The 57,253-nt window shown below is 37.0% G+C and overlaps 5 protein-coding genes and 1 pseudogene across 5 annotated transcripts in view; 2 read left to right on the top strand and 4 right to left on the bottom strand.

Annotated features, from left to right (window-relative positions):
- Positions 1–3,401: 3,401 nt before the first annotated feature.
- Positions 3,402–4,068, top strand: LOC148693169 (uncharacterized; annotated as a pseudogene).
- A 10,713-nt stretch (positions 4,069–14,781) lies between these two features.
- On the bottom strand, positions 14,782–15,569 carry LOC148693168 (uncharacterized). Its single transcript, XM_088680322.1, has 2 exons — positions 15,261–15,569; positions 14,782–15,054 (listed from the first exon to the last, which is right to left on the bottom strand). The coding sequence occupies exons 1-2, from the start codon at positions 15,567–15,569 to the stop codon at positions 14,782–14,784; spliced, it is 582 nt and encodes a 193-aa protein (XP_088536448.1).
- A 4,918-nt stretch (positions 15,570–20,487) lies between these two features.
- On the bottom strand, positions 20,488–27,323 carry LOC137742042 (rab GTPase-activating protein 22). Its single transcript, XM_068481779.2, has 11 exons — positions 26,697–27,323; positions 25,692–25,787; positions 25,105–25,208; positions 24,399–24,628; positions 24,019–24,141; positions 23,784–23,872; positions 23,360–23,465; positions 22,899–22,996; positions 22,055–22,315; positions 21,041–21,124; positions 20,488–20,879 (listed from the first exon to the last, which is right to left on the bottom strand). Exons 1-11 carry the CDS (start codon positions 26,784–26,786, stop codon positions 20,862–20,864), a joined length of 1,299 nt encoding a protein of 432 aa, XP_068337880.2. The 5' UTR covers positions 26,787–27,323; the 3' UTR covers positions 20,488–20,861.
- Positions 27,324–30,357: 3,034 nt separating this feature from the next.
- On the top strand, positions 30,358–32,145 carry LOC137741477 (early nodulin-like protein 9). The gene is made up of 2 exons (XM_068481182.2): positions 30,358–30,612; positions 31,478–32,145. The coding sequence occupies exons 1-2, from the start codon at positions 30,417–30,419 to the stop codon at positions 31,924–31,926; spliced, it is 645 nt and encodes a 214-aa protein (XP_068337283.2). The 5' UTR covers positions 30,358–30,416; the 3' UTR covers positions 31,927–32,145.
- A 1,270-nt stretch (positions 32,146–33,415) lies between these two features.
- On the bottom strand, positions 33,416–42,716 carry LOC137741673 (protein disulfide-isomerase 5-3). The gene is made up of 15 exons (XM_068481372.2): positions 42,469–42,716; positions 41,059–41,149; positions 40,578–40,672; positions 39,321–39,378; positions 38,984–39,165; positions 38,810–38,867; positions 38,100–38,140; positions 37,798–37,872; positions 36,656–36,712; positions 35,733–35,799; positions 35,452–35,598; positions 34,627–34,848; positions 34,060–34,212; positions 33,881–33,958; positions 33,416–33,801 (listed from the first exon to the last, which is right to left on the bottom strand). Exons 1-15 carry the CDS (start codon positions 42,507–42,509, stop codon positions 33,724–33,726), a joined length of 1,443 nt encoding a protein of 480 aa, XP_068337473.1. The 5' UTR covers positions 42,510–42,716; the 3' UTR covers positions 33,416–33,723.
- Positions 42,717–50,676: 7,960 nt separating this feature from the next.
- The window catches only part of LOC137741674 (protein disulfide isomerase-like 5-4), an 11,920-nt gene continuing 5,343 nt past the window's right edge, over positions 50,677–57,253 (bottom strand). The window contains exons 9-14 of the mRNA XM_068481373.2: positions 53,427–53,483; positions 52,619–52,673; positions 52,346–52,492; positions 51,706–51,927; positions 51,244–51,396; positions 50,677–51,015 (exon numbers count right to left, since the gene is read on the bottom strand). Of these exons, the coding sequence (XP_068337474.2) occupies positions 52,451–52,492; positions 52,619–52,673; positions 53,427–53,483 (154 nt within the window). The 3' untranslated portion in view covers positions 50,677–51,015; positions 51,244–51,396; positions 51,706–51,927; positions 52,346–52,450. The remainder of the gene's footprint in view (positions 51,016–51,243; positions 51,397–51,705; positions 51,928–52,345; positions 52,493–52,618; positions 52,674–53,426; positions 53,484–57,253) is intronic.

Here is a 57,253-nt window from a genome sequence, read left to right as displayed (position 1 = left end):
GACCATGGGACTATGATCATTAATTAGTAGTGTCAAATCCACTTATAAGGATTTGCCACTACACGAAAATGGTGTTGAACATGTTAATGTTCTGGCTGAGAAATTAAGATAGCAGCTTGTTTGAGGAGTTCTTTCGGGTCAACCGGAGGAAAGGGAGAAGGATTCAAACTGCTATCTCAGGTTGATCTCCTCATCATATGGGCAATTTCAAACTCAAAATTGATAGAGCTTTTCATTCACAGTTTAGGGCTGGTGGTGTTGGTGTAGTCATTCATAATGACAAAGGGAAAGATGGAAAGTTCGATCGCTAGGCACTACCACTTCCCCTAAACATGCAGAAATTTCTGCGTTTTACATCGGATTGAAATTCTAGTTAGACGGCAGGTTTTCCTCTATAATGGCTGAACCATATGCTCTATCTGTAAGACGAGGAGAATCTAGCTTGCGTCTGATGGTAACCTCTTTGTAGAAGTTTAAGGGTGCATGTCTTCCAAAATAAAAATGTTTAAAGGGGTTTATGGATCAGTTTCATAAGGTTTTAGGTTATAATTCCTAGAAGTTGTAATAGTGTGGCTCAAAGATTAGGAGGCTCCTCCTTGGCTGGAGAAATCCTTATTGGATGATATGTTTGTACCCCTAGGATTCCTTCTATACTGAACTATCTGCTTTTGCTCAAAAATAAATTTCACTTTTGTTGATGCACAAAATTAGCGAGGACTTTGGTACAACAGAAAGTGTCAAGTTTGTGACCTTCGCTAGATTGCTCCGGTCACCAGTGTGGGTAAGTATGTAAAGAGATAGGACCAGGGAAACAAACACAAGATGTACGTGGTTCACCCAGATTGGCTACGTCCACGGAGTAGAGGAGTTCTCATTAATTGTGAAGGGTTTAGACAAATACATACGTTCAAGCTCTCCTTTAGTGAGTTCTAGTGAATTATTTAGTACAAATGACATTAGGGATTATTGTGGGAGAATGATCCCCTTTTATAGAAGAGACTTTCTAGCTTTGTTCTGACATTGACACGTGTCGTGCTGTGATTGGCCTCTGATATCAACATGTGTTGTGCTGTGATTGGCCTCTGATATCAACACATGTCGCGTTGTGATTGGCCTTCTGGTTGGAGGGAAAGTCTTGTGGGTCCTTCATGGTATACTATTGATCGGTGCTCAGTACTTTCGGGATTGGTCAAGTATGGTACAAACAGTGCTCCCCTAAGTTCCTGAGTGGGAGAAGCTCCTCAGTTGGGGACTTGCAAGATCCAAGCCATTGAGTAATCACGAAACTTCTAAGTACCGAAGCATGATATCATTTTCATTTGCCTCTGCCCCATAAGTAGATGTGGCCTCTTCTCTAGAAGTACTTTTCCTCAATCCAGGAATGGTATCTTTAGCTGATGTTGATGCACAAGGTAATGTATCATTTTCCTTTGAAGCTTACTTGTAGTTTTGGGCTTAGTCAAGTGCGATACAAACCCTATAGTAGGAGTCCCCCAAGTCTTTGAGCGAGGAGATTTGCTGAAAGAGGTAACAGACAAGGTAAACAATCAAAGTTCTAAGCAATCAGTCTTAGATTGGAAGTTTTATTTTGGGTTCTGGCTGATTGTTCTTTTTCTCCTTGTCTTGCAGACCGCAACAAGGACAAAGAAAAGGACATGGAGAAGAGATGATATGAGATATTTTTGCTTTAAGAGAAGTAACGGATGAATCGGCATGTGTTGTACTTGTTGACTTTCCACAGGCTTATTCTTAAACTGGGTTAAAGCGTTTTCCGATTTCGTCCAAAGGAGCGAGCCGACTCAAGAATTTGAGGGTCAAAACAAGTCCGTCAAATCTGGAGTACGTTTGATCCTGATGATATGGGATACTTCTGCTGTTGACAAAGTAGTGGATGTGGTATGGCAAAAGGCTGTTGAAGTTTCTCGATCTCTTCAATTAGAGTAATGATGCCGAGCTTGGATTTAACTTAGACTCTTTCGTCTGGATTGTGCAGTTCTACAGGAAGGGCGTCGTGCTGTAGTGATCTGTTCCAGCTCATCTTTGAACCTTCTGCTTCAATTTTTTGTATAGCAGAAGTGGTGTGCAACCTTTGCATTTAAATGGTCATTCAGAGCACTACTTCTCAGCGATTCATCCATGCTTGGCGGCTTTAGTGTAAAGAGCCAATATCATACCAACTGTTCTGAGGTATTTGCCGAAGGAATTCGTGACCTTGACAACAGTTGAGGATGAGTAGTTGAGAGCAATGCTAGGTACGCAACCATGTAAAGGCTCCGGGCAATCAGTTCCAGATCGGATGTTTAATTTCAGGTTTCGACTAATTGCTTCTTTTCTCCTTGTCTTGCATGTAAAAACAAGGGTAAAGGAAAAGACAGGGAAAAAGCATGATATGTGATACTCTTGATTTTGACTCTGATGATATGAGATACTCTTGTTCTGGTGTGACTTATTTGTAGAAGTATTATCTCGAGGGAGGGGGGAAGGGAGCTGAGTATTTCGAGAGACTTCGTTGGGAGTGCCCTCTCGGATGTGAAGAAAAGTTGAGCATTTTTTTTGGTAGGTCTGCCTGGTTGTGGAGGATGAAGGTCGACATACATAGGAATTGTCTCAATAGCGAGTAGTAATGATGTGCATTTACCCTTCTCGGTTAAAGCAATGTAGTAGCCGCTGCAAGATTCACGTGTTTGAACTTTGTCAGAGCACTTTGAAAAGCTGATGTTGCGTGTGAAGATTGTAGACAAATTTTTTCCAAGGAAATCTGGCTCTCGAAGTTCGGAGAGCGGTGCCTCTTCGATTTTCAAAACAAACAATCTTGCTAGGGATTTGGTTTTCAAGATTCGGAGAGCGATGCCTCTTTATTTTTTTGAGTAAGCAATCTTATTGGGGATCTGGTTCTCGAGATTCAGAAAGCTGTGCTTTTTCAATTTCTGGGCAAGCAATCTTGTTGGGAGTGCTTTCTCGGATGTGAGGAAATGTTGGGCATTTTTGCAAGTCTGCTTTGCCACGGAGCACGGAGGTTGACACACATAGGGATTTTCCAGTTATCAAGCAGTGGTGCTGGTCCTTTACCATTATGGGTAATAGTAGGATAGCTGGACCTTCAAAATTTACGTGTCTTAACTTTGTCAGAGTTCTTTGGAAAAGTTATTATTGGTATTCGAGGAACTGATGTTGCGTGTGAAGATTGCTAATAAATTTTACTCAGGAAAATTTACTTCTCGAAATTTGGAGAATGATACTTTTTCGATTTTTGAACAAACGGCCCTGTTGCCCTTTCTTTTATAGGTGCACCAATTGTGTTCAAGAAGTACATTCAGAGAGTTACTGCTTGTAGGAATTCCTCCCTTATTTTCGTACTTCTGAGATTTATTGGACCTATTTTTCCTTCGTCATTTCTGAAAATGTCTGGCCCATCCGACCGTCATTTTGACTTGAATGTTGGTGAAGAGGCAACCATGTCTTCTCAAGACAACATATGGTGCTCATCCTTCTTATCCCCTACTGGTCCTCTTACTATTGGGGACTCTATGATGAAGAATGACATGACCGCTGCGGTGGTGACCAGGAATCTTCTCACTCCCAAAGATAACAAACTACTTTCCAGACGGCTCCATGAGTTGGCTGTTAAGGATTCTTTGGCTCTCAGTGTTCAGTGTGCGGGTTCTGTGTTTAATATGACCCAACGCCTATTTGCTCAAACCCGCTAAGTTGAATCATTGACGGCTGAAGTGGTAAGTCTCAAACAGGAGATTAGAGGGCTTAAGCACAAGAATAAGCAGTTGCACAAGCTCGCACATAACTATGCTACAAACATAAAGAGAAAGCTTGACCAGTTCAGGAATCCGAGGGTCAGATTTTAAATGATCATCAGAGGTTTGTGAGTTTGTTCGAAAGGCATTTATTGCCTTCGTCCTCTGGGGCTGTACTGAAGCTCCAAATGATCAACCTTCGGTGCCTCCTCTTTCTGGGATTCTGCCCAGTACTGAGGCTCTAAATGATCACCCTTCGGTGCCTCCTATTTCTGGGGCTTTGCCGAGTGCTGAGATTTCTCATGAGCAACCTTTGTGAAAGCCTCCTCCTGTTTGTTTGTTTTGATTCATGTGTATGCATGTATTTGTAATTTATCGAAGATATCAATAAATAGGCTTAACTTCATTCAACGTATTGTGTTAAATACACTAAGGCATCATTCACTAAGTTCTTTGAATTTTTTCTTTTGTTGAAGTTTGCACGTTGAAACTTCGTGGGTGGATCCTGCAGGTTGAAATAATGCTCCCTTAATTTCCCGAGTGAGGAAAACTTCTCGGTTGGAGACTTGAAAAATCCAAGTCACTCAGTAGTCGCGAAACTTTCGAGTACCGAGGTGTAGTAGTATATGGTAGGAGTCCCTCAAGTCTTCGGTCGAGGGAGTTGACGAAGAAGGTGTCTTGCTACTAGTCAAGTTTCAAAATTAATAAAACCTCACCCTTTTCTTTTCTATGTGGTAGTCCAAAACCCCTTCTTCATATATATATATTTTTATGAAGGTTGTTAGGCCTAAGGAAAAAAAAGAGCCCTAGCCCTTTACACCTTTCTTTTTTTTTTTTTTTTTTTTTTTTTTTGAAATTGGTAACCAGGCCCGAAGTAGAAGGTGCAGTCTTTGACTGGGTTTTTTCTATGCCCTAACTGCACAGCAGGTCACGTGCTTCTTCCTCAGCCTGTCCATCTTCTCTGCGCAGCTCCCATTGTTCTCCTATGTAGCTCTTCAATATAACACCATCCTCTGCAGCTCAAATCGCAAAGCCATCTTCACAAAAGTTGTTCCTTAACTTGTGAACTACAACATATCCAAATTTGAGATCCATCGGAGTAGTACAAATCCAGACATTCAGGAATGTTGAGTGACTGTGCATCATTTGTCTGTCAACCCGTCAGACCTGTTGTGAGTTTCGAAACTCCATTTTTTCTTTCTTAGATCAGCATACTTTCTTCATCGAAGTTGTTCCTTAACTTGTAAAATACAACATATCCAAATTTGAGATCCATCAGAGTAGTACAAATCCAGAAATTCAAGTAGATGAGTGACTGGTCATCATTTTTCTATCAACCCGTCAGAACTGTTGTGAGTTTCGAAACTCCATTTTCTCTTGCTCAGATCAGAATAATTTCTTCATCGAAGTTGTTCCTCATCATCTCTTCCATAACATATCAAAAATTCAGAATGAACTAACGGTTAAATAATTCCAGATCTTCGAAACATCACAGCAGCTTTGAAATCTGCAGGAATCCGACTGTCATATTGGAGCTTCAACACTCTAATTTCCTTCGCTTAAACAGAAACAGTTCCTTCTTGAAAGATTTTCATCTGCTCAAGAACTATAAGATGTTCAAAATGCAGCTCTACTGGGGAAGAGCAGAAGTTGCAGAAATTTGATAGATGAAAGGAGACGGAAGAGGGAAAGAGAGAAAGAGGTTGCTTGGGTTGGATTTCTAGTCTGGGGAGATTCCAGTTTTTGTAGCACCTTCATTACTGGTGAATTTCTTGTACTTTTGTTCACCATTAAATTTGGAACTTTGACTTGTTCAACCACAAAGCTTCACCCACAAAGTTTCACCCACAAAGCTTCACCTACAAAGCTTCAACCACAAAGCTTCGCCTACAAAACTTCACCTATAAAGCTTCACTACAAAACTTCAACACTTAAACATATAAAAGCTTCACATACTCTTGATCAAGATAGTGTGAAGCTAAATCAAGTTTGGTGTCCTAAAATAGCTTCAACCATTCAAGCTATATATCCAACCAAAAACCTACAATCAATAAACCTTACCTATTAAACTATTTTCCAAACACAAAACCTTGCTCCAAATAAACAAATTTTGTCCACAAAACCCAAGATTCTCTTGAATCTGTACAAAAACACATGGGTAAACGTAAACATTTTTTGTTTTACACCCATAAGGTCCCAAGATTCTCCTTCTTATTTATTTCTTTATATATGTTTCCAAAGATATTATAATAGAGTAAATAACAAGTCAAAGTTCCAAATTTAATGGTGGACAAAAGTACAAGAAATTCACCAGTAATGAAGGTGCTACAAAAACTAGAATCTCCCCCAGACTAGAAATCCAACCCAAGCAGCCTTTCTCTCTCTCCCTCTTCCATCACCTTTCATCTATCAAATTTCTGCAACTTCTGCTTTTCCCTAGTGGTGCTGAATTTTGAACATCTTATAGTTCTTGAGCAGATGAACAACTTTCAAGAAGGAACTGTTTCTGTTTAAGTGAAAGAAAATTAGAGTGTTGAAGCTCCAAACATGACAGTTGGATTCCTGCAGATTTCAAAGCTGTGATGTTTCGAAGATCTGGAAGTATTTAACCGTTAGTTAATTTTGCATTTTTAATATGTTATGGAAGAGATGATGAGGAACAACTTCGATGCATAAAGTATGTTGATCTGAGCAAGAGAAAATGGAGTTGCGAAACTCACAACAGGTCTGACGGGTTGACAAACAAATGATGCATGGTCACTCATCATACCTGAATTTCTGGATTTGTACTGCTCCGATGGATCTCAAATTTGGATATGTTGAAGTTCACAAGTTAAGGAACAACTTCGATGAAGAAAGTATGCTGATCTGAGCAAGAGAAAATGGAGTTTCGAAACTCACAACAGGTCTGACGGGTTGACAGACAAATGATGCACAGTCACTCATCATACCTGAATTTCTAGATTTGTACTACTCCAATGGATCTCAAATTTGGTTATGTTGTAGTTCACAAGTTAAGGAACAACTTTCGTGAAGATGGCTTTGCGATTTGAGCTACAGAGGATGGTGTTATATTGAAGAGTTACAGAGGAGAACAATGGGAGCTGCGCAGAGAATATAGACAGGTTGAGGAGGAAGCACGTGACCTGCGCAGTTAAGGCACAAAAAAAACCTAGTCAAAGACTGGGCCTTCTACTTTGGGCTTGGTTACCAATTAAAAAAAAAAAAAAAAAAAAGGTGTAAAGGGCTAGGGTTCTCTTTTTTTCTTGGGCCTAACAACCTTCATAAAAAAATATATATATGAAGAATCCCAGAAAGAGGAGGCACCACTTCTGCTATACAGAGAAGATTGAAGCAGAAGATTTAGATATATATAGAGCCTCAGTATTGGGCAGAATCCCATAAAAAGGAGGCACCGAAGGTTGATCATTTGGAGCTTCAGTACAGCCCCAGAGGACGAAGGCAATAAATGCCTTTCAAACAAACTCACAAACCTCTGATGATCATTTAAAATTTGACCCTCGAATTCCTGCAACTGGTCAAGCTTTCTCTTTATGTTTGTAGCATAGTTATGTGCGAGCTTGTGCAACTGTTTATTCTCGTGCTTAAGCCCTCTGATCTCCTGTTTGAGACTTACCATTTCAGCCGTCAATGATTCAACTTAGCGGGTTTGAGCAAATAGGCGTTGGGCCATATTAAACGCAGAACCCGCACATTGAACACTGAGAGCCAAAGAATCCTTAACAGCCAACTCATCGAGCCGTTTGGAAAGTAGTTTGTTATCTTTGGGAGTGAGAAGATTCCTGGTCACCACCGCAGCGGTCATGTCATTCTTCATCACAGAGTCCCCAACAGTAAGAGGACCAGTAGGGGATAAGAAGGATGGGCACCATATGTTGTCTTGAGAGGACATGGTTGCCTCTTCACCAACATTCAAGTCAAAATGACGGTCGGATGGGCCAGACATTTTCAGAAATGACGAAGGAAAAATAGGTCCAATAAATCTCAGAGGTACGACCGGAGACTTGGGGGACTTCTACCATATACTACTACACATCGGTACTCTAAAGTTTCGCGACTACTCAGCGACTTGGATTTTTCAAGTCCCTAACCGAGCAGTTTTTCTCACTCGGGAAATTAATGGGGCATTATTTCAACCTGCAGGATCCACCCACGAAGTTTCAACGTGCAAACTTCAACAAAAGAAAAAATTCAAAGAACTTAGTGAAGGATGCCTTAGTATATTTAACACAACATGTTAAATGAAGTAAAACTTATTTATTGATATTTTCGATAAATTATAAATACGAGCATACACATGAATCAAAACAAACAAACATGAGGGGGTCTTCACAAAGGTTACTCATGAGAAGTCTCAGCACTCGGCAAAGCCCAGAAAATAGGAGGCACCGAAGGGTGATCATTTGGAGCCTCAGTACTGGGTAGAACCCCAGAAAGAAGAGGCACCAGAGGTTGATCATTTGGACCTTCAGTATGTGGTACATCCCCAGAGGGCGAAGGCAATAAATGCCTTTCGAACAAACTCACAAACCTCTGATGATCATTTAAAATCAAACCCTCGGATTCCTGCAACTGGTCAAGCTTTATCTTGATGTTTGTAGCATAACTATGTGCGAGCCTGTGTAACTGTTTGTTCTCGTGCTTAAGCCCTTTGAACTCCTGTTTGAAACTTATCACTTCAGCCGCCAATGATTCAACTTGGCGGGTTCGAGCAAATAGGCATTGGGCCATATTAGACACAGAACCCGCACACTAAACACTGAGAGCCAAAAAATCCTTAACAGCCAACTCATCGAGCCGTCTGGAAAGTAGTCTATTATATTTGGGAGTGAGAAGATTCCTAACCACTGCTGCAGCGATCATGTCATTCTTCATCATAGAGTCCTCAATAGTAAGATGACCAATAGGGGATAAGAAGTATGGGCGCCATATGTTGTCTTGAGAAGACATGGTTGCCTCTTCACCAATATTCAAGTCAAAACAACAGTCGGATGGGCTAGACATTTCAGAAATGACGAAGGAAAAATAGGTCCAATAAATCTCAAAAGTACGAAAATAAAGGAGGAATTCCTACAAGCAGCAACTCTCTAAACGTACTTCCTGAACACAATTGGTGCCCCCATAAAAGAAAGGGCAACAAGGTCGTTTGTTAAAAAATCGAAGAGGCAACACTTTCCGAATTTCAAGAAGCGGATTTTATTGAGTAAAATTTATTAGTAATCTTCACACGCGACATCAGTTCCTCGAATACCAAGGATAACTTCGCCAAAGAACTCTGACAAAGTTAAGACACGTAAATTTTGAAAGTCCAACTATCCTACTATTACCCACAAGGGTAAAGGAACAACACCACTACTTGATAACTAGAAAATCCTTATGTGTGTCTGATGTGAGAATTATACGCGCACAAATTAAACCCTCTTTTTGACAATTGTAGTAATGATGTAAGTAGGGATCGTTCTGGACCGGGGATTAGGAGGGATTGTTAATCACTTGGATTTGACTCAAAAACGTAAAAACACAATATAAAACACTATACTAGACTCAAAGAATGCAAAACTAAACAACGTAAAATAAAGTTTAAAACATTAAACTAAACTCAAAGAATGCAAAACTAAACAAACGTAAAATACTTAAAACAAATCAAATGACTAAGACTTAACAAAATATTGGGGGGGGGGGGGGGGAAGTTTGATTTGACGAAAATTGAAATAACAAAACAAGTTAATAAACTAAGCAAATTGTAAAATGAATTTGGATTTAATGAATGGAATGAAGGCTAGCTAAGGGGTTCTTCTCCACACATGTTACACTTGCATACAATATTGATTCTCAGTTGATCTTTCGATAAATTATGAAACTCAACGCCCCGGGTCAATTAGGTCCGCTTAAATTAACCGTCAAGTTTTCCTTAAGTTAATGAATTGGATGGGTTTGCGCAACGCAATTCACAACATTCTCCAAAAGTCCTTTACGTGAACAGCACAATAAAGATACAATCAAAGATCATTAAGCATTATGAAAACTATAAGTGTTGACGAGGCATTCGTTACTATGATGAGCATGAAACTCGTGCCAAGAATTCATTTAACGCGATTGTTTATAAGCAACCTCCACTACTTGTGAATATAAGTTCATAACGATTAGGTGAAACTCACTTATATTCTAGCGTCATATTCATGCATGAAAATTAAGCGCGCATTCTCAATAAACATACATAAATAAGTTATCAATCAAACGGTTAAACAAATTGAATCCACAACTTATGAAATTCCAACGAAAGTTAATCAATTCATATTGCAAACATAAACATAGTTTTGAATCACCCCCTAGCTAAAGGGGGTTTAGTTCCTCATAACTTTGAAATCAAAGAAACACCTAAACATTCCAACAACTCAAACTTGAATTGTATGAACGTTTAGGCACTCTTCTCTTCCATTCCTCATACGTACAAAACAAAGAGAATTGAATTTAAACATTGAAATCAAAGAAACACCTAAACATTCCAACAACTCAAACTTGAATTGTATGAACGTTTAGGCACTCTTCTCTTCCTCTTCGTTGTGGCACAAGGTCTAAGGAGATGTTTAGGGCTTTAGGTGTATGTGGAATGGAGTGGGGAATGGTTGGAGTGGCTGCAATGGAGGAGAAGAAATGGTGCAGAAATGGAAGGGGATTTGCACGGCAAGGGGAAGTGTTTGTGTTGTGTGTTGTGTTGTGGTGAATGGAATGGATTGTATGAATGCATTGCATGGTTTTATAGGGAGAGAATGGAGGGGAAAGCATGTTAATGGCAGCTAGGATGAATGGTTAAAGGGGTTGCTAGGTTGGAAATGTTTAAAGAGTGAGGGAATGCATGTGAAAAACAGCTAGGAAAAGTTGGTGGAATGCTGGAATTGCATGAGAGTGCACGGCAAGGGCTTGTTTTGGGTGATTATGGGTGCATGTGGGTGAAATATAGAATGGGAATGCATGTGGCTGCAAGCTAGGGTGAATGATTGAAGTGGGAATGGAAGAATGTGGCTGCAATGATGAAGGGAGAAGGCTGAAAATGTCAAGGGAAGGCACGACAATGTTGTTGTTGGTGTGATTGTTTTGTGTTGTGAATTATGATGAATGCATGTGGATTAAAGAAGAATATGGAAGTGAATAAATCATAATAGGGCTGCAAGTTTAAAGGGCTAGGGTTTAAGTACATAGAATGGGCCTAAAATAGGTTGGTTTGCATGGCATAGAATGTGTTTGTGTGCATGTGGTTGAAATTGGTGGGTTATGCATGGGTTAGGCCCTTGGTTTTATGTCCTAAGGTGCATACAAGGCCTTCAATTTCATCCAACATTTTGGCTCCAAGCATAAGCTATCCATCCTTAGCCCAATAGTGCTCCAAAAGGCCCCTAAATGCACTTCTTTGCTCCTTAAGCCCTTAGAACCTGAAAACATACGAAACTAACTTAAAAGACTTAAAGAACTAAGAAATAACAACGTAAATGTACGAGAACAAGCCATTTAAGTCGCATGAATATGCTCCTATCAGTGTCAACCTCAGTGCTCCGTGGCAAAACAGACTTGTAAAAATGCCCAACCTTTCCTTACATCTGAGAAAGCACTCCCAACAAGATTGCTTGCCCAGAAATTGAAGAGGCACCGCTCCCTGAATCTCGAGAACCAGATCCCCAATAAGATTGCTTGCTCAAAAATTGAAAAGGCACCGCTCTCCGAATCTCGAAAACCAAATCCCCAACAAGATTGTTTGTTTCAAAAATCAAAGAGGCACCGTTCTCCGAACTTCGAGAGCCAGGTTTTGTTGGATAAAATTTATCTATAATCTTCACATGCAACATTAGCTTTCTGGATACCACATACCACTTTTTCAAAGAGCTCTAACAAAGTTAAAAGAAGTGAATCTTGCAACAGCCACTACATTGCTCTGACCAAAAAGGGTAAAAGAACATCATTATTACTCGCTATTGGGACAATTCCTATATATGTTGACCTCTATCCTCCACAGTCAAGCAGACTTGCCAAAAAAATGCTCAACTCTTTCTCACATCCAAGAGGGCACTCCCAATGAAGTCTCTCGAAATACTCATCTCCTTCCCCCTACCGATAATACTTCTACAAACAAGTCATGCCAGAACAAGAGTATCTCATATCATTAGGGTCAAAAGCAAGAGTATCCCATATCATGTTTTTTCCCTTTCTTTTCCTTTACCATTGCTTTTACATGCAAGATAAGGAGAAATGAAGCAATCAGTCAGAACCTAATATCAAACTTCTGATCTAGAACTGATTATCCAGAACCTTTGCATGATTGCTTGCCTAGCATTGCTCTCGAATACTCATACTCAACTGTTGTCAAGGTCACGAATTCCTCTGGCAAATACCTCAGAACAGTTGGTAAGATATTGGCTCTTTACACTGAAGCCACCAAGCATAGATGAGTCGTTGAGAAGTAGTGCTCTGAATGACCATTTAAATGCAAAGGTTGCACACCACTTCTGCTATACAAAAGATTGAAGCAGAAGGTTCAACGATGAACTGGAACATATTACTACAGCACGATGCCCTTCTTGTAGAATCGCACAATCCAAACGGAGGAGTCTAAGTCAAATCCAAGTTCGGCATCGTTGCTCTAATTAAAGAGATCGAGAAGCTTCAACAGCCTTTTGCTAACACCGTCGCCGAAGAACAATGCCTCACCATACCACATCCACTACTTTGTCAACAACAGAAGTATCTCATATCATCAGGATCGAACGTACTCCAGATTTGACAGACTTATTTTGACCCTCAAATTCTTGAGTCGGCTCTCGCATTTGGAGGAAACCGGAAAACACTCCAGCCCAGTTCAAGAATAAGCTTGTGGAAAGTCAACAAGTACGACAACATGTGCCGATTCATCCGTTACTTCTTCAAAAGAAAAAATATCTCATATCATCTCTTCTCCATGTCCTTTTCTTTGTCCTTATTGCGGTCTACAAGACAATGAGAATGAGAACAATCAGCCATAACCTGAAATAAAACTTCCAATCTAAGACTAATTGCTTAGAACTTTGATTGCTTACCTTGTCTATTACCTTTTTCGACAAATTTCCTCGCTTAAAGACTTGGGGGACTCTTACTATAGGGTTTGTATCGCACTTGACCAAGCCCGAAAATACAAGTAAGCTTCAAATGAAAATGATACATTACCTTGTGCGTCAACATCAACTAAAGATACCATTCCTGGATGGATGAAAAGTACTTCCAAAGAAGAGGCCACATCTACCTATGGGGCAGAGGCAAATGAAAATGATATCACGCTTCGGCACGTAGAAGTTTCATGGTTACTCAATGGCTTGGATCTTGCAAGTCCCCAACTGAGGAGCTTCCCTTACTGGGGAACTTAGAGGAGCACTGTTTATACCATACTTGACCAATTCCGAAACTATTGAGCACTGGTCAACAATATACCGTCAAGGACCCACAAGACTTTCCCTCAAACCAGGAGGCCAATCACAACGCGACACGTGTCGATATCAGAGGTCAATCACAACGCAACATGTGTCGATATCAAAGGCCAATCACAGCATGACACGTGTCAATGTTAGAACAAAGCTAGAAACTCTTTTCTATAAAAGGGGATCGTTCTCCCACAATAATCCCTAATGTCATTTGTACCAAACTATTTACTAGAACTCATTAAAAGAAAGCTTGAACCTATGTATTTGTGTAAACCCTTCACAATTAATGAGAACTCCTCTATGACATAGCTAATGTGGGTGAACCACGTACATCTTGTGTTCGTTTCCCTGTCCCTATCTCTTTATATACTTACCCACATTGGTGACCGGAGCAATCTAGCGAAAGTCACAAACTTGACACTTTCTATTGTACCAAAGTCCTTGCGGACTACTGAGCACCGATCAATAGTATATTGTCAAGGACCCACAAGACTTTCCTTCCAACCAGGAGGCCATTCACAACGAGACACGTGTCGATATCAGAGGCTAAACACAGTGCAACACGTGTCGATATTAGAGGTCAATCACAACACGACACGTGTCAATGTTAGAACAAAGCTAGAAACTCTCTTCTATAAAAGGGGATCATTCTCTCACAATAATCCCTAATGTCATTTGTACCAAACTATTTATTAGAACTCACTAAATGAGAGCTTAAACTTATGTATTTATATAAACCCTTCACAATAAATGAGAGCTCATCTACTCCGTGGACGTAGCCAATCTGGGTGAACCATGTACTTCTTGTGTTTGTTTCCCTGTCCCTATCTCTTTACATACTTACCCACACTGGTGACCGGAGCAATCTAGCGAAGGTCACAAACTTGACACTTTTTGTTGTACCAAAGTCGTCGCTGATTTTGTGCATTAACAGCTTCATTGCCTCGTTGGCTAATCATAAAGCCCAAAAATTTTCCATAGCCTACGTTGAAGGCGCATTTGTTGGGGTTCAACCTCATTCGATACTTCTTCATGATGGAGAAGGTTTCAGACAGGTTGGTTATGTGTTGGTCAGCATGTTTGCTTTTGACTAACATATCATCAACATAAACTTCCCTAATCTGGTCAGCGAACATTGAATTGACTAATCTCTGTTAAGTCGTTCCTGCATTCTTTTGGTCGAATGACGTGACTTTATAGCAATATAGTCCTCTGTCAGTAGTGAAGGTCGTGTGTTCTTGGTCCAAAGGGTTCATGAGGATTTGGTTATACCCTGAGTAAACGTCCATGAAGCTCAAGAGTTCACACCCTGCTGTAGAGTCTATAAGTCTATCAATGAGAGGAATGGGAAAGCTATCATTTGGGCATCCTTTGTTTAAGTCGGTGTAGTCGCCACACATTCTCCATAAGATCTTTTGAAGCAAGAGAATTTCCTTGGTCAAATATTTCTTAAAAAGGACCACATTTGTTACCCCTGTTGGATAATTGACTTCACGGACGAAGCCTATGCTTTTGAGTTTTTCAACTTTAACCTTTATTGCCTCGTATCATTCAGCATCATAAGATATTCACTTCTGTCTCACCGGCTTGGTCTTGGGATCAATACTCAAGCGATGACATATGATATCAGGAAAGATGTCTGGCATGTCTTTGTATAACCAGGCAAAGACTTCAGTGTTCTCTTGCAAAAAAGCGATCAATGCCAACTGAATGAGTGGTAACAAAGTGGTGCCAATCTTCACTATGCGGTCCGGATAATCTTTTGAGATAGTGACATTCTCCAACTCTTCAACAGGTTGTGCTTGCTGGGTGAAAGAGTCATCTCGAGGATCATCGGTTGACTGTTACCACCGTGAAGATCCAAGTTGGCTTTGTTCAAACTGGTTTTTATAACTTGGTCATGTATAGAAAGTGTTTCTTATGGCACAGACAAACGTTGTTGCTTAACTGAAGTGTTGTAACATGAGCATGCACTAAGTTGATATCCTCTGATGTAACCGTTGCCATAGGGGGTTGGAAATTTCATCAATAACATATGTGTGGATACCATGTCCTTAAGATCATTGATGCCCGTGCCCCCAAAGATGACATTGCATATCGTTGGGCAGTCAACCACCAGGAAGTTAGTGGTGATGGTGGCAGTGTAAGGGCATGTACCAATGGTGAACGGTAAATGTATGCTCCCTAAAGGTTGCACGACATCACCGGAAAAGCTTATCAGAAGAGAAACTGAGTGATCGAGCAAGTGTTCAGCTACATTAAGTGCCCTGAAAACTTCAACAAACATGATATTGACCGAAGCCCCCGTGTCTACCAGGATTCGTCGTACATCAAAGTTGGCTATATAAGCCTCCATGATCAGTGGGTCGTTTGTGAGGGTAGGTGATACCTCTTTCTTCCTCAGGGTAGAAACATATTGGATCCCAGTTAGGCTTTTGATACTTGCCTCCCCTAAATGTTGGCATTAATCATGTACTTGAAGAAACAGTCACGTAGGCCTGCCGTGAAGGCTTTGAGGGCGGTCTTATCATCTGCCTCAGCGCAGCGAGAATACTCATGGCTGAAACGGCCAGCATACTTTCGTAGTGACTCGTCCGACTTCTGGAAAATAGTGTACAAGTCATCTGCAGAGTGCAAGCGATCAGTCTGGAAGATGTGTTGAGAGACAAACAGTTTAGAGCTCCACCAGAGAAAATGGAAGGGAAGATGAGACATCGCTCTTCATCGGTATGCATCCAGTATGCCATTGTGGACTTAAAGAGATTAAGATGTTCAATCGGATCCTCCATTCCAGTGTAAAGTTGTAAGCCGAGTTTTTATTTTGTCTTCACTTGAAGGGGGTGTTAAGGATCCTCCTTGTAAGAGGGTTAGGCTTGGGTTGGTTCCAATCACGTATCTCAGCCTGACCTTTAGCCTTCAAATTGTTTACTTCCTCAATGAGCTAAAAGATAAGGGGGTCCTGAGTGGAGTCATGTACTATTGGAGTTTTCTTTTGTATCCATTGCCTCTTAAAAGTAGGAAAGTTTGATCAAGAATGTGTGACTTTTCCTTGGACTCGCCGTACTGACTTCTAAAGCGAGTCTGTTGGAATACTTCCGAGTCCCCTGTACCTTCATGTTTTTCTAGAACCTGTCGCTCTTTCCTTAGATTGACAGCTGGCCTAGGTCGTGGGAGGGGAACGAGTCTTTCAAAAACCCTTGGGTCATTGATCTTCGAGCTTATGTGGATGGGATTTTCTCGACGTTGTCTCAGGAAGTCTTGACAGTCGCGATAAATGACTTTTGATCCTTCCCCTCGCTCTGCAAAGAGGTGTCTTCCTCCATTTCTCCCATTTTGGGTCGAAGCAGCTAGGCTGAGAGATGCCTCATGTTGATCAAAACCTTGATGATTAACTCGCTCTTCATTAGAAACAGCCATGTCGAAGATCGGTGACCCTCCGTGTTGGGGGCACCCATTTAGTGGTTGACTTCCATGGGGACGATGAGCTCATGTGTTTGAGTATGCCTAGCCTCATGGAGCATCTCGAAGAGTTTCTCATACTGCTCTTGGAGGACCTCATTCTTCAATGTTATCATGTTGTTCTGAGCTTCCAACTCTTCGAATTTAGCTTAAAGAGTGAACTTCTTTCGTTCCTTCTTTAGCTGCCTTACACTAGGCGCGAGGGGGTGTCGTTCTGTGTGCTGTGGCTTCCTTCGCTCCCCATGTTGAAGAGGGATGCCTGGTCAAAAGAGGGTATACGAATGGTGGAAACCAACTTGACAAAGCTGAAGAGAGTAGGAGTAAGTGTGATTCCCACAGACGGTGCCAAAGTTGATGCACAAAATCAGCGAGGACTTTGGTACAACAGAAAGTGTCAAGTTTGTGACTTTCGCTACATTGCTTCAGTCACCAGTGTGGGTAAGTATGTAAAGAGGTAGGGATAGGGAAACAAACACAAGATGTACATGGTTCACCTAGATTGGCTACGTCCACGGAGTAGAGGAGTTCTCATTAATTGTGAAGGGTTTACACAAATACATAGGTTCAAGCTCTCCTTTAGTGAGTTCTAGTGAATAGTTTGGTACAAATGACATTAGGAATTATTGTTGGAGAATGATCCCTTTTATAGAAGAGAGTTTCTAGTTTTGTTCTGACATTGACACGTGTTGTGTTGTGATTGGCCTCTGATATTGACATGTGTTGTGATGTGATTGGCCTCTGATATCGACACATGTCGCGTTGTGATTGGCCTCCTGGTTGGAGGGAAAGTCTTGTGGGTCCTTCATGGTATACTGTTAACCAATACTCAGTAGTTTCGGGATTGGTCAAGTATGGTACAAACAATTTTCTTTGTTCTATAGGTTAACAATACGACAACATAAGATGCTAAATGATTTTCATATGTAATATGTATGCATAAATAGGTATTGAACTATGAAGGTCAAATATAAAACCTTCCACTTACAAGTAATTAAAAATATAGAGGACTACTACTGGACCACAATACTAGTAGAGGGATAGTGTAAGGTTGAATATCATACTTTCTACCCATTTAAACAAACTTCAAATTCTCCAGTACTCCTTGGAAGATACAACAATCTATAATTCACCAAGTCTAAATTGATCTTGGTATTGTGCCCAAGATCTTCTGGGATAGTGTAAGGTCGAATATCATACTTTCTACCCATTTAAACAAACTTCAAATTCTCTGGTACTCCTTGGAAGATACAACAATCTATAATTCACCAAGTCTAAACTGATCTTGGTATTGTGTCTAAGATCTTCTGTATTGAGCTACCAAGCAGTGGGATAGTGTAAGTTACACTAAGAATCGATTGAATAACCATTCGTTTTTAATTTCTAATTTTTATCTTGGGAATTGTTATTGGCACTCCAAAATTCTCATTCTACACTCCAAACTTTCTATATTTCGAAAGAAAAATACACTTGTGAGGAGTGTAGAATGAGATTTTTAGAGTGTCAATAACACTTCCCTTTATCTTTTGTGCTTGTAATACCAAGAAAGTATATTGAAAAAAAATAAGAGAGGAAGAAAAATGATGAGCGAGTGGATAAGAAATAAAAAAGAAGGAACACAATATTTACCGACACAAACTTAAAAGTTTATCCAGACTTTTGAAAGAAAGGTTAGTCAATATTCATATTGGCTACACTAGAAGAAGCTTAACATACTTGGCTGATTATATGTAAGGAGCCATTCTTTCTTATATGAAGACGTGACAATATTTTAAGGCACAAATATTATATTCAAAACTATTTATTCTCGTTATTATTATTTAAATATTATCTTTAAAAAAATATTTAATTTGGAGACTGTTTGGCCATTCATATGTGTCCAATAAATCAACGGTTATGGTAACAAGTAGCATCCTCATCATGATGAAATTAAATGGCCTCCAAATCAAATAAATTTTTTAAGAAAGAGTCTTTATATGATGACAATAAAGAAAATGAACACACTGAACAGTTATAATTATGACATTTATATGGTAAAATAATGCAACGTCTTCTAACTCTTTATATGTAACGTAGATGGTGAGTAATAAGACTCGGTTTAAATAAGGAAATGGCCTTCCTTTTGTGAAACTTGCTTTTACTCATCCTCCCTTTCATTTCAATAGAAGTTTGCCTTGGCAAAATAAGGGCATGTAATGGGATTGCTTATCAAAAGGCTAAACATATTTGACAACTAAAAGTGCTTTTGATTATGTCTGGTAAAAAAAATTTAAAATGTTTATGAATCGTAAAAGGGCTATGTACTTCTCCACAAAGCATTTGCAATTTCAATAATAAAAATGGCACTTTAACGAAAAGCTCCCAATACTATTCACTTTAACGAAAAACCACATTTTTACACTAAAAGTCAATCCTGGTACTATTCATTTTAGTCTTTATTTTGTCCTTATTATTAAAACTCAAAGTTTTCAAGCCATTTTCTTTAGTTTTCCTTAATAAAAAGGCTTATTAGTCAAAATGCCCCTGGAACTGTCATTGAGTCTCAATTTATTCCTTGAAACTGACATTTTCAATTTTTTTGTCTCACTTTACCCACTTCTGTTAATGGACTATTAAATTTAAGGGTATTTTAGACATTTTCAGTTTTTACACATTTATTTACCTCTAGCCCCCGCACTAAACAAGTCTTAATTTTATATTTGACAACTCTAATTCACGTATAAACTTGGGGCATTTTCAAAAATAATTATTCAATCAATAGAAAATTTTCAAGCAACAAAATCATTGTATCAATCAAAATAAGGGTTACATTTGTTGGTAGAGTCATTTCACTTGCAAGACATCCATGTATTGGCTCGAAACTGCAATTGAAAAATATTCATGACAACAAAATCACTATGCCATTATCTTATCCAAAATTCTTCCCAAACCAAAAAAATCATTTAAAGCAAATGTGCATGGTTTGAAACAAAAAAGTTTCACATTGTTGAGCACCGATTCCACTAGGCATGAGCTTGTTCAAACTGTGCACATTTGCTTTAAATAATTTTTTTTGGTTTGGGAAGTATTTAATTTGGATAAGATAGCTTAATGGCATAATGATTTTGTTGTAATGACTCTATGAACAAAAGTTTCGAACCAATATATGGATGTCTTGTAAGTGAAATGACTCTATGAACAAATGTAACCTTTATTTTGGTTGATACAATGATTTTGTTGCTAGGAATTTTTTTATTAATTGAATAACTTATTTTTAAAAATGCCCAAAATTTATGCGTTTGAATTAGAGTTGTCAAAAATAAAATTGAGACTTGTTTAGTGTGTAGGCTAGAGGTAAATAAACGTATACAAATTGAAATGTCTAAAATACCCTTAAATTTAATAGTCCATTAACGGAAGTGGGTAAAGTGAGACAAAAGAGTAAATGTCAATTTCAAAAGGCGAAGTGAGACAAAACCAGTTTCAGGAGGTAAACTAAGACTCAATAGTAATTTTAGGGGCCATTTCGACTAATAAGCCTAATAAAAAACTTTTATATTTTTATAATAAAAGTTTTCCTTGCAAAAGCACTTCTGAACATAAATGTTTCTTACATAAGCAAACCCTAAATTTGCCAACTTGTGGCCAGTCTTTTGTTGTGTTTATTTTGCAATGAACTTTTGTGCTACATGTTCACTTCTTTCTAAACACAGGCAAAATGATCAACACTGACAACACAGGTTCTCCGAATATGACTAAATACTGAATGAAATAAGTGCCTGCACCAACTCTAACAGCATATTGCACTGGGAGGAAGAAGGTAATGCAACAAGATAATGTCAACAAAGAACACTGTAAATTATTTTCATTGATTAGGGTTGGAGCACAGCATAAGCTTGAGCACTTTCCACCCCTCATAATGTCATAACGAACAACGTACCGTTAATACAAAATATAGGCCTCGGCTACCGTTGTACAAAATACAGGCCTATAAAGAATGTTTTTAATATACAAATAATTTGGACTAATTTCACAAACAACAATTGCTCTTGTGGGAATATTTTGCAGAATGGACCAACTGTGCAGCTCTCTCAACTCTGAGCCAAGATTATGTGGAAGTAAATTATAATCTCTTGCCAAATCGGGTAAAACAATGTAAGGAACATTGTCTTGCTTCTTTCGGGTGGCCAAAAAATCTATGTGTAAAGTGATGCTATGTCTTCTTGGGCACCTGCAGTAACAAATCAGCGAATGATATTGCAACTTTGAGTGATTATTATACGAATATTTGAAGTGAGCGCATCCACACGCACAAGAAATGCATGAACTAGACATGCAAATTTAATAACAACATCATTGTATACTACACTGCTTCAAAATAAACTGAAGTACCTTTTTTAGATATTTCTTGTGGAGTTTCAATGCCCCAGTGCAAGCTTTTTTGGCATCTAAATTTCCCGTTATGTCATTCAATATCTGGCGGAGAAAAAGAGTGAGGTAAGTAAACAGACAGGTAAAAGTTGTACAAAAATTAAGTTTCAATTCAACCAACTGAAAATTTGACAACTCTAAGTACTTGTTTATTACACGGGTCAAAGATTCTTCACCAGTCCCTAACGACTCTTAGAGAATTATTTTGAACTTCTCCCTTAGGGCATTAGAAATAGCTAAAGACAATTTTAGTCCATGCAGTTTGCTAGGGCTTCCAATTTCGTCCTGCAAAACTTGTAACTATATCCTGCTAGTTAACAATAGGTTGCAATCAAAGCCAAAAATCCTTAAGATCATCACTTTTCATGTTTTATTTTTAAGGGATTAGGCAACGCATTTGAAATTTTCAGGGTCCAATCCCTTACAAAACAGCATGAAGATGTGATTATTTTTCAGGGTTTTGATCTTGATTGCAACCTAATGTAAGTTGTAAAACTACACGGACAAAATTGGAACCCAAGATAACAACATTGGAACAACAGTTTCATTTGGCTTTTAGAATTTTTCTATAATCATTTGTGAAAGAACAAAACGATAGCATCATATTCTTCTCTGAACCATGTTTGACTACCGTAGAAGAATCCACTTTTTCAAGGAAAGATTTAATAGGGTTGGCTGATCAATGTTGCTGCTCCAGTCTCCTATTCCTTTCCACTTTATTACATATTTTTACTTTCAGATGTAAATTATAATTTATCATGTATGTCAAATCCACCCAGCATCCTGGACCCTAGTTTGGCCACAGCAAGCGGCTTCTTACATTTAGTAACTCTTGTTTATTGTTTTAGATAAATTTATGACGAGGCTGTCCCCACATAGACATGTTTTCTGTTTAAGTCATGTAATATCATTCTCAATATAAGCTGAAAGTTGAACGGTTCTAAGAATAGCAAATCGTCAACTGATAATGCTAACCTTGACAACATCATCCAGACCACGAGCTTCTGTAAGTAGCTTTGAGCTCTTATCTTTCAAGACACTGGCAACAAGGAAAACAGAAATTGGGAGCGGTGCTTCTGAATTCTTTGCTCCACTTTTCATGTTTTCCCTCTCATACTTCCCACACTGACGTGTTGACTTTGGTTTCCCTTTAGATCCCTCGGCCTTCTCACTATCAGTATCAGATTCTTCGTACACACTGACCAAGTCAGGGTCGTACTCAAGAGCCCACATCATCTGTCAAAGTTTAAATGAGATAAATTCTTACCAATATAAATAAGATCTTTTAAGTTCAAGATGCAGCATAACCATGTATACGTGCACAAAGAAAAAGGATATATTTGGCCAAAAACGAAAAAGAAAAAGCACTAACTATATAGCCGCAGAAATTTACTGTGCAGGACACCCCTTCTTTATTATAGAACAGGTGTGCATCGATACTATTCAATCAGGAACACATACATCCAATTACACAAACAAATGATCTGAAGTTTGGTCTTTATATCAAATGTCTGCGATAGTTCTTAAAATTTATTTTCGAAAAGTACTTGTCAAATAAGTACTAACTTGCCAACTTTTACTCGGAAGAAATAAGGTCTAATACAAAATATTCTGCATAAGTATTAAATTTAAGGAACAATATATAAGTGGAATTGTGGAGAAATATTTGATGATTAGTAAAAAATGAAGTAGCTTCCCAGAAATAGTCCCACGGATTCGATAAAAGTATTTATACATGCAATAATTAGATATATTAAAAAAAATCCAAAAGGGAGAATAGAAAAATATCAAAAAGGTACTAACAGAAACTCATTCTTACCTCCCAAAGGTATAAAGAATCACAAAAAGAGAATTCTCGACGGAACAAAACCATAAGCATCCGGAAAGCAAATAAATAGTCACCTCCACCTAGTGTCTCTGCATTCCAAATTGAACATATCTATTACTATCTTCCTCATTTTTTTAGCATTATGTTGAGCAATGTAAGAGAGACATGATAGAAACACACAGTAAATTTGATATTCAAATCCTAATAAACTTCTCTAAAAAAAATTCTCAAAAATGGATTTCTTTTCCCTAAATAAATGTATCGAATATTCATCCAAACGGTCGGCGTGCATGAATTTTCCTGATCAGTTCAGAGAAGAAGATTATGAATAATGAAAAATGATGAAAATCACATATGATGTCTCCAACGTTTTAGATAAACAAATATTTTCTGTCTGACAAGTAAATAGACATATTTGTAGAGCTTATTAAAGCAAATAAAAAAGACAATACCTAAGTGCTGATGAAGTTTTGGATCAATGACTTGAGTAATTGAAGCCAGATTACTTAGTTGTGCCTCCACCCCAACAGAGCTATCGGTACATCTGAAATTTCCTCGCTTTAAATTTAAAATGGAACAAGTCATAAGAAACTGGAATCCAAATTAACCATTACCGGGTAACTTTGTAGCTTTAAAGAAAACACGTAACTTCAAATCGAAAGAAAAATATTGTAGCAACTGTTCAAGGACAGAAGTAGATGAACAAAAACAGCTAATGAATCTCATTAATACATGGATTTAAGATTGCACATCTCCTCTGTTAATTTCTGGAAGGAAGAGCCTAGCAACCCTAGTTTTTTTAAACACATGGTAGGCATTGATTTGATGCAACATCAGAATAATATACAAAGTGAAAGATTTGGTGCAAAGTTTTACCAGTCTGCGCATCAGGCGTTCAAAGCACCAAAATGCATCTGCTTCATCATCAAGAAGGATAATCATGGGGGAACAAAGATCACTCATTCCTGATCATTGTGTCATGAATTTCAGAGTTTAGAAACATCAATTTTTTTTTTTTCTTTTGAAAAAATCAAAATGAATTTCTTTTTCACTTCCCAGAAGTGTAGGGAAGGGATGGATTCAGTAGAAAAATCACTCCTATGTTACCAACCTTGACAATAACCGACATCTGTATCTATCCAGGCATAAACGGCTAAAATATCCCAAAGTTTTGACAAGTTTTCTTGCTTCTCATAAAACACTAGTGTCCTGTCAGTACGAACCACGTCAAGACCTGGCATACAAATAAAGATAATCAGAAAAGCTATCTAACAAATCATTATTAAACATGAAAATTCTGCAATCTGTCAAGTTCAGTACTTTTTCACATGTTGCAGGTAGGTGATGTAAAGACGTGATGAAAACATAGAATTGACCAATAAAATAGTCAGGGCACTGACAACAAAAAGAAAAAAATGCCTGACAATAAAAAAGAAGTTCCTCCAAAATAACCATGGTATGCATGCAAACAAATAAAAATATATCACAAACCTATTTGATGTAGAGTAAGCATCCACTGGATTACTTTCTTGTCCGTTACTGGTTCCATAACATTCTTACGGTTTGTACTTGAACCATTGTCTGGATTTATTTGTGAAAGTACTATGGGATCCTGAATGGGCTGACCATCTTCAGTGATTACAGGGGCAGTGATAAACCTACCACTTCCAACAACAGGAAACATTTGACGGCAATCTTCTTTTGACCGAGCATATTGCACTCTGAAAAGGGCAAAGCATGATACTTAACAAATAATACCGAATAATGGGACAGGTTAAGCATAACATGCTGGAATCTGACAAGATAACATTATGTGCAGCCTGTACATTTGGAAATATACACATCCCACACAAAATAGAGATGCTGGAGTCTGGACCCCTATCGTATGAAGAGGAAAGCCTGAGTCTTTTGCTAGCATGTTTCGCCATTGTTGTTAACTAAATTTACTCACTTGGGGTACATCGCAAGTCATAAACCTCAACTCATGATATTGATTATTTTCCCAAAAGATCATCTTTAAATTACTTAATGTATTGCAGTACTAAAAGATACATGAACCAGAAATAATTTCTCCTTAGACCATTCTCATCAATTGCGAGTGTACTACCCTAGGAAACTTCTTTAGATAAAGAAAAAATAAAAGGTAAATGACAAATAAATTTGAAGTAACCCGAGTAAGGCAGGAAACAAGATATACCTTCGACGTTGCCGAATCTGCTCTCTTTCATCAAATGTGCTCGTAGGATCATAACAACCTAGTAGAAACTCCCAAACTTCTCCTCTAATTGATGGATGGATTCCCTAATTGCCAAATATAATATAATTATGGATTGAAGCTGACCAGTAGCCTTGCAAATTGATTATTTCATGAGCAAAACTATTTAAAAGAATAAGTTCTAGATATCCACAAAATGTAGATGAACTAGTACCAGGCTTAACAACAGCTGGACGGTCAAACAGTGAAGCATCTATGTTATTTCGTGTGCAAATACAAATAAAATTAAGTAATGGATAATCTGATTTTTTCACTAAACTAATGGCTCTAATTTCCTAGATATTCCCTATCATGTAAGTCTGTAGGAGCACCGGTAGGTTTTTCATTGGATTTTACAATAAAAGAACAACAAAAACATAAAGAGAAAAAAATGAATCCATAAAGACAAGTATTGATAGGATTGTCGAGACGCTCTGATAGCTACACAGAATCCAAAACTGAGTTTTATAAATATAACGAAAAAATTTAGCATACTAAGTGGTAGCTATGAATCATGAAGATTCACTCACCCCACGATGAATTCGACTTAAAGTCTTGCCTATATCCAGTTGGCCTTCTGGACTAAATGCAGCCTGCCATTTCCTTACACTTAGAGTTTTACCTGCCTGCATGAGCAAATAGAAATAAGGCGTGGAGATTGAAAGAAGCACATCATGGTAATGAGACATTGAAATCACTATGAAGTAATAAGACAATTGCAGACATATTTAATAGAATACACAATGAATCTTTATCAGTTTCTCATTGTTTACAAGCCTTAATATAATCAAATCATTTTCTTATTAAGGCCAACCCCCATGAAACATAATCCAGATCGATGTTCCGATTCATAATACTTTGGTGATCCAGTTCACAAATATTGGCGTTACAAACGTATCCTGATATATGGAGAAGGAGAAAGAGTTAAAATGTCAAAACTTGAGAAAATTTTCAAGCCAAAGATTACGACATGCTGGAGTTTGAGGCAAGGGTTTGTGCAAATATAGCTATATTTCCCTAAATTGCTCACAATTATCAATTTCATATTCGTGTACGTAGGCGTTCACACATTCATATACAGATTTCTATGAAGTTGTGCATAAGCAACACCAGACCGAATATCCCCAACATATTGGGTAGGCGTTACCGGGTGGGAGCATATTGACTCTCGGATACTTATTGAGAACCAACAAGATCCTCATAACTCCGGTTTTAGTCACCCGAATAATCCTATACCTGTCCTACATTCTCCTTCCAAAATTCAACAAGGTGATCAATTAACATTAACAATATCCCCAACATTCTCCTTCCGAAAAATCTAAAAATTGGCCAATTTCATCACTTTGTGATTCTATATCAACACCACCAATTCATGATCTTAACTAAAATCTAGCACCCTACAATATCAAATCTGATTCATTACACAATATCTTGGTTTTCAAATGGGAAAAGGATCAAAATTAAGACAATGGGTATCTAAAAAACCAGTCTTTATATCCAAATCCAACAATCAAACAAAGAACAGAAAGAAAAACCTTGATCTTGAAGCGGGTTTTGGGCACATCTGTACACTCAGGGCGTACTTCATAGAAAGAATCAGCAGGAGTCCCAGCGTCCCTCCACATTCCAATCCCCCAAAGGCACTTTCACAGGAAACACAAAAGCACTTTCCCCAAACCAACAAAAATGGCCCTCAACCAGCACTCAGAGCTAACCGCTTTTCAACAAATCAACCAAAACCCAGAAAAAAACCAATCAAAACCCAGAAAAATTAAACTTTCGCAGACCCTTTGGATCAAGCTCAAAACCCCACCAAATAAAAAATGATCTGTTTTTCCTTTTTGCTTTTATGGGTATTATTTTTTTTTTCTTTTTTCTGTGTTGGTGTGGGGGTGTGGTTTTATGACAATGATGATTGTCGCGGTAAATACTCTGTCAAAGTCGTGACGAGACGGCTGCCATCGCACACCACACCTGAAAAACCCCACAGCCAATATTTATTAACTCTTTAACCTCCTCTGTTTTCCCTTTGTTTTTCACTCATTTTCACTGTCTAAATTTTCTATGTCATCTATTTATTATGCACGTAATTACCCTACATTTTTATCCTGAAATAAAGGAGCGTAAAAAAGAAAATGAAATTACCTGTACTTGGGTCACCTTTTTCTCTGTGGTAAATAAATTTACTATTTTATGGGATTTTCTCATTGCTTTTTTTTTTTTTTTTTTTTTTGGGTGGCAGAATCTTGACTGGGTGGCTGAGAGATTTCCAAGGCCATCGCTTTCGCGTGAACACAGAAAGAAAGCCAATGGAAGTTGAGAGACCGAGTCAAGTCAACGCATTGGGTGGACCCTGATGAGACGGTGAGTTGGATGGCCTTGGATGGTTTTGGAGTCGGTCAACTTTGTTAGCATCTCGAATACGTCAAACCCATGTATAGTTGATCTATGTGCATTGAATGTCTATTGTTTTGTACGGTTGTATGGCCTCATGCTAATCTTAATTATATGTAGTTAACAAACAATGAAATATACTTTATGCCAAAGGTATATATTGGTAATACTATAAAGATTAAACTTGTAGATAAAATTTTGTAAATTAAATAACATTGAAGTTAATAATTAAATTATTACTTAAATGCTAATTAACATGTTTGGTTCTTATTAATAATTTTAAGAAAAAATATCGCGCCCAAAGGATTACCATCCCATGCTTTTTTCTTTGTTCCCACGTCATTGACAAAGCCGACCGGCCAAGGGCCTCAAAGCTTTGAGGACACATAAAATATTAAGTTAGTCCATGCATGCGAGGTTTTATTTTTTGTATAAATAATGAAACTTCGGCTTGCTTAAAACCAAGCGCGAGTAGAAACAATGGTCACTTGATGAGTTTTGAATAGATGTCTATGTGAGTTCGAGTAATGCCCCCATAGAAAAACATGATGCATAGGTCTCTAATCGGATTACTCTACATTACTTAATCGCCACGATAACTCTAAAACATCAAGTGAAGTAGATTCAACAATTCAAACAACTCAGCCCCGTAGAAACAATGGTTAGTTGATGAGCTTTGAATAGATGTCTACATGAGTTCGAGTAATCCTCCCATAGAAAAATATAATGCATGTGTTTCTAATTGAATTACTTAATCTCCACCATAACTCTAAAACACCAATTGAAGTACATTCAACAATTCAAACAACTAGGCCCCTTGATACATATAAGAAATCTACAATACCTAGATGAAACTAAAACGAAAGAACTCTCCTAAGAGAGAAACAAGAAGCAAATTTCTAATGAGCTTTTGGTAATTATTAAACAAAATCAAACTAAATGAACTAAACAGTGTTGCCGCTCCAGATCCTCCTGGCATCCCGAAGAGAGCCATAGTCTCGTACTGACTAATTAAATTTGAACCACATGCAATCTGATAGATTTCACTCCTTGCAGCTCCAAACTCATATTGAAGGTGACAACTTGACAGTCTTGACCCAAAACCTTGAGGTAATCATGTGCATGCGTCAAAAGACGGCAAACATTTTGGCGACTACAATGTGTTACGGTGACAATTCTACACCAAAATAAAAATAACAGGAAGGGGAGAAAGGGAATAGACCAAGAAGGATTACCAAGAGGGAAAAAAACCTAGCCACTTTGAGAGAGAAATTGTGTACATTTTTATTACATATAAACTATAAGCTCGTAGCATTCGTCTGGGTCGTTACAGCTTGTCCAGTGGTAGTGAACGTGAATGGTTACTTACTCCGGCCACCTTCCTTTATCTTGGATCTCCATGTTGAGGAAAGTATGTAACTGGTTCTTATTGGTTCCTACCAGGATTTGTTTACCTTTGATTGAAAGAAGTTGAGGTTCCACTAGAAAATCAAATGGTAATATAAAGAGTAGCCAAACTCCTTATCAACACATATTATGTCTCTTGTTTTCCCGTTGTGGGATTCTTATATACAGTTAACATTTACAAAGAGGTGTGCTCAATTAGGCTAAGTCACACAATGAGTTAACCATAATAATTTAGTGTCGAATTCGCCCTTACAAGTGGATATATAAGAATATATATTACTAAACTGTAGTATTAGTAGACGTCAATCCTCGTTTTGGTCTTTTTCAAGATTTTATGTTAATGATAAGACCCTTATTAATTGCGATGCACATATACAATGATCCCCATGAACAGAATCATTCAATGAATTTGCAACATCCACAAGAGCATGTGTTTGCGGTTCTAATCCAAAAGGTTACTTCATTACTCACAATGATTTGATTAATTTGTATCTTCTAAAAAAATTGCACCGTACGTCCGACGGAAAAAGAAAGTTAAGCTTCCACTTGAGCTCTAAAATTTGGAACCTGTGCTCGATCGCTGGTCAGGAGGTCAGTTCTTCAATGTAAAATACCATTCTGCAAGACTTTTATTACTGAGTTCCAGAACTTCATTGCAAATTGACATAGGGAAATGCCTAGAGGAGGGACAGAGAGAGACAAATCACGTTCAATAATTAATTAGTCTAACCCAGAACACAAGCCATGAATATTCTTAATAATGTTTAAGCAAAGAATAAACGCATACAAGAAGTTATTTAAAAGTTCCAATAAAATAAAGTCCCAAGAACAACTATTGAGAGTAATAATCTCACATCAAAAATAAAATAAAATCTTGTATGTAATTATAAGTAATTGAGTTACTCTTTATATTGTCAATTAGTTTTATGCTTGGACCTCGACTTTTTCATGATATGAAAGCAAGTTGTCTTATGTGTGAAGCTCAATAGACAAGTTGTTTCATATGGAGCCCAAATATGGCCACACGTACTCCACGTCACATGATTTGTACTATTTACATGCTAAGCTTGAATTCGTCGCACTTGAGGCGTATGTTAAGAGTATTAATCTCACATCTCAAGGAAAAAACGTACCTTGCATTTGCTTATAATAACTGAGTTGCTCTCTATATTCCTAATTAGTTTTATGATGAAACTCATCATTCTTTAACAACCATTTAAAAATTGAAAGTGCATATATGCTTTGCATTGAGAGCTAAGAAACCTAAAAGATAAAAAAAAAAAAAAAAAAAAAAGAATAAGAAAAAGTAGCAAAAGCTTCTCTGACAACAAAGCTGGTAGAAAGTATTCCATGCAACCCCTACAAAAACCCCTATCAGAACACCGTTCATTCCACCCCATTTTTCTTCGTCTTCCAAAAACGACAGGGAAATACAAGCAATATTTGGTCCAACAATGGCCAACCAAATTCACAAAAATAATATTAATGCAGTTTTTGTTGTGGGGATTGTATGCGTGACGCTGTTGATACAGAAGAGTGGTGCAACTGACTTTGCAATTGGAGGCTCAAAGGGCTGGTGTGTTCCTGATTCTTCTGTTCACTATAATCAATGGGCGGAAAGAAACAGGTTTCAAATCGGAGACTCCATTGGTAAGTTTTTTATGCTCTATGTTTATTAATAAGGTTCTACATATCCCTCTCAGTTTTCAGCATCTGAATATACAAGCAAGTTTTAGGTAAAACCTATTTTATTTAAACACTTTACTCCTATGCCACCCAGGATGACCTTCCTATTTTGTGTGTTATAACTTAGTTTGATGCGTTGATACATTATTTTTCATTTCAAATTTGCTCATAAGGTTAAAAATGGTTAAGGACATGATTTTATAGTCCACCACTTATATATTAATTTTATTAAAGAATTATATTACTTTTAAAGGAACACTTGTCATTGTTCATGTTTGTAAAATGATTACGAGGATAAAACCGAAGTTATGTGATTAAAATTAAATACAAAAGTGAATTTATTACAGTCTATGTTGAGAGTATTCATTACATTTTGGGGAAAAAAAGAAAAAGAACAAAAAGAGATCTATTATGTGTTTATAAGTAATTGACTACTTCACATATTACCAATTAATTTTATGGTGAAACATCAACTTTCTTCAGTCTGGTATATATTTTACATAGTTGGACAAGCCAACTGTAATTAAGATTATTGATTTGATGGAATTATGTGTATGCATGTGATTTTAATTTATAGTGTCTCACGACAACTTAACAGATCAAATAAAAAATCATTGTATTTTGAGGCTTGTAGCTCCAATGGTAATAAATTACGTCCACCCCAAAAAAGGGGGGGTTCTGGTTCCCCTCCTCCCTTCCCTTCTTTGTAACAAAAAACAACACACAATCAAAAATTCAAAATTGTACAAAAATAAAAATAAAAGGTTTGTTACTCCCACATAGCCATGCTTACCCTTGCTAATTTACTTGATATATATTTCAACTGCAGTGTTCCACTACCCTCCTGGCCAAGACTCAGTGCTTTTAGTAACCCAGGACGACTACACCAACTGCAACACGGATTCACCTACGGCTAAGAAATACACCGATGGCCACACAGTCTTCAAGTTCAACCAATCCGGGCCATTCTACTTCATCAGTGGGAACAAAGATAAATGTCAGAAAAATGAGAAGGTGGTAGTGATTGTCTTGGCAGATAGAAACAGAAATGCAAAACCTCCCTCATCTTCAAACTCAAAAGATATGATCCCATCTCCAGCTCCTTCTGATGAAGCGTCTCCACCTCCACCGCCGTCAGAGACTACTGAGATTAACCCTACTCCTGCTCCTGAAGGTGAAACACCTCCTCCACCTCCAAACGCGGCTTCTTCAGTTTTCATGAGTTTTATTGGGTCCGTCGGAGCATTTGCCGCATCCTCAACACTTTTACTACTCTAACTGGATTGGATTCCTTGAGTACAAAGTTTGTTTTCTTTTGAGAGTATCTTTTTATTACTCTCTGCTTTATTTTATGTTCTTTTTTCCTTAAAGCTCAGTGTACATGTTTGTACTGGTGCTTGATATTTGTTTGATTCTCATTTGTATGTGCTTGTGAGACTCCACAATAAAGGCCAATAATGTAGATGTATGCACAAATAAATAAATTGATTAATTTTACATAGTGTATGTTTATGTATATGTGCAGTCCCGTGGGAAATGCAAATATTATATTTGGTTTCATGACTTGCGACTGTGGAAGCAATAAGATACGAGGTGTTTGACTATCCAAAGCCGTTAAATTTAGCTAGTTAATCCATATTCGATCCGTTACAGATTGTATTGTGAATTCATGAGTTTTTATCATTTATTGTCAAAATTTAGACCCTAATTTCACAATTTTCTGTTTTTATAAAAGCTTTTAAATATAAGAAAAATCTCAACTGAATAGACCCAAAAACCCTCAAAACTAAAAGCTATTTATACCCACAAGCTAAATCCCTTTAAATGTTATGATTTGAGGGACAAATCGTTTTACAATATTATGAAACCCTTTAAATCTTATGCTTTGCTGTAGTTCTGTGAAATTTTTATCATGGATTTTGTAGTTGTGTCTAAAACAAAAACTGAATGGTAAAGAAAAATATTTGGCTTAATAATATGTAGTATAGTCTTAAAAAAATTGAAAATCCTTACCTATGCGTGAAAAATAGCATGCCCTATTGAATTGTATGAGTGGATTTTTGCAAGGAGACTCATCACAGAAATCTAATGTAGTCATGTCGAAATTTTTATGAGTGAGAGTTTTAAACATGGAATTTTGACAAAAGTTAAAATTTATAAGTTGACACACATCACTTCTCTTTATTTGGATTCATATACATAGAAATTAAAATTTTCACATGGAAAAAAAAAAAAAAAAAAAAAAAAAACTTTGAAATTGGGACTCCAATTCCTAAGTTTAAATTTCATGTCAATAGGTGTCATCTTCAAATTTCTACGAGAGTTTAAAAATAAAAAATTCAACATTCAAATTCCATTGTATTTTGAAGTTAACCAAAAAATATATTCACAAATTCTAGAAAATAATATTCCGTTATTTCTATTTCCGTCATTTTGAAATTCTTCAGTAATATTAAATTTCTTCATTCAAACATAATGTTAATGAAATTACGAATCCAATCCAATTGGATGAGTAATTGAAACAAACGGTACATGTATTTACTTACTACATTCATCATCTAATGCTCAGATATTATATTCTCTTCATTTACATATCTGGCCGTTAGATGGTGAGTGTATCTCGTTGAAAACATATTTGACCGTTCAATGGTGAATGTATTAAGTAAATGTACATACGCGAATTTGATCTTGAGTTTAACGCCTCACTTATCCCTACTTTTCTGCTTTCCCTTGCAGCTAAAAACATAAAAGAAAAACAAACAAAAAAAGCGTATAATGGGTGCTTGCACCATCCCTCGTTGACATATCCCACAACAATTAGTACAAGGGCATGCGTTTCCTTTTTTAGTATAAAGTTATCTAACTATAATCGCATGAGTTGTGAAGTATACAATGTTTGTAAAATCGTTTCGTGTTTCGAAAACTTGAACCGAAAAATCGGCACTTGTAATGCTTCATTCCAATTCTTCTTTCTAAGAGGAACATGTTGTCATCGTTAACAAAACAATCCTCACTAAAACAGATGTAGCGAATAAATAATTTTTCTTGTACACTAACCAACGCTTGGCCTATCCATCAGAAGTTCTTGCCGAGTTCAACCTTCCTCATCATTCTAATAGTATTGTGCAGAATTGAGTCCATTATTCCCGCTACCTGCAAACCCAAACGAAAGAAAAAATTAGTGAGCACTCTTGACACAAGTAAACAACTACAAAAAAACAAAGATACTAACCGTGAAAACGCCTCCGATAATAGCGCACACATTCGTGATAAAATGTGAAAAGGATTTCGGGTTTTCTGTTATTAAAACCTGGTTAAAGAAGACAACGAAAGAGAAAATGTGAGAGAAGCAAAGAGAGTAAAAACTAAAAGACATTTACGCTATTGTTGTTTTTTAACGAAAAATTAAACCTGCATGGGGGAGAGCTCGAAATGGAACTTCGCAACTGGTATTTGGAGACTCTGCGCCAAGCTGCTGTGGGCCGTGTACTCATATTCCTCAATTAATTTATGAGATCTCCCAGTTATGACTTCAGATTTAACTATTTGAAGGTAATGCTCTATCTGCACATACAATTACCAGATATTGCAATTATAATGAGCTTAAGCATTTGCTACTCTTTACCAGCCCAATAAACTTCATTAATGAATCTACTTGTAAGTCCACAAATATATGGAAAAACGAATAAACACTATTTAGTACCCAAAGAAGATTGCCCAAAAAAGGAATTAAAACAGTTAGTATCCACTCAGAAGGAGATGTTTATGGACCGTGAAAGCATCTTTAGGGAGGTAAGAATATCCATACAACTACTAAAATGCGTAAAACTCAATCACATGCAGCTATACATTGCCAATACACTACCACACACATTGGCATGTTAATGGACAAGCACAGAACAATAGAGAAACAAACAGAAGAAAAAGATAGGAGTCATAGAAAAAGATAGGAAGAGTCATGCATAGAGACAAACTTACTGTAACATTAGCACCTAAGTCACGGTGATTTATGAAAGACCGACCATTCAACCTATCATGGCTCACACCAAGATAAGGTACCAATCGCTTGACATCACTCATCACCTTAGGAGCAATCATCCTACCGAATGAGAAATGTGAAATGACGTGAGACATGTTCATTTGAGAAGCATCGAAGGAATGAGCTCCCGAATGAGCGGAAATGACAAGGTTTCCCGGAACCTGCACAGCACAGGACAAATCATACCTATTTCCAACTGAATAACATCTAAGAGTTTTACTGTAAGGTCAATTGAAAGGTCAAAGAAGGCCAGAATTCGGACAATGATAAATTGCATTTTACTGGTACAATATTCTCTTCTGTTTATTCATGTTAACCACCAAGTACAAGAAATTTAAAAATTTGAGGAGGTAAACCATAGCTTAGCTGCTAAGGTGGCAAATTTTTTTTTTCTTTTTTCATGAAGAAGCCAAGGTCAGCCGCTGCTGTCATGACTGCACATGTGATTCTCAAGTGTGAGGGAGACTCGTGTGTGCAGCTCTGCTAACCAAATTGAGCAGTCACAGCTGCCCTTGGCATTTCTCTTTATTCTTACCGATTTCAAGCATGTGAAACACCTGAAGGCATGCTCTCAGACAAAGAAAAAAAGGAAATGAGTTGTTCAATCCCTCTTTCATCACATTTCCAAGCATGTGAAGCACCTCAAGCCATGCCTTGGGAGCAGAGGAATAAAGCAAAGATTTCTACAGGTATAACCACAGTCCTGCAATTAGGTCTAACGTGCCCAATGGTTCTATTAATTTCAATTTCAACTAGAAGATCACCTTCTTTACACGCACATATCCTTCAATTCTACACCCTCCTGTCAATGGTGCTGGTCTTTTTGCATTCTCACCCCCGTTGTTAGATTTACCCTCCAAAGCGAGTTTTTCAGACTCCACAGGGATAGGTGCAACCAAAGTTTCCATTGTCTGCAAGGACAGAAGCTTCATATCAGATTTACAATTTCATTGGGGCACTGAATATCAAGAAGCACCAACAAGTTCAAAGTCAAAGTTAAACATGAGATACAGTAACACTAATTAAAACTTATGAATTCTTGTACCTTAACAAGGCTATCTGTATCTCGATCACCATAATAAGATTCATGCTCATGGTGTCCATGGTCATCCCTGTGAAAGAATGCCAGATAAAGAGGTTGCTTACGTTAAGCTTCATATGTACAAGACAGGCATGGCCGAGGGAGCAAAATTTGAGAATCAAATGTATGAATCAAATGGGTCCATTAAAGAAACTAAACTGAAACATGAGATTTTCTAAAACCCATGACATACACTTGAAAGAATGGAGAAACACCCCCGAGGGAAAGGGCAAGAGAGGGAAGACGAGAGAGAGAATTGTCTTTTCGACACTATTACCATCTCAGAAAAATCATAAATGAATAAACTATGCATGCAGCTCCACAACTGAAGGACCAGAAAAACCTAGATAAGACTTAATTGGCTGCCTAAGATTGCATTTAGATAGATGACTTAAAATTGAGGATTTCAATTTGCATTTTTATTATAAATTGTATGAGATATTAGGCATATTAAAATTCTTTGCTAATTGAAAGTAAATGTACATGACAATATAAGATCAGTTAAATATTAAAGAACAAAATGTCATTTCAAATTAACTTCCTAATGTACTTGACCAAAATTTTCTTTCAGTATATCAAAACTATACTTCATCCCTTCTTTTGACATTTCACACTCAATATATAAAAAAGTAAAATTCAAATCTTGCATATCCACATGTTGAAATGGAGCCTTACAGCACGTAAAAAACTGCTCTCCAAATAGATACAGATAAATACGCATACGAGTAAGAGGAGGATAGAACAGACAAAAATAAAAAACGATAAATTAAATGCGACTTAAAACGTAATGTTAAAGACTCCCAAATTGAAATAATTTCGATAATAAATAAATGAGTAGAAATCAGTTTGAAAAGAAAATAAACTTTGCGAAATTTTGTAGCATTTACCTCACATCACTTCCTTTACGAAAAATACGAATTGATGGATATCCTTGAATGTGATTCCTGAACATTATGAGGAAGCATAGTTAATAATGGCAAAAACAGGAAGACAGTGGTACATGACGCACACTTGAGAGGTAAGTAAAGAAGAGAACAACAAGGTTGTATCTTGAGATGTAAAGCAATGATGTATAACTAGTTAAGATGGCACATAAAAGCTTAAGTTGGTGGATATGAAAATAGTTCAAATGGTAATTCAATTCTGGGACACTAAGATTGATGGCTTAACTATGGCAACATACAAGAATACCACGTGAAAATGCTTAAGATAGAGACAGACTAAAACATGAGCTCATCCATGTTCCCACCCTTTCTCTTTTCAACCAGGAAGTCAAAATATACTGATCTGCCAGTAAAATGCTACATTTGTAAGAATACTACCACTACTACAACAACACCAACAACAACAACAACCAAGCCATATCCCACTAAGTGGGTTCGGCTGTAGGAATCCTAGAACGCCACTGTGCTCGGCTTTATGCCAAGTCTTCCATTAGCTCCAAGTACTCCATATCTTTTCTTAAAGTCTCTTTCCAAGTCTTCCTAGGTCTAATTGGTAAGAATACTACCCTAGAAATAAAATCTAGAGCTCTAATTGGCATTTCAAGAAACTAAATCCTAGTATTGTTATTTTGAAAACCACCCCAGTTATGCCCCGGTAGGTAGCTTATGGTACTTGTTTCAAAATCTTCTTCAACGACAAATAGGTTCCTCTTCCACTTTTAAGTCTTGACCACATTTTCAAGCAAGAATAAAAACAACCCTGATCATTTCAAGTTAAATTTATTGTTTAATATGTTTATTAATAGTGAACAAAATCTGCTATTTAGTATTTACAAATCTACAGTTGCAGCGCATTAAGTGGAGTTTAGCCATTCAGTTTTCTTGTCCTCTGTAAGTCGGCTATTAAAATATAGAATGTATAAATCTCCTTTTCAATAAGAAAAATTGCAAATATACTTATAGATTGTTTTTATACAACTAATAAAAACTGAAAATGCATATGGCCACAGTTAAAAGTAACATAAAACAAATCGTATTCCATAGAAAATCAAGTGGAAAGTAGGACTAAGCAATTTAAAACATACCTCTTACACAAGTCACCTTCTTCAGTACAATCCACCTTCGCCATAAGTATACGGCCATCTATTTCTGGATCATACCTGTTAACCAAGGAAGCATGAGAGAAAGTGAGATGAGAATTGTAAACTTTAAATTCTGGACTGCACCATTAGAAAGGGGAAATGTTATTAACACTCTAGAACAGCCCTTCAGCACTCTTCCTGAATGTAGAACATAAGGAAAGAGTGCAGGATGACTAGTGCCAATAACAGCTCCCTCAGAAAAATCATATTATGTGGAAGAAAAGCAGACTTTCAGAGTGAAGCACCTCTCTCTTATTATTTTGGCGGCCTTCTCCCATGAAGGTTTCTGAAAAGGAAAGTGATAACATGAAACAAGAAGTAATAAAAGAGGAAGATAAAAATGCAGCAAGAAAGATACGCTTTTGGATGGATTCAACTAAATAGTTCAATTACGTCAACCAAACAATAAATTAATGCACACAAAGCATTTTCCGATTATACAACAGTTCCATCGAAAACGAAGAAAGAACAACATTAATTGACCCAAGGATCTTGTGACTTGTCATAAGATAATGCATATTGACAAGGACATACATGATTAAGGGTATGAAATGAGGGAAACAATCGAAGTAGTAAATGATAGTTAAACAACTCCACAACCCAAGAGCAATGTATGAAGTACAACAAATACAAATATTACAACATTTTAGATTTCTTTCATTCGGCAAAACTAAAAGATATAAGTTGAAGAAATCCTCAGCTAGTAATGTTCTCAATGAAAACTGCATTACAAGAATTTTTCCCATGATTGAATGATCGCATTATTTGCATACATGAGTTACACTTTAGTTTCTAGCCAAAATATGAGATTCTAAATTCTTTGCAATCATGCCAAAACCATAGAATATGCATATGCAAATGCAAGTATAAAACAAGAACTGTAGAAATTGATTGATTAAGAAAACTAAAAATTTCATGAAAAGAGATTTGAGACATGTGAAGCTATTTTATTTACCAGGCGATTGCTCCAGTAGCACCATGGAGCATAAAAATTAACCACCAAAATTGGGTGCCTGCAAAAGAATTGTTTAATACAAAATTAGGAAATGTATCAATTTGCAACATAAAAGTGTTCCACATCAGCAGCATTAAATATCAAAGGTATGGAACTAAAAGTTGGCCCACTTACTGGTGAGTAAACTTTTCAAAATTCTGAGCAGTTAGAGAAATAGAGCCATCACCAGAAAACTCATCTCCATCCCCATGCTTAATATTATGTAAAACGGGTCCTGAGTGGAACTCAGTGCCAGTTGGTCTTAAATCTGTCCCTATGGAGAACTTGCGAATTGTTTTCGTAATATTCAATCTGTTCTGAGAATAAGAGGGAATGGATTCAGGATAGATGGATACCACATAAAGAATATAAAAATTACTAACAAAGGATCATTAGCATTAGGGATGAAAATCAGGACCAGAGTAAATAATATTGAAGAAAAAATAAATAAATAAATGAGAGAGAAACTTACTGTTCCCAACACGTCACTCACGTCAAGAGATGCGAATTCACATGAAAGTGCAGGAAAACTACACGAAAAAGGAGATAACATTATGCAGGCGGCCAAGGAAATGAGAGAGGCAGGGGGTGAAGGAAGGTTATATAAATTGATACCACACAAATAACACTGTTCTAAAAATCCTTGCCTAGAGCCGCCTATGTGGGGGCCTAGGCGCTAGGCGGGTAGCCACCGCCCTGATTAAAGCCTAGGCATTTGAAAATTAAGAAAGGGCGCCTAGACCTGCTTAGACGTCCGCCTAGACCACCTAGCCCACCCAGACCTGCCTAGATCGCGACACACTTCGACAAAAAATAATTAACTTTTATTTTGCATTTTATTTTTTGCAATAAATTGTAAGAGACTTGTTGAATATTTAAATGAACACACATTATATGCTTGTTCTCCATGTTTTCTGTTTGAATACTTCATAATATATATGTCATACTATTTTGTAGTTTATGATGATATTATATATATTTTGAGTATAAGTAGACACTTATTTACATGAAATATAATAGATTTACTTAAATCCGCCTAGTCTGCCTAGGCGCTAGGCCCGAGTCCGCTGCCCGACTAGCATCTAATTTCTTTTAGAAACTTGATAAATAATAATCGAAAGTGCTAACCAAGAGTTTTCTTTGAGTATAGTTTGCATCAGAAAGGTGAATCACCAAATTTTCCAGGACCAGGAGTAAGAGAGGGAGCACCCTCATAATCTAATGCTCACACAATATAATTGCCTCTTTTGGGCTGATTAAAGCATTTCCTACAAATTCCCATGTAGTGCACCTTAGAATCATTTGGACCTAATTTAATTAAAAGCACATGGAGCCATGAACCTAATAAGGCATCATTTTGTCACCATATCAAAAAGTCCTACCACTCTCAACCATGATATTTATGCCATTCTTAATATAAATAGTAATAACGATTGATTAAATGGGGCTTGACAATATCACATCAACCTAGTATCTGTAAGTCCTAACCACATATTCATATATGGGATCTGGTTGTGTACCACCACTAACTGAAGATAATGTAAAAAAATCAAAATGATGGTTAAGAAGAATATCTTTGAATAAAATTCCAATTACACGAAGGATAGTTTTTCACTGACATTCTAAAATCAATAATGCTACAACCGGATCAGTATAAAATTGAACTCCATGCATGTACGTAATAACTTCATAAACATCAAAAACACCAATGCAAGCTATGAATGTTTACCTGATATTAAATTCAATGCGTAAGAAATCCCCATCAGAACTCTTGTCGACAATAACAGATGTAGAGGTGCTGACGGTTAAATAATTATTCAGTTCCTGTAAAATGAACATCATAAGTCCCATCAGGATGTAAAGAAATGCCATTATTAATAAATTTAGTAATAAAGTGCTGAAACAGATTACTTAAAAAAGGAAAAAGGAAACAGCAAAAAAAAGAAGATAAATACAAATACAATAAAATGTATTAACTACAAGCATATCTCAACAAGAAATAATTACGAATAAAAACCAAGGATGGAAAAGAGAACAAAACTACTAGAAATTCTCGTAGATATTATAAAAATAGAAAAAGGTTAAACATACGTAGAGGACCAAAACAAGCATCAATTGAGAAAAAAAAAAATCATTACTCAATGTCCATTGGTCGAATTTGAATACTTTGAACGCATAAGTGATGAACTATAGAAATATGAGCTGCTTACCATTCCAAATAAAAACATCATGGCAAGAGCTGCTACAATAGATAGTCCTGCACCCGATAATGATGCTTCTGTCAAATCTCTAGGAATTTTCCTGTACACAGGAAAAGCATTGTAGCATAAATACATATCAGACAAACCCTGTAGGTGAATTTATTGCCCACTAAATTATAGCACAGGTTTATTTGTTTATATACAGGAAAATTTAACAAACACCAACTGGACTATTAGGGTGTGCGCAGTACCACCCAGATTGCAAATTCACCACCCAGATTGCAAATTCACCACCCAGACTCATGGTTTAATGTGAATGTACCGTCTCTATTAATTTTTGCAAAACTTTTAGTCAAAATGTATCATGTGCAACACATGTGAGCCATTTACAAGTGTATTTTTGCCACTTAAAGACCTCTAGATGACTTACAGTAACAATTCAGTAGAATAAAGCTCGTGTGACATATCTTCTGCTTCCCAGAAGACAAGCTGTAGTCAACGGAATTCTTACCCCAAAATACAGACGAAAAAGTGCTCATGTGCTCATACTAGATGAGATTTAATGGAATTTTCTAACGGTAATTGACAGATGTGATACATCCACACTAAAGCAGAGTGCAGGTGGTAAATTGGCAAGATTTTATTGTTTGGGCGGTATTTTACACACACCCCTAATAGTCCAGGGGGTGTTTGTTAAATTTTCTCTTCCTTCTCCTTCTATTCGCAGGGAAAGCTTGCAAAGAGATGCAATGTGACATTTTTGCATATAATTTTAGCTCCTTAGATGTGTGCCATAAACATCAGACACCGAGCAGCTAAAACCCTTGAATCATTTGCTATGAATGCTTCCACTAAGCACCTCCAAATAATCTAGTAATGCCTCCTTACTCTCAGGTAGTGGTGATAATATGAATCTTTCAATGGCCTGAACGTGTCTATTGCAAAACTAATTCATCGTTTCTATGGATGCCAAATTCGTTGCTTCGTCGGCCAACAAAAAAATAAATAAAATAAATAAAACCAATTACAAGCAAACGAAGGCCTCATTCCAAAATTCATGGATAATACCAATTACATTAATTTCCAATGTTCATTCAATCAATCAAACACTACTTCATTTCCTCCCAACAAAGAAGAAATACTCAATCCAAATACTAATTTTAAGCAACCAAAGTTTTCAAATCACCAATCTTTTCCATTAATATTAATTTAAACTCTTAATCCTAATTATAACCATTCCAATTCATTGATAAATCCAAGCCATTCATTCACTTATCCATCACAATTCACAATCCACATGCACCAAAAAGCAATTACGCAAAATCGAACTGAATTTTCCACGATCAGATTCAAATTACACATACACACACAGAGCTGATGAACAGTGAAAGTGAGTGAAGGAAATGCGAGAGATCTGACCTATAAAAATCGACAGACTTGATCTTGCCGGAGGAAATCATGGCTGAGATGAACGGACTGGATTTGATTCCGGAGCAACGGAGAGCTCTAATCCCAATTTTCCCGAGCAAAATCACAGAGAGAATGAAATGGGAGAGAGAGCTGCTGCCTTACCCTCTCGCCTTAGCTTTCACTTTTTGTGTTTTTTTTTTTTTTTTTATGTTATTTGCTCCGATTAGTGCTCACGCGTGGGACGGTGCACCGTACTTACTATCACTGTCGCCTGTGGGACCAGATCTACTGCCGCTTATACTCGGATTCTCGATTCATCAAACCTTTAGCGTTGACGTACGATGAGAATTAAGATTTCTCTTTTTTATTTGGTTACTTTATCTTGCTTAGGTAAGAATAAGACGTTTTTAGTGGTTGACGATTTTAATATTTTTATCTTCGATAAATTGAGGATTCTTTTATATGGAAAGTTACCAGATTTTGGAATTTACTATAATACTTATAAAAGCCTAAATGAGCCGAGTTATGTTAAATATCATAGTGCTCAGATCGAGTAATATGAATATGATGATCAAACGTAACTTATTTAAAGATCTTCGATTGGGCTCGACTTGTTGCCGCGACCACAAATTAATAAGTTGTGAAACAAAAGACGAATGTGTACAAATGAAGTGTTTTTAGATAGTTCAAAACTAGAATTGGCACAATATCCGCCAAATGGCCACCCTTAATCAATTTAGGTCAAACCTTGATGCCGCGACTCATGCATTACTAATAAAGGTGTAAAGCTTACAAAAGTACTGATACAACAACAATATGCACCACTTCCATTTGAAAAACAAACTCTAGTCATTTATGCAACTATCAATTGATTTTGTGATCGAAGGCCAATGGATAAAGTACTGGTTTGGTATTGAGGTGCTTTTATAAAAAGTAGATATAAAAAAAAATGCTGAGCTGAAAAAAAATGTTTGGTAAACACTTAAAGAAACAGCATATTTTCACAATTTTGGGTAAAAAAAGCTGAAAACGTGAAGCAGCAAAAATGAGCTTATTCTCACAGCACAACTGAAGCAATTTTTTTTCAAAGTACAGCAATACCAAACCAGCCAAAAATCTCTCAATATGAGAGTGAACTAATAGTTCCCCAATCTAATCACTCAACCACAACTATGTTTGCCTAGGATAGTTTAGTCAATGTTGACGCCAATACCTCCACAAGAGACCACGCGCTCCCTGATGCCTCTGTTACCCCAAGTGCAAGCAACCAACTCCTTAACGCCTTAGTTCCATGGAACAACAACACCCCCGCTGCTAGAACTCCTCCCACCATAGAGCAAAGCCAAAACGGATGTGTTCAATTGCCAAAATGAGAAAGTATTTCATGTCACGATCTTTTGACCTCGTAAATGCATAAACACTCCAAAAATAAATAAATAAAAAGCATACAAAAGACACTAAATAATCATTTGTGTTATAAATAGGTAAAAGTTAGAGAGATAACATTTATTAATGACAGGAGCGAAGCAGGTGTAAAATATCACACTATAACAAAGGATATTGATTATTTATCTTTCCTTTCTTTCTCTGTGTTTTGATTGCAATCGAGTGCTCTATTTATAAAGCAACTTGCATTATTACATTTTGAAATTTACATCACATGACTTTGAAAATACAATCTTTTTGTTTCCAAAGTCTACATCACATTTGTGGCCATTGAAAAATTTGTGTGTGGGCATTCATAACAATGCCAATGTTTTCAACACTCCCCTTTAGATGCCCACATATCAACATCAGTTGCCTCGTTAAAACCTTGCTTGGAAAAACCCAGTGAAAAAAAACCATAGCGAAGGAAAAAAAGTACAACTTTACTTGGATTGTTGATATAGTGTCAAATGCTTATGTTGCCTCGTTAAAACCTTGATAGCAAAAACCCAGTGGGAAAAATCCTAATCGAAAGAAAAAGAGTACAACATGCATGTATCATGGATGCTCCCCATGATTCCACATTCTCCAAATTTAGCTATTTGGTAAGTCGACGTAATCCGATACTTTGCACTATCTTCTTAAACATGCACTTTGGTAGAGATTTGGTGAACAAATCTGCCAAATTTTCATTGGAACGGATTTGTCTGACTTCAATAACTTTAGCCTTCTAAAGCTCATGTACACTGAAAAACTTTGGAGATATGTGTTTAGTCTTATCGCCCTTGATGAATCATTCTTTTACTTGGGCAACACATGTTGCATTATCTTCATGAATGACAGTTGGAATGTTTGTATTTGAAGGTAGACCACATGAATTCCGAATATGATCGATCATTGATCTTAACCAAGAACATTCATGACTTGCTTCATGTAAAGCAAGTATTTCTGAATGATTTGAAGATGTAACAACTAATGTTTGCTTTGTTGAGCGCCATGAGATTGTTGTATCTCTATTCTTGAACACATATCCAGTTTGTAAGCGGGCTTTATGCGGATCATAGAGAAAACCAACATCAGCATATCCAACAAGGATACGGTCATTTATGGATTTCTTTGAATAGAAGAAACTCATGTATGTTGTCCCATGAAGGTATTGCAATACATCTTTGACTCTTTTCCAATGACGAATTGTTGGAGTAAAGTTATACCTTGCTAACAAGTTGACTGAAAAAACTATATTTGGTCTAGGACCAAGGACCAATTCATCATCTTCTTTTGGAAAGAATAGATCTTTCTTAATGTCCAAATAACGAACGACCATTGGCATGCTGAGTGGATAAGCCTTGTTCATAGCAAATCGCTTCAGGATTTTTTCAAAGTAAGTTAATCGGTGGACCAAAATTCCACTAGCACAATGCTCGATCTGCAGGCGGAGACAAAATTTTGTTTTTCCAAGGTCTTTCATTTCAAATTCGTTTTTCAGATATTCAGTAGTTTATTGAGCTCTTCAGGGGTTCCAACTAGGTTCATATCATCGACATATACTGCCATTATAGCAAATCCAGAGTTAGATTTCTTATGAACACACAAAGGCAAATGACATTGTTGATATACCCTTCTTTGATCAAATACTCACTGAGACGATTATACCACATTCGTCCAGATTGTTTCAGCCTATACAATGATCGCCTTAATTTGATTGAGAGCATACATCGTGTTTTATTAGGTGTTTCAGGCAACTTAAGTCCTTCTGGGACTTTCATATATATATATATATATATATATATATATATATATATATATATATCAGTATCTAATTCTCCATATAGATACGCGATGATAACATTCATAAGTCGCATGTCAAGTTTTTCTGAAACTAATAAACTTATTAAGTAACGGAACGTAATTGCGCCCATTATAGGGGAGTATGTCTCCTCATAATCAATTTCAGGTATTTGCGAAAAGCCTTGTGCAACGAGTCGTGCTTTATATCTTGCAATCTCGTTTTTCTTATTGCGTTTCCTTGTGAATACCCATTTGTAACCCACAGGGTTTACACCAGACGGGGTTTGGACTACTGGTCCAAAAACATTTCGCCTTTCCAAGGAATTTAATTCCGCCTGGATTGCATCTTTCCACTTAGACCAATCTTGTCTCTATTTGCATTCATCAATAAAGCATGGCTCAAGATCATCACTTAATATGATTTCAGTGGCTACCGCGAATGCGAACATGTCGTCAATGATTATTTCATTCCGATCCCACAATTCATTAGTACAAGCATAATTTATGGAGATTTCTTTGCTTTCATGTACTTCTGTTTCTTCAGGTACATGTGTCTTATCAAGGACATTTTCTTTTTCTAAAAGTACAGAATCATGAATTGTGGATGTGTCATTCATTTTTTCTTCTTGAATGATTTCATTTGGATTCAGTTGTGCCCTCGACTTTCTCTTTCGAGGGGCTAAATCTTTTGAACGTGGAGGTCTACCACACTTCAAGCGTGTACCAAATGAATCATTCGCTGCCACTTTATTTTGTCCAACAAGGGCATCAATTCTTGCAGATGCATTTGCAGCCGGTATATGTAATTTTGCAGGTACATTGAGTGTTACGTGAATCAAAATGAGGTAAGGTAGAAACAACCCCTGTCAACTCTTTCCGTTCTTCTGGAACGGTTTTTTCTCCCCTTAATGACGGGAAGACTGTCTCATCAAAGTGACAATCAGCAAAACGAGCTGTAAACATATCACATGTCAAGGGTTCCAAATATCTAATGATAGATGGTAAATCAAAACCTACATAAATTCTCAGTCTGCACTGAGGTCCCATTTTAGTGTGTTGTGGTGGTGTAATAGGTACATAAACAGCACAACCAAAAACTCGTAAATGTGAAATGTTTGGCTGATGCTCAAACACGAGTTGTACCGATGAGTATTGGTGATTGACTATAGGTCTTAATCGAATCAATGATGCAGTATGTAAGATGGCATGTCCCCATGTAGAAACAGACAATTTTGTTTTCATAAGTAGAGTGCGAGCTATTAACTGAAACCGCTTGATCAATACTTCTGCTAAACCATTTTGAGTATGGACATGAGGAACAGAGTGTTCAACATCAATGCCCAATGTCATGCAGTAATCATTAAAAGTTTGAGATGTAAATTCACCAGCGTTATCAAGTCGAATTGACTTAATGGAATAATCTGGGAACTGTGCTCGCAACTTAATTATCTGAGCAAAAAGTCTCACAAAAGCTACATTCGGAGTAGACAAGAGACAAACATGTGACCATTGGGTAGATGCATCAACCAAAACCATAAAATATCGAAATGGTCCACATGATGGTTGAATAGGCCCACAAATATCCCCTTGAATTCTTTGCAGAAATGATGGGGATTCAACATCAAATGATGGTTGAATAGGCCCACAAATATCCCCTTGAATTCTTTGCAGAAATGATGGGGATTCAGCATCAACCTTTAGTTGTGATGGTCTAATTACCAACTTCCCTTGAGAACAAACCTTGCAAAGGTTATCATTTGAGATAACAATGTGTCTGCTCAATAATGGATGTCCATTAAAGTTGGTAATGATTTTACGCATCATGGTAGATCCTGGATAACCCAGACGGTCATGCCAAAACATGTAAACTTTTGAATCAATGAACTTCTAGTTCATGACAGTATGTGATTCAATTGTCTTTATGTATGTATAATACAATTCACACGTCAAACCACGCAATTTCTCCAATATATACTTCTGGGTATCATTGGAGGTAATGCATATATATTCCATATTTTCTGCACTTTTTGTTTCAATGTGGTATCCATTTAAATGTATGTCTTTAAAACTCAACAAATTTCAAGTAGATCGAGTAGCGTACAACGCATTCTGTATGGACAATATTGTTCCATTTAGTAATATAATCTGAGTTTTCCCTGAGCCTTCAATCACATCTGATTGCCCTGATATTATTGTTACCCTTACTTTTGTAAGCATCAATCTTGAGAAATACTTTCGATCTCGAAGTATTGCATGTGTGGTTGCACTGTCTGCAAGACAAATATCTCCGCTATTTCTCATGTTTTGAGAATGACCATAGTTTTAATCCATGCTCTTTGAGTAAGGGAATCACAGTTAAAAGTAAGTTATAATAGGAAATTTAAATGCCACTTTTATGGAATCTGAAATGTTAGTTTTTAAACTACAAGTTCAGCATAATAAAAGTACATCAAATATCAATTATTCAATCGGACCGGTATACTTCATTTCCCCTTTCCACTATGAAGTCTGAGACCTCTAGGTGGGTTGTGTTCAACTGCCCTGATAAGTCATACATTGAATCAGGTATATCCATTGGTTTAGCTTGGTCGAGAAAATTAGTCTCGATACCCTTCTCCTTGAGGGAAGCTTGATACAAATCCACCAAATGTTTTGGGGTACAACAAGTACGCGCCTAGTACCCATTGCCACCACACCTATATCAGGCCCATTCAGAGTTTTTGGAAGCATTGTTCATATGAGCTCTGCCTTTGTGGCGATTTACATTTTTGAAGCTTGGTCCTGAATTATGCCTTGGAACCTGGTTGTGAAACTGGACACCATGATTCTTGACTTTCCTGTTCCACCATCCTCGCTTGTGGCCACATCCTCATTTATGATTATTGCCACCAAAGGATGTGGCATTCACTTCGAAGAAAGCAACATTCACTTCTGGGAATGGTACAGATCCAGTAGGTCGGGAATAATGATTTTTCAGCAGGAGCTCATTGTTTTGTTCAGCAACCAGGAGCACAAAGATCAGCTGGTTATATTCAATGAAACCTTACACTTTATACTGCTACTGTAAGAGCACGTTGGAAGCATGAAAGGTGCTGAAAGTTTTTTCCAGTATATCTTCCTCAGCGATGGTTTCTCCACAAAGTTTCATCTGGGAACTAATTCTGAACATCGGAAAATTGTACTCAGCCACTGACTTGAAATCCTGGATCTTTAGGTGATTCCACTCATAATTAGCTCTTAGAAGAATTATTGTTTTCTGGTGATTGTATCTGTTTCTTAATTCCTTCCAGAGAACTAATGGATCTTCAACTGTTAGGTACTTGCCTTTTAATCCTTCATCAAGGTGGCAACGGATAAAGATCATAGCCTTTGCCCGATTTTGAGAAGATGCACTGTTCTCCTCCTTGATTGTTTATACAAGATTCTCTGTCTCCAGATGGATCTTGACATCCACTACCCAGGTAAGGTAGTTTTTCCCAGTAATGTCCTGGGCAACAAAATCAAGCTTTGCCACGTTCGTCATTTTCTTTTCTGAAACAAAACTGAGATGTGTAAGAACTTACAATAATATGTAATCTGGGGATGTAGTGTTAGAACTTATGATTCTTAGAAATTCTTCATTTTGATCTTGAGGCCAAAATGATAAGCACTCGAAACTTCTGGCTCGAGATTTACATGATAAATGAGGAAAGCGATTGTACTGCACCACTCTCATAACATAGAATGAGCGATTATTCCACACCATTCAAGTAGTAGGAAAATTTAAATATGCAAAGCAAGGTGGGCGATTATACCACACCACCTAAAATTGCAGTGAAATTAAACAGCAGGTAAATTTAAATATGTAGGGTACGATGGGCAATAACACCGCTCCACCTAAAATTTGCAGTAAAATTAGATCTGCAGTCTAAGACTGGCGATGATACCGCATCATCATGGATTGCAGTAAGCTTAAATTTGCAGTTCAAGATGGACGATTGTACCATACCATCTTGGATTGCAATAAAATTAATATAAATAAACACTGGGTTAGTAATCAAGATCTACACCAAACAAAAAAAATCAAAGATATATGTAACTATTAGGTTGAGAACTAAAAGCAAGTATGGTGCAAACAGTTCTTCGCGAGAGTATATCCAGCAGTTGAGGTAGTGGAAGAAGATGAATAGTAAAATCCTTAAAGGAAATTTTTTTTTTCTTCTTCTTTTAGGGAAGAGAAATGAGGAATGATTATATTTAGAGAGTCATGATGATAACCTATTATAAATACGTAAAAGTTAGAGAGATAACCTTTACTAATGACAGGAGCGAAGCATGTGTAAAATATCACACTATAACTATAACACAAGGGAATGACTAATAAAAATGGGAGGAATAGATACTGATGTTATTTATCTTACCTTTCTTTCTCTGTGCTTTGATTGCAGTCGAGTGCTCTATTTATAGAGCAACTCGCATTATTACATTTTGAAATTTACATCACATGACTTTGAAAATACAATCCTTTTGTTTTCAAAGTCACATCACATTCGTGGGCATTGAAAAATCTGTGTGTAGGCATTCATAACAATGCCAATGTTTTCAACAATTTGATCTTTTGGTTATCATTTTTAGAAGTCTAGTAGCAAATTAAATGTGCTCGTTTGCCAAAATGAGAAACTATTTTGGATCGCAATCTTTTGACCCGGTAAATGCTAAACCAATCCAAAAATGAAAAACGTGTACAAATGCAAAATAAGCATTTAATCTTTTAAGTACTCATTTTTAGCGGTTTAATAGCATATTGAATGCGTCCATTTGCAAAAAATGAAAAACTATTTCGGGTCACAATCTTTTGACCCCGTAAATGCAAACACTAAAAATAAAAAGAAATGTGTGCAAATATCACCAATATGCTTTTAATCATTTTGGTACTTATTTTTAAGGGTCTGATAGCAAATTGGATGTGTTCATTTGTCAAAATGAGAAACTATTTAAGATTGTAAATGCAAAAGCAATCCAAAATGAAAAATGTGCACAAAATGGCACCAATAAGCATTTAATCTTTTTAGTTATTTTTAGGAGTCTACTAACATATTGAATGTGTTCACTTGCCAAAATGAAAAATTATTTTAGATCACGATCTTTCTGATCCTAAATGCAAAAACAATCCAAAAACAAAATTATGTACAAATGACACCAACTAAGCATTTGCTCTTTTGAGCACTTATGTTTAGGGTTCTAATAGAAATTGGATGTGTTCATTTGCCAAAAAGAAACTATTTTGGCAAAAACGTCATCAATAATAGCGCACGCATCCGTGATAAAATGTGAAAAGGATTTCGGATTTTCTGTTATTAAAACCTGGTTATGGAAGACAAAGAAAGAGAAAATGTGAGAGAAGCAAAGAGTAAGAACTAAAAGACAGTTAAGTTAGATAGCTGTTATTGACACTCCAAAAATATCTCATTTTGCACTCCTCACGAGTGCACTTTTCTTTCTAAATATAAAAAGTTTAGAGTGCAAAATGAGAATTTTAGAGTACTAATAACAATTTCCGTTCGTTATTTAAAAAAAAAACAAAAATTAAACCTGCATGGGGGAGAGCTCGAAATGGAACTTGGCAACTGGTATTTGGAGGCTTTGCACCAAGCTGCTGAGCGCCGTGTACTCATATTTCTCAATCGAATTATGAGATCTCCCTGTTACGACTTCCGAATCAACTATTTGAAGGTAATGCTCTATCTGCACATACAATTTACCAGAAACTGTAATTATAACGAGCTTAAGCATTAGCTATTCTTTACAAGCCAAATAAACTTCATTGAAACAGTTTTAGTATCCACTCAGAAGGTGTTTATGGACCGTCAAGCATCTTTAGGGAGGTAAGAATATATCCATACAACTACTAAAATGTGTAAAACTCAATCGCATGCAGCTATATATTGCCGATGCGCTCGCACAAACATTGGCATGTTAATGGACAAGCACAGAACAATAGAGAAACAAACAGAAGAAAAAGATAGGAAGAATCATGCATAGAGACAAACTTACTGTAACATTAGCACCTAAATCACGGTGATTTATGAAAGACCGACCATTCAACCTATCATGGCTCGCACCAAGATAAGGTACCAATCGCTTGACATCACTCATCACCTTAGGAGCAATCATCCTACCGAATGAAAAATGTGAAATGACGTGAGATATGTTCAGTTGAGAAGCATCTAAGGAATGAGCTCCCGAATGAGCGGAAATGACAAGGTTTCCTGGAACCTGCACAGCACAGGACAAATCATACCTATATTCCAACTGAATAACAGCTAAGAGATTTATTGTAAGGTCAATTGAAAGGTCAAAGAAGGCCAGAATTCTGACTGATAAATTCATTTTACTGGTACAATATTCTCTTTTGTTTATTCATGTTAAATTCATTTTACTGCCCTTTGCATTTCTCTTTATTCATACCAATTCCAAGCATGTGAAACACCTGAAGTCATGCTCGGACAGAGAAGAAAAGGAAATGAGTTGTTCAATACTTTTTCATCGCATTTCCAAGCATGTGAAGCACCTCGAGCCATGGGTTGGGAGCAGAGGAATAAAGCAAAGATTTATACGGGTATAACACTTGTCATGCGATTAGGTCTAACATGCCCAATGGTTCTATTAATTTCTATTTCAACTGGAAGCTCACCTTCTTTACACGCACATATCCTTCAATTCTACACCCTCCTGTCAATGGTGCTGGTCTTTTTGCATTCTCACCCCTGTTGTCAGATTTACCCTCCAAAGCGAGTTTTTAAGAATCCACAGGGATAGATGCAACCAAACTTTCCATTTTCTGCAACAATGGAAACTTCAGATTAGATTTACAATTTCAAACGGGGCACTGAATATCAAGAAGTATAAACAAATTCAAAGTCAAAGTTAAACATGGGGTACAGTTTAAACTTATGAATGCTTGTACCTCAACCAAGCTATCTGTTTCTCGACAACCATAATAAGATTCATGCTCGTTATCCCTGTGGAAGAATGAGGTTGCTTAAGTTAAGCTTCATATGTACAAGACAACCATGGCCGAGGGAGCAAAATTTGAGAATCAACTGTATAAATCAAAATGGGTCTACATAAAGAAAATAGACTGAAACAGCAAGCCTTTCTATAACCCGGGACATACACTTACCATCTTATAAAGATCATAGAATGAATAAACTATGCATGCAGCTCCACAACTGAAGGACCAGAAAAACCTAGATACGACTTAATTGGCCGCCCTAAGATTGCATTTAGATAGATGACTCGAAATTGAGGATTTGGATTTGCATTTTTATTATAAATTGTATGAGATACTAGGCATATTAAAATTCTTTGTTAACTGAAAGTACATGTCATGGACTATTTAAGATCAGTTAAATATTCAAAACAAAATGTTATTTCAAATTAACTCCCTAATTTACCTGACAAAATTTTTCTTTCAGCATATCAAAACTCTACTTTATCCCTTCTTTTGACATTTCACACTCAATATATCAAAATGTCAAATTCAAATCTCGCATATAAATCCACCCGTTGAAATGGAGTTAAATCTGCTATCCGAAGAGATACAGATATACATGTTAGATGAAGATAGAACAGACAAAATAAAAAGGACAAGTTAAATGCGACCTAAAACGTAATGTTAAGACTCCAGGAGCTGAAATCATTTCGTTAAAAAAGGATTGAGTAGAAATCAGTTCGAAAAGAAAATAAAGTTTGCAAAATTTTGTAGCATTTACCTCACATCACTTCCTTTACGAAAAATACGAACTGATGGGTATCCTTGAATTTCATTCCTGAACATTATGAGGAGGCGTAGTTAATAATAGCAAAAACAGGAAGACAGTGGTATGTGAAGCAAACTTAAGAGGTAAGTAAAGAAGAGAACAAAAAGTTTGTATCTAGAGAATAGAGATGTAAAGCTACTAAGTCTAACCAGTTAAGATGGCAGTGGCACACAAAACTTACCTTGGTGGATATGAAAATAGTTCAAATGGTGATTCAATTATGGGACACTAAAAGTGACAGGTTAACCATAGCAACATACAAGAATACCACAATACGTAAGACAGAGACAGACTAAAACATGAGCTCATCCATGATCCCACCCTGAGGTTAACAGTTCTCTGTTCAAGCAGAGAGTCAAAATATACTGATGTGCCAGCAAAATGTGTTGGGTTTTTTCTAGCCCATGATAAGTTGTCCTAAGTCTATAAGGAATTATAGTCTTAGAGGATTAAATTGTTTTCCCAATTGGAGTTGTTTTCCCAATTGGAGTTAGTTTCTCAATTAAAGAAGGATTCATAACTAGATTCCAATTAGGATTAGTAATCCTTATTGAAGAAGACCTTTATTATGTCTATATAAAGGAGCTATTGTACTAGTTTTGAGACGGGAGCAAAACAATAAATTGTATACCACTCTAGGGATTAGAGTGAGAGAATATTGTAAAGTGTGTGTGAGAGAAAAGAAAAGAGATAGTGTATTTCTTGTTCTTGTTCTTTTAGGTTTTTCGTCAAGTCCTAGTTCTAGAGATTTGGCAAGATTATTGGTTGTACTCATTATTGATATAGTGAAAGATTGTTGTTGCTGTCCCGTGGACGTAAGCACATACTGCCGAACCACGTAAATTCTTGGTGTTATTTATCTTGGTTATTTGTTTTCGATTTCCGGAGTTTGTTCTTGTTTTTCCCATTCTTAAAACGTGATATTCTCAACAAGTGGTATCAGAGCCTGGTTTGGCTGATATCCGTTTAGAATGGAGGGTGCAATTATGATGAAACTCACTCGTTCCAACTGGGTTACGTGGAAATCAAGAATGGAGGACATGCTTTATTGTAAAGATCTCCATGAGCCAATTGAAGGTATTAATAGCAAGCCAGAAAATATGTCTGCTGCCAATTGGACCAAGATGAATCGTAAAACTATTGGTACGATTAGACAATGGGTGGATGAGAGCATCTATCACCATGTGTCTAAAGAAACTGATGCGCAAGCTCTTTGGAAGAAGTTAGAATCCCTCTTCGAGAAGAAGACCGCTGCCAAGAAAGCATTCCTTATCAAAGAGCTTGTCAACATGAAGTACGCGGAAGACGTTAGTGTAACCGAGCACTTGAACAACTTTCAGAACATGATCAATCAGGTAGCCACTATAGGTTTGAATATTGAAGAAGAGCTGCTAGCACTTTTATTGCTAGGATCCTTGCCAGATAGTTGGGAAACTTTCATCGTAACTATAAGCAATTCGGCTTCTAATGGCGTATTGTCTATGGATGCTGTTAAGGATAGCATGTTTAATGAAGAAACAAGGAGAAAAGCTTCAGGTGCAGGCGCTGGAGCTGGACAACTCTTTGTCATAGAGAAAAGAGGCAAAAATTCTGGTGAGACAAGATTCAATGGCAACTGCCACTATTGTGGGAAAAAGGGTCACATGAAGAAGCATTGTCGTAAATGGAAAAAGGAACAAAAGGATGGGAACAATACTACAGGTGTTGTGACTTACGATGAAGAGCTTCTTTAATGCAGATGATTGATGGTTTTCTGGCAAAGAAGTCTATAATTGCCTTTGCCAATGACGATGGGTATTGCGATCAGGGGGAGCCTGGTTAAGAGAAGTCTAATCAAGAGGATCTTGGTTAATGAGTAGTTCGATCAAGGGGAGCTTGATTATGGGTAGTTCGATCAGGGGGAGTCTGGTCATGAAAAGTTCGATCAATGGGAGTTTGGTCAAGAGGAGCAATCCTATTTCGGTATACCTTCCTCATGGTCTGGAGGGGGAGATTGTTGGGTTTTTTCTAGCCCATGATAAGTTGTCCTAAGTCTATAAGGAATTATAGTCTTAGAGGATTAAATTGTTTTCCCAATTGGAGTTGTTTTCCCAATTGGAGTTAGTTTCTCAATTAAAGAAGGATTCATAACTAGATTCCAATTAGGATTAGTAATCCTTATTGAAGAAGACCTTTATTATGTCTATATAAAGGAGCTATTGTACTAGTTTTGAGACGGGAGCAAAACAATAAATTGTATACCACTCTAGGGATTAGAGTGAGAGAATATTGTAAAGTGTGTGTGAGAGAAAAGAAAAGAGATAGTGTATTTCTTGTTCTTGTTCTTTTAGGTTTTTCGTCAAGTCCTAGTTCTAGAGATTTGGCAAGATTATTGGTTGTACTCATTATTGATATAGTGAAAGATTGTTGTTGCTGTCCCGTGGACGTAAGCACATACTGCCGAACCACGTAAATTCTTGGTGTTATTTATCTTGGTTATTTGTTTTCGATTTCCGGAGTTTGTTCTTGTTTTTCCCATTCTTAAAACGTGATATTCTCAACAAAATGCTGCATTGGTAAGAATACTGCACTTGAAACAAAATCTAGAGCTCTAGTTGGCATTTCAGAACACTAATTCCTAGTACTGTTATTTTGAAAACCACACCGGCTAGGCCATGGTAGGCAGCTTATAACACTTGTTCAAAATCTTTTCCAACGGTAAATAGGTTGCTCTTCCACTCTTAGTCTTGACCACATTTTGATGGCGAGGATGACTTCACGGATTGGCAACGGAAGATGAAGGAGGCACTGATGGGTAAAATTCCAAAGTAGGAAGACTCAATGTAACCAAAGGACCACTGGTGATAATGCAAGGTGACCTACAACACCATACGTTGTACAAGCTAATTGGGACTACAATAGCTGGGGGAGCAGTTGTTTCCACAAAGCAGAGTGAATAACACAAGGCTGAACTCTGACATCACATGCTAGAGCACATAAGTCAGAAGGTTGCAAGAATTGCACAAGAAAGGCCTGTTGGAAGGCTTGTCACATTGCAAGCTGGACTTTTGTGAATATTGTGTTCTCGGGAAGCAAAGGAAGGTATCATTCGCAAGTAGTAGTGCAGATAACCAAAACAAGGAGCAACTCAACTATATTCACTCAGATGTTTGGGGCCCTGCACCAACTAAGTCTAACAGTGGAGCCAGGTTTTTTGTTACTTTCATGGATTATTTTTGTAGAAAAGTTTGGGTTTATTTCATGAAGCAGAAATTCGAGGTTTTTGCAAAGTGCAAGGAATGGAAGACAGAAATCGAGAATCCAAGGTGAAGGTTCTTAAAGATTTCCAAAGCTAATTCAAGAAGGTTCAAAGATACTCTAGAGTGCAATGATCAAGACTTGGTTTGACACCAAGGTGGAGATTGTTAGGATTTTTGGCTCATCAATTAGTGTCCTTATTTTGTTTAGAATTGTTTTAGGGAAATAAAAGGTGCACCAATTATTCCCCTAAAAGGACTAGGAAAGAATCTTAGTTTCCTTATTCAATCAGATTAGGAATCTTAGAAGGAAAGTAAATACCTATTCCATTTAGAATAGGAAACATAATCTGAAAAAAGTGAATGTGAGCCGCACCCTATACTTATAAATAGGGTGCGGCAATGCTGGAAAAGTGTTAGAAAAAAAGCCAGAGACAGCCGACAAGGTTAAAGAGGGATTAGTTCTAGGATTTTGCAAAAGTACTGGAACTCTATTATTAATCTAAAAAGCCATGGTTTCTCTACCCAGGAAAATCACAACTG

This window comes from Pyrus communis, chromosome 11, assembly GCF_041283825.1.
Source record: "Pyrus communis isolate YQ-2024b chromosome 11, ASM4128382v1, whole genome shotgun sequence".
In the NCBI taxonomy this organism is placed as follows: domain Eukaryota; kingdom Viridiplantae; phylum Streptophyta; class Magnoliopsida; order Rosales; family Rosaceae; genus Pyrus; species Pyrus communis.
This window is presented reverse-complemented; position numbering and strand designations above follow the sequence as displayed.

Bases quoted from the DNA above. Each gene is read 5' to 3' on its own strand.
- LOC148693168 (XM_088680322.1), bottom strand. From the start codon at position 15,569: ATGGAGGCTTATATAGCCAACTTTGATGTACGACGAATCCTGGTAGAC. The intron at 15,055-15,260 runs GTATCCACACAT...CGGTGGTAACAG, and splicing joins TCAATGATCTTAAGGACATG to TCAACCGATGATCCTCGAGA.
- LOC137742042 (XM_068481779.2), bottom strand. From the start codon at position 26,786: ATGTGGAGGGACGCTGGGACTCCTGCTGATTCTTTCTATGAAGTACGC. The intron at 24,142-24,398 runs GTTTGTGATATA...TTTGTATGCCAG, and splicing joins GCTTACTCTACATCAAATAG to GTCTTGACGTGGTTCGTACT. The intron at 22,316-22,898 runs GTAAGAATGAGT...AAACTTTGACAG, and splicing joins ATTCTTTATACCTTTGGGAG to ATGATGTGGGCTCTTGAGTA.
- LOC137741477 (XM_068481182.2), top strand. From the start codon at position 30,417: ATGGCCAACCAAATTCACAAAAATAATATTAATGCAGTTTTTGTTGTG. The intron at 30,613-31,477 runs GTAAGTTTTTTA...TTTCAACTGCAG, and splicing joins TCAAATCGGAGACTCCATTG to TGTTCCACTACCCTCCTGGC.
- LOC137741673 (XM_068481372.2), bottom strand. From the start codon at position 42,509: ATGATTTCCTCCGGCAAGATCAAGTCTGTCGATTTTTATAG. The intron at 38,868-38,983 runs GTAAGTGGGCCA...ATTCTTTTGCAG, and splicing joins TTTGAAAAGTTTACTCACCA to GCACCCAATTTTGGTGGTTA. The intron at 35,800-36,655 runs GTAAATGCTACA...ATTCTTTCACAG, and splicing joins CGTAAAGGAAGTGATGTGAG to GGATGACCATGGACACCATG.